This window comes from Triticum aestivum, chromosome 1B, assembly GCF_018294505.1.
Source record: "Triticum aestivum cultivar Chinese Spring chromosome 1B, IWGSC CS RefSeq v2.1, whole genome shotgun sequence".
Lineage (NCBI taxonomy): Eukaryota > Viridiplantae > Streptophyta > Magnoliopsida > Poales > Poaceae > Triticum > Triticum aestivum.
In genome coordinates this window covers 160,662,683-160,733,491 of record NC_057795.1, presented here as the reverse complement: position 1 = coordinate 160,733,491, position 70,809 = coordinate 160,662,683, and the positions used below count along the sequence as shown (strand labels likewise).

General features: G+C 43.8%; 4 protein-coding genes, 1 long non-coding RNA gene and 1 other non-coding gene across 27 annotated transcripts; 3 read left to right on the top strand and 3 right to left on the bottom strand.

Annotated features, from left to right (window-relative positions):
• Positions 1 to 11,485: 11,485 nt before the first annotated feature.
• Positions 11,486 to 11,559, bottom strand: TRNAT-AGU (transfer RNA threonine (anticodon AGU)). Its single transcript has one exon. It is a non-coding gene; the product is annotated as a tRNA-Thr (tRNA).
• Positions 11,560 to 11,582: 23 nt separating this feature from the next.
• On the top strand, positions 11,583 to 16,693 carry LOC123113518 (heparan-alpha-glucosaminide N-acetyltransferase). Its single transcript, XM_044534786.1, has 13 exons — positions 11,583 to 11,874; positions 11,969 to 12,106; positions 13,134 to 13,215; positions 13,317 to 13,393; positions 13,493 to 13,599; positions 14,042 to 14,174; positions 14,988 to 15,104; positions 15,234 to 15,325; positions 15,491 to 15,557; positions 15,681 to 15,759; positions 15,852 to 15,943; positions 16,113 to 16,256; positions 16,448 to 16,693. The coding sequence occupies exons 1-13, from the start codon at positions 11,674 to 11,676 to the stop codon at positions 16,586 to 16,588; spliced, it is 1,470 nt and encodes a 489-aa protein (XP_044390721.1). The 5' UTR covers positions 11,583 to 11,673; the 3' UTR covers positions 16,589 to 16,693.
• Positions 16,694 to 19,911: 3,218 nt separating this feature from the next.
• On the top strand, positions 19,912 to 23,979 carry LOC123113506 (uncharacterized). 2 transcript variants are annotated; one of them, XM_044534774.1, is made up of 4 exons: positions 19,912 to 20,180; positions 20,528 to 20,625; positions 22,332 to 22,942; positions 23,554 to 23,979. In XM_044534774.1, the coding sequence occupies exons 1-4, from the start codon at positions 20,031 to 20,033 to the stop codon at positions 23,562 to 23,564; spliced, it is 870 nt and encodes a 289-aa protein (XP_044390709.1). In that variant the 5' UTR covers positions 19,912 to 20,030; the 3' UTR covers positions 23,565 to 23,979. The 2 variants fall into 2 exon arrangements, with proteins under 2 accessions (XP_044390709.1, XP_044390701.1); XM_044534766.1 differs by lacking the exon at positions 23,554 to 23,979 and having other exon boundaries at positions 22,332 to 23,225.
• A 289-nt stretch (positions 23,980 to 24,268) lies between these two features.
• Positions 24,269 to 28,263, bottom strand: LOC123113502 (protein disulfide isomerase-like 2-1). Its single transcript, XM_044534751.1, has 11 exons — positions 28,011 to 28,263; positions 26,795 to 26,879; positions 26,554 to 26,651; positions 26,413 to 26,468; positions 25,873 to 25,990; positions 25,749 to 25,776; positions 25,542 to 25,633; positions 25,169 to 25,325; positions 24,958 to 25,082; positions 24,736 to 24,835; positions 24,269 to 24,647 (listed from the first exon to the last, which is right to left on the bottom strand). The coding sequence occupies exons 1-11, from the start codon at positions 28,184 to 28,186 to the stop codon at positions 24,579 to 24,581; spliced, it is 1,104 nt and encodes a 367-aa protein (XP_044390686.1). The 5' UTR covers positions 28,187 to 28,263; the 3' UTR covers positions 24,269 to 24,578.
• A 1,730-nt stretch (positions 28,264 to 29,993) lies between these two features.
• LOC123113438 (uncharacterized) lies at positions 29,994 to 36,335 on the bottom strand. 12 transcript variants are annotated; one of them, XR_006456036.1, is made up of 7 exons: positions 35,867 to 36,335; positions 35,631 to 35,741; positions 34,795 to 34,960; positions 31,283 to 31,405; positions 31,161 to 31,210; positions 30,958 to 31,082; positions 30,021 to 30,090 (listed from the first exon to the last, which is right to left on the bottom strand). XR_006456036.1 is itself a non-coding variant. In XM_044534669.1 (3 exons), exons 1-3 carry the CDS (start codon positions 36,021 to 36,023, stop codon positions 34,890 to 34,892), a joined length of 339 nt encoding a protein of 112 aa, XP_044390604.1. In that variant the 5' UTR covers positions 36,024 to 36,334; the 3' UTR covers positions 34,745 to 34,889. The 12 variants fall into 12 exon arrangements, 1 of the variants encoding a protein (XP_044390604.1); XR_006456037.1 differs by having other exon boundaries at positions 30,058 to 30,090; positions 30,958 to 31,028; XR_006456030.1 differs by having other exon boundaries at positions 30,025 to 30,090; positions 31,161 to 31,405.
• Positions 30,457 to 35,075, top strand: LOC123113476 (uncharacterized). Of its 10 annotated transcripts, none has more exons than XR_006456060.1 (6): positions 30,457 to 30,702; positions 30,939 to 33,086; positions 33,175 to 33,293; positions 33,398 to 33,426; positions 33,867 to 33,947; positions 34,047 to 35,075. It is a non-coding gene; the product is annotated as an uncharacterized lncRNA (long non-coding RNA). The 10 variants fall into 10 exon arrangements; XR_006456061.1 differs by having other exon boundaries at positions 34,025 to 35,075; XR_006456042.1 differs by having other exon boundaries at positions 33,867 to 35,075.
• Positions 36,336 to 70,809: the final 34,474 nt, after the last annotated feature.

Below are 70,809 nucleotides of genomic sequence, written 5' to 3'. Positions count from 1 at the left end.
CACATCGACTTTGGAACCATTTCCCACGCGCATCGTCACCTCGTCCTTTGCCAATCTTCGCTTAATTCGTAGTCCCTGTTTCGAGTTGCAAATATTAGCAACAGAACCAGTATCAAGTACCCAGGTGCTACTGTGAGCATTAGTAAGGTACACATCAATAACATGTATATCATATATACCTTTGTTCACTTTGCCATCCTTCTTATCCGCCAAATACTTGGGGCAGTTCCGCTTCCAGTGTCCAGTCTGCTTGCAGTAGAAGCACTCAGTTTCAGGTTTAGGTCCAGACTTGGGTTTCTTCTCTTGAGCAGCAACTTGCTTGTTGTTCTTTTTGAAGTTCCCCTTCTTCTTCCCTTTGCCCTTTTTCTTGAAACTGGTGGTCTTGTTAACCATCAACACTTGATGCTCCTTTTTGATTTCTACCTCCGCGGCTTTAGCATCGCGAAGAGCTCGGGAATAGTCTTGTTCATCCCTTGCATATTATAGTTCATCACGAAGCTCTTGTAGCTTGGTGGCAGTGATTGAAGAATTCTGTCAATGACACTATCATCAGGAAGATTAACTCCAAGTTGAATCAAGTGATTATTATACCCAGACATTTTGAGTATATGTTCACTGACAGAACTATTCTCCTCCATCTTGCAGCTATAGAACTTATTGGAGACTTCATATCTCTCAATCCGGGCATTTGCTTGAAATATTAACTTCAACTCCTGGAACATCTCATATGCTCCATGACGTTCAAAACGTCGTTGAAGACCCGGTTCTAAGCCGTAAAGCATGGCACACTGAACTATCGAGTAGTCATCAGCTTTGCTCTGCCAGACGTTCTTAACGTCGTTAGTTGCATCAGCAGCAGGCCTGGCACCCAGTGGTGCTTCCAGGACGTAACTTTTCTGTGCAGCAATGAGGATAATCCTCAGGTTACGGACCCAGTCCGTGTAATTGCTACCATCATCTTTCAACTTTGCTTTCTCAAGGAACGCATTAAAATTCAACGGAACAACAGCACGAGCCATCTATCTACAAACAAACATAGACAAGCAAGATACTATCAGGTACTAAGTTCATGATAAATTTAAGTTCAATTAATCATATTACTTAAGAACTCCCACTTAGACAGACATCCCTCTAGTCATCTAAGTGATCACGCGATCCAAATCAACTAAACCATGTCCGATCATCACATGAGATGGAGTAGTTTCAATGGTGAACATCACTATGTTGATCATATCTACTATATGATTCACGTTCGACCTTTTGGTCTCCGTGTTCCGAGGCCATATCTGTATATGCTAGGCTCGTCAAGTATGACCTGAGTATTCCGCGTGTGCAACTGTTTTGCACCCGTTGTATTTGAACGTAGAGCCTATCACACCCGATCATCACGTGGTGTCTCAGCACGAAGAACTTCTGCAACGGTGCATACTCAGGGAGAACACTTCTTGATTATTAGTGAGAGATCATCTTAAAATGCTACCGTCAATCAAAGCAAGATAAGATGCATAAAGGATAAACATCACATGCAATCAATATAAGTGATATGATATGGCCATCATCATCTTGTGCTTGTGATCTCCATCTTCGAAGCATCGTCATGATCACCATCGTCACCGGCGCGACACCTTGATCTCCATCGTAGCATCGTTGTCGTTACGCCATCTATTGCTTCTACGACTATCGCTACCGCTTAGAGATAAAGTAAAGCAATTACAGGGCGTTTGCATTTCATACAATAAAGCGACAACCATATGGCTCCAGCCAGTTGCCGATAACTTCGGTTACAAAACATGATAATCTCATAGAATAAATATAGCATCACGTCTTGACCATATCACATCACAACATGCCCTGCAAAAACAAGTTAGACGTCCTCTACTTTGTTGTTGCAAATTTTACGTGGCTGCTACGGGCTTAGCAAGAACCGTTCTTACCTACGCATCAAAACCACAACGATAGTTCGTCAAGTTAGTGTTGTTTTAACCTTCTCAAGGACCGGGCGTAGCCACACTCGGTTCAACTAAAGTTGGAGAAACAGACACCCGCTAGTCACCTGTGTGCGAAGCACGGCGGTAAAACCAGTCTCGCGTAAGCGTACGCGTAATGTCGGTCCGGGCCGCTTCATCCAACAATACCGCCGAACCAAAGTACGACATGCTGGTAAGCAGTATGACTTGTATCGCCCACAACTCACTTGTGTTCTACTCGTGCAAATAACATCAACGCATAAAACCAGGCTCGGATGCCACTGTTGGGGAACGTAGTAATTTCAAAAATTTCCTACGCACACGCAAGATCATGGTGATGCATAGCAATGAGAGGGGAGAGTGTAATCTACATACCCTTGTAGACCGAAAGCGGAAGCATTAGAACAACGCGGTTGATGTAGTCGTACGTCTTCATGGCCCGACCGATCAAGCACTGAAACTATGGCACCTCCGAGTTCTAGCACACGTTCAGCTCGATGACGTCCCTCGAACTCCGATCCAGCCGAGTGTCAAGGGAGAGTTCCGTCAGCACAACGGCGTGGTGACGATCTTGATGCTCTAACGTCGCAGGGTTCGCCTAAGCACCGCTACAATATTATCGAGGAGGACTATGGTGGAGGGGGGCACCGCACACGGCTAATAGATCTCAAGGATCAATTGTTGTTCCTGGGGTGCCCCCCCCCGCCCCCATATATAAAGGAGCCAGGGGGGAGGAGGCGGCCGGCCAAGGAGGGCGCGCCAAGGGGGGAGTCCTACTCCCACCGGGAGTAGGACTCCCTTCTTTCCTAGTTGGAATAGGAGAAGGGGGAAAGAGGAGGAAGAGGGGAAGGAAAGGGGGGGTGCCGCCCCCCTTCCCTTGTCCTATTCGGACTAGGAAGGGGAGGGGCGCGCGGCCCCCTCCTGCCTCCTTCCCTCTTCTCCCTCGAGGCCCATGTAGGCCCAATAACCCCCCGGGGGGTTTCGGTAACCTCCCGGTACTCCGGTAAAATGCCGATTTCACCCGGAACGATTCCGATGTCCAAATATAGGCTTCCAATATATCGATATTTATGTCTCGACCATTTCGAGACTCCTCGTTATGTCCGTGATCACATCCGGGACTCCGAACAAACTTCGGTACATCAAAACTTATAAACTCATAATAAAACTGTCATCGTAACATTAAGCGTGCGGACCCTACGGGTTCGAGAACTATGTAGACATGACCTAGAACTATTCTCGGTCAATAACCAATAGCGGAACCTGGATGCCCATATTGGTTCCTACATATTCTATGAAGATCTTTATCGGTCAGACCGCATAACAACATACGTTATTCCCTTTGTCATCGGTATGTTACTTGCCCGAGATTTGATCGTCGGTATCCAATACCTAGTTCAATCTCGTTACCGGCAAGTCTCTTTACTCGTGCCGTAATGCATCATCCCGTAACCAACTCATTTGGTCACATTGCTTGCAAGGCTTATAATGATGTGCATTACCGAGAGGGCCCAGAGATACCTCTCCGACAATCGGAGTGACAAAACCTAATCTCGAAATACGCCAACTCAACATGTACCTTCGGAGACACCTGTAGTACTCCTTTATAATCACCCAGTTACGTTGTGACGTTTGGTAGTACCCAAAGTGTTCCTCCGGTAAACGAGAGTTGCATAATTCTCATAGTTACAGGAACATGTATAAGTCATGAAGAAAGCAATAGCAATATACTAAACGATCAAGTGCTAGGCTAACGGAATGGGTCATGTCAATCACATCATTCTCCTAATGATGTGATCCCATTAATCAAATGACAACACATGTCTATGGTTAGGAAACATAACCATCTTTGATTAATGAGCTAGTCAAGTAGAGGCATACTAGTGACTATATGTTTGTCTATGTATTCACACATGTATCATGTTTCCGGTTAATACAATTCTAGCATGAATAATAAACATTTATCATGATATGAGGAAATAAATAATAACTTTATTATTGCCTCTAGGGCATATTTCCTTCATGAATATGATTAGATCATGTTTATTGGAATACGTTTATTCATTTAAGTTGGAGAATAATTGTTGTTCTGTTTACATGAATAAAACCTTCTATGGTCATACACCCAATGTGAATGGTTTATTGAATCTTGATCGTAGTGATACACACATTCATAATATTGATGCCAAAAGATGCAAAGTTGACAATGATAGTGCAACATACTTGTGGCACTGCCATTTAGGTCATATTGGTGTAAAGCGCATGAAGAAACTCCATGCAGATGGACTTTTGGAGTCACTTGATTATGAATCATTTGGCACTTGCGAACCATGCCTCATGGGCAAGATGACTAAAACTCCGTTCTCCAGAACAATGGAGCGAGCTAATGACTTATTGGAAATAATACATACCGATGTATGCGGTCCGATGAGTGTTGAAGCATGCGGCGGGTATCGTTATGTTCGGACCTTCATAGATGATTTGAGTAGGTATGGGTATATCTACTTGATGAAACACAAGTCTGAAACATTTGAAAAATTCAAAGAATTTCAGAGTGAAGTGGAGAATCATCGTAACAAGAAAATAAAGTTTCTACGATCTGATCATGGAGACGAATATTTGAGTTACAAGTTTGGCCTTCATTTAAAACAATGTAGAATTGTTTCACAACTCACGCCACCTGGAACACCACAGCATAATGATGTGTTCGAATGTCGTAACCGTACTTTATTAGATATGGCGCGATCTATGATGTCTCTTACCAATTTACCACTATCGTTTTGGGGTTATGCATTAGAGACAGCCACATTCACGTTAAATAGGGCACCGTCTAAATCTGTTGAGACGACACCATATGAACTGTGATTTGGCAAGAAACCTAAGTTGTCGTTTCTTAAAGTTTCGGGTTGCGACACTTATGTCAAGAGGCTTCAGCCTGATAAGCTCGAACCGAAATCGGAGAAGTGTGTCTTCATAGAATACCAGAAGGAAACAATTGGGTACACCTTCTACCACAGATCCGAAGGCAAGACCTTTGTTGCCAAGAATGGAACCTTTCTAGAGAAGGAGTTTCTCTCGAAAGAAGTGAGTGGGAGGAAAGTAGAACTTGATGAGGTAATTGTACCTTCTCTCAATTTGGAAAGTAGCACATCAGAGAAATCCATTCCCATGATGCCTACACCAACTAGAGAGAAAGCTAATGATGATTATCATGAAACTTCAGATGAAGTTAGTACTGAACCTCGTAGGTCAACCAGAGCACGATTCGCACCAGAGTGGCCCGATAATCCTATTTTGGAAGTCATGTTACTAGACCAAGGCGAACCTACGAACTATGAAGAAGTTATGATGAGCCCAGATTCCGATAAATGTCTTGAGGCCATGAAGAAGTATGGACTTTGGTGGACTTGCTCGATGATTGGCAAGTCATTGAGAATAAATGGATCTTCAAGAAGAAGACATACGCTGATGGTAATGTTACCAGCTACAAAGCTCGACTTGTTGCGAAAGGTTTTTGACAAGTTCAAGGAGTTGACTGCGATGAGACCTTCTCACCCGTAGTGATGCTTAAGTCAGTCCGAATCATGTTAGCAATTGCCGCATTTTATAATTATGAAATCTGGCAAATAGATGTCAAAAATGGATTTCTTAAAGAAGAGTTGTATATGATGCAACCTAAAGGTTTTGTCGATCCTAAAGGTGCTACCAAAGTGTGCAAACTCTAGCGATCCATCTATGGATCGACTGGTGCAAGCATCTCGGAGTTGGAATATATGCTTTGATGAGGTGATCAAAGCATATGGTTTTATACAGACTTATGGTGAAACTTGTATTTACAAGAAAGTGAGTGGCAGCTCTGTAGCATTTCTGATATTATGTGTGGATGACATATTGTTGATCAGGAATGATATAGAATTTCTGGATAGCATAAAAGGATACTTGAATAAGAATTTTTCAAATAAAGACCTCGGTGAAGATGCTTATATAATGGGCATCAAGATCTATAGAGATAGATCAAGACGCTTGGTAGGACTTTCACAAAGCACATACCTTGATAAAGTTTTGAAGAAGCTCAAGATGGATAAGTCAAATAACGGGTTCTTGCCTGTGTTACAAGGTGTGAAGTTGAGTAAGACTCAAAACCCGACCACGACAGAATATAGAGAGAGAATGAAAGTCATTCCCTATGCCTCAGTCATAGGTTCTATAAAGTATGCCATGTTGTGTACCAGACCTGTTGTGTGCCTTGCCATGAGTTTGGCAAGGGGGTACAATAGTGATCCAGGAGTAGATTACTGGACAGCGGTCAAAATTATCCTTAGGTACCTAAAGAGGACTAAGGAAATGTTTCTCGGTTATCGAGGTGATAAAGATTTCATCAAAAGAGTTACGTCGATGCAAGCTTTGACAACAATCCGGATGACTCTGAGTCTCGATCTGGATACATATTGAAAGTGGGAGCAATTAGTTAGAGTAGCTCCATGCAGAGCATTGTAGACATAGAAATTTGCAAAATACATACGAATCTGAATATGACAGACCCGTTGACTAAAGCTCTCTCACAAGCAAAACATGATCACACCTTATTAATCTTTGGGTGTTAATCACATGGCGATGTGAACTAGATTATTGACTCTAGTAAACTCTTTGGGTGTTGGTCACATGGCGATGTGAACTATGGGTGTTAAATCACATGGTGATATGAACTAGATTATTGACTCTAGTGCATGTGGGAGACTGATGGAAATATGCCCTAGAGGCAATAATAAAATGGTTATTATTATATTTCCTAAATCATGATAAAGGTTTATTATTCATGCTAGATTTTTATTGATTGGAAACTTAAATACATGTGTGAATACATAAACAAATATTGTGTCCCTAGTAAGCCTCTACTAGACTTGCTCGTTGATCAAAGATGGTTAAGGTTTCCTAACCATAGACATGTGTTGTCATTTGATAACGGGGTCACATCATTAGGAGAATGATGTGATGGACAAGACCCATTCGTTAGCTTAACATAATGATCGTTCAGTTTATTTCTATTGCTTTCTTGATGTCAAATACTTATTCCTTCGACTATGAGATTATGCAACTCCAGGATACCAGAGGAATGCCTTGTGTGCTATCAAAGATCACAACGTAGCTGGGTGATTATAAAGATGCTCTACAGGTATCTCTGAAGGTGTTTGTTGAGTTGGCATAGATCGAGATTAGGATTTGCCACGCCGGGTATCGGAGAGGTATCTCTGGCCCCTCTCGGTAATACACATCATAAGCTTGCAAGCAAACGACTAAGGAGTTAGTCACGAGGTGATGTATTACGGAACGAGTAAAGAGACTTGTCGGTAACAAGATTGAACTTGGTATGAAGATACCGACGATCGAATCTCGAGCAAGTAACATACCGATGGACAAAGGGAATTACGTATGTTGTCATAACGGTTCGACCGATAAAGATCTTCGTAGAATATGTAGGAGCCAATATGGGCATCCAGGTTCCGTTATTCTTTATTGACCGGAGAGGTGTCTCGGTCATGTCTACATAGTTCTCGAACTCGTAGGGTCCGCACGCTTAACGCTCGTTGACGATATAGTATTACATGAGTTATGTGATTTAGTGACCGAATGTTGTTCAGAGTCCCAGATGGGATCACGGACATGACAAGGAGTCTCGAAATGGTAGATAGGTAAAGATTGATATATAAGACGATGGTATTTGGACATCGGAAGTGTTCCGGAGGGTACCGGGTACATATCGGATCACCGGAAGGGGTTCCGGGCACCCCCGGCAAAAGATATGGGCCTTATGGGCCAAGAGGGGAAATGCACCAGCCACAAGGGGCTGGTGCGCCCCCATATGGGCCGGCCAAGGTGGAGAAGGAAAGGGGAAGTAGGAAAGGAAAGAAAGGAATAGGATTCCCCCTTCCTCCCCCTCCCCCCTCTTTCCTTCCCCCTCCGATATATATGGCAGGGGGGCACAGCTTGGGAGGAGCCCAAGTAGGATTCATTCGTACTTGGGGTGCCTCCTGGCCTCTCCCCTCCCCCTCCCACCTATATATATGTGGGGGCGCCCTAGCACACCCCAGACAATTGTTTAGCAGTATGCGGCGCCCTCCTTCACCATTTACACCCCCGGTCATATTTTCGTAGTGCTTAGGCGAAGCCCTGCGAGGATCACTTCACCATCACCGTCACCACGCCGTTGTGCTGTCGGAACTCATCTACTACATCGACGTCTTGCCGGATCAAGAAGGCAAGGGACGTCTCCGAGCTGAAAGTGTGCAGAACACGGAGGTGACGTGCGTTCCGTACTTGATCGGTCGAAGCGCGAAGGAGTTCGACTACATCAACCGCGTTATTAAACGCTTCCGCTTACGGACTACGAGGGTACGTAGACTCACTCTCTCCCTCTTTGCTACGCATCTCCATGGATAGATCATTGCATGTGCGTAGATTTTTTTTGTTTTCCATGCTACGTTTCCCAACAATTCGATCTAAGTGATCGATGTGTAGAGACCGAACACACCACCAACACCCCCTTAGTTGTACGACTTTGCATAGCTACTATCGAGTGCCGAGGGTGATGCTTCATATCCCTCTTCTGATGATATCTCTGTAGTGTAGCACATCGGGTGTGGTTTATAGAGGGTGATTCCTCGCTCACCACTCCCGATAATGACTCCGCCGTGCAGCACCTCAAGCGTGAACCCATCGAGGGTGATTCCTCCAAGTCCACCTTGACGGTAAGGACACACTATTACCTTTAACTGTTACTACGAGACTGAAGGGACAAGTGGTATCACCCCGGTGGAGGTGGACTTGGGTTCCTGACAGTCTCTTGATAAGTCGGGTCGACCCCAAGGGTACCCCTGAGAGTTATTGATGCGGCATGACCGGGCAGGCAAAGACCACCCAGGAGAGATGCGGGCCTGGTCCCTTGTCGTAAGACCGCAAGACGGGGCGACATGAGCATCGATCGTCTCCACGGGCTACTAATACACTAACAGGTTTGGATATTTGATCTGAGCAGGCCTCTGGCCTTTTCGCACTAACCACCACACGGGATAAGTTATGGGCACTCGGCGTCGTACATTCTCCCAAAAAAAATGTCAGACGTCCAGTTCAGCATTGAGGAGTGGTCGGGCAAGCGGATTCCGAAAGAGTTCTGTTTGGTCCCGGTCACCCTCACAACAACTCGGAGTGCTTAGGGGTGAGCGGCCGAACAACCCCTTCGTTCTTAGGATGTAGACCGCCGGGGACCTCTCTATGGAGCCTAGGTAGGATTACGACGTGTTGATTATCCGAGGCTGGACATTACGAGGAAAAGTGTGTCTGGTTAGAGGCAATCGAGCGTGTTGGGTAATGTGGTGCACCCCTGTAGGGAAGTAAATCTATTCGAATAGCCGTGTCCACGGTAACAGGACGCTTGGATATATGAGAGTATCCTGATCTTATACAACTTGAACCAGATACTTGATGAAATACATTGCTCAATGATGAAATACATTGTTCAATAAATATGGAACGCCCACAGATCTTTTCTCGCGGTTGTATTGTTGTGTTAATTACAAGTTGATATCCTATGCACTCATACTTCTTCCCTTGCCGCAAGATGATCTTCTCTCCTCTCGTCCATTGCTGCAAGATGGTGGCCCTTGTGTTACATAGAACTTCTCCCTCTAGTTCTAGCATTTCTATAGTATAGACACTGACATAACCCCCTTCTTGGATACCAATGCATACTTAGCATAGTTCTGATGTAAGTATTGCGAGTACTTCGGATGAGTACTCATCATTGCTTTGCACCCATTTTCTTCTACCCGGTTGCTGCGATCAGGTGATGGAGCCCAGGAGCCAGAGGATTCCAAGCTTTGCTACTACGTGGAGTTCGACACTGGAGAGTAGTTCGGAGGTCCCAGGCAGGAGGCCTGCGCTTTTTCGATCTAGAGTCGTTTTTTGTTTTTTCCTTCTTAAGGCACCTTTGTAATTGTCTGTACTAAGACCTAACTCTTGATGTAATATCAGGTCTTACTACCCTGGCTTGTAATATTCTATTTCTTTGTTTAAATTTGAGTCGTAGAGTTGTGTTGTAATATTATACCGTGAGTCTGATCTTGATCGTGCATGCTGCATGGATGTTTAGTACATGATTAATTTCGGGGGCGTCACACGATATTACTAAATTAGCCACAATTAATATGGATCGAAGGGACTACTTAAGGAAACAGAGAAAAAAAGAGATCAACTACTACATGGTTTCATGCTAAGTTAAACTGAAATTAAATTTGCTCTCGTCGAGAGTTGACAATTCACACAAGGGTTATATGGAGCAGAAACCAGAAACCGACAATAATTTGATTTTTTAACAACAATTTGTGCTTGAACTTTGTGCGGAAAATAATTTAACGATATTACTAATTTGGCCACAATTAATATGGATAGAAGGGAGTGCTTAAGAAAAAGGAGGGGGGAAAAGAGATCAATTGCTATAGGGTTTCATGGTATAAATAAACTGAAATTAAAATTGCTCTTGTTGGGAGTTGTGATATTTCGTAAGTCTGATCTTGATCGTGCATACTGCGTGGATGTTTAGTGCACGATTAATTTCGGGAGCGTCACACGATATTACTAAATCAGCCACAATTAATATGGATCGAAAGGACTACTTAAGAAAACTGAGAAAAGAAAAGAGATCAACTACTACAGGGTTTCATGCTAAGGTAACTGAAATTAAATTTGCTCTCCTCGAGAGTTGACACACCAGGATCATATGGAGCAGAAACCAGAAACCGACAATAGTTTGATTTTTTAACAACAATTTATGCTTGAACTTTGTGTGGAAAATAATTTAAACAATTAATATGGATGGAAGGGAGTACTTAAGAAAAAGAAGGGGGAAAAGAGTGTGGAAAATAATTGAAACAATTAATATGGATGGAAGGGAGTACTTGAGAAAAAGAAGGGGGAAAAGAGATCAATTACTATGGGGTTTCATGGTATAAATAAACGAAAAATAAAGTTGCTCTCGTTGAGAGTTGTGATATTTCGTAAGTCTGATCTTGATCGTGCATACTGCGTGGATGTTTAGTGCACGATTAATTTCGGGAGCGTCACACGATATTACTAAATCAGCCACAATTAATATGGATCGAAAGGACTACTTAAGAAAACTGAGAAAAGGAAAGAGATCAACTACTGCAGGGTTTCATGCTAAGGTAACTGAAATTAAATTTGCTCTCCTCGAGAGTTGACACACCAGGATCATATGGAGCAGAAACCAGAAACCGACAATAGTTTGATTTTTTAACAACAATTTATGCTTGAACTTTGTGTGGAAAATAATTTAAACAATTAATATGGATGGAAGGGAGTACTTAAGAAAAAGAAGGGGGAAAAGAGTGTGGAAAATAATTGAAACAATTAATATGGATGGAAGGGAGTACTTGAGAAAAAGAAGGGGGAAAAGAGATCAATTACTATGGGGTTTCATGGTATAAATAAACGAAAAATAAAGTTGCTCTCGTTGAGAGTTGAACTCAAGACCTCCCGCTTACTAAACGGGTGCTCTAACCAACTGAGCTACGAGAGCTGATGTGATGTCAAATGTCCACAGAAAGCATAAAAACAACTACATCGATTAGTCCGGTCTTCCACACCCTCCGCAATACTGCTCTGCATACGACAGCAGCAGGAGATCCCCAAAATGGACGCCACCGTGGTCGCCGTCGCCAGCGACGGAGATGACGGCGACCGCCGCCGCCCCCTCCTTGAGACCGGAAACGAGATCCTCCCATACCCCGAATCCCTTTCGCGGCCGCAGCCGCCGGGGGCGGATGCGAAGCCCGAGCAGCAGAAGCCGCAGCGGGTGGCCTCGCTCGATGTGTTCCGCGGTCTCACCGTCGCCGTCAGTAGAACCCTAACCTCTTCGGCTCTTCCCACAGGCTTGTATGTTTCTCTTCTGATTCGCGTGCCAATCGTGTCTGCTTGCGCTTGAGCAGATGATGATACTCGTGGACGACGCCGGCGGGGCGTGGCCGGGGATAAACCACGCGCCGTGGTTCGGGGTGACTGTGGCGGACTTCGTCATGCCGGCCTTCCTCTTCATCATCGGCGTCTCCGCCGCCCTCGTCTTCAAGGTATACCGAATTACTGATGCTTACTACTTACGAGTACTATCCGCTCACCACTATGAAACGATGTAGTACAAGTGTATAACCATCCCAAGAACCAAATGGTCGTGCTATATGAACATAACCAAATGGTTGGGGCTGTAGGGACCGGGAAATGGTTCAGTGCTTGCTAGATTTTCATTTGCCCTAACCTTGGGCGTCTTCAACTGTTACTAACCTACAGAATGTTATGCACCTGTTGTACCTTATCATAAGCAACCGCTGATATTTTTATAGAGTGGAAGTACTTAAGTGCCTCCTGAGCACACTACAACTTCTCCAAAATGAAGTTTGAGGATCTGTTTTGCCATTTTCATGGATGCCAGACCCTTGTAAAACATTCACAGAGCAAAAACGTTCAGTTTGGTTACCATTTTCCTCAAAAGTTTGCTTAAGCCTTTTATAAGTGTGTGAACTATTTTGATCATCAGATAACCATGATTTCAAAGTAGGAAACTGGGAACCAACGGTTCGTTGTAGAAGTTGCTCTACTGAGATCATGTATTATACGCCTGAAAAAGAAAAAAGGAAAGAAGATGAAAGAGATCATGGGTTGTATTCTCGTTGCCAAATTGTTGTAAACCTCAGTAGGGCAATCTGTTGAGTTTGTCTAGCATTCTAAAATTAACCTTTTCATTCCTAGCTTCTATACCAAGTATATTATTATCATCAGGTACTCTTTATTCCTTAACGGGGAACTAGGAATTAATGATTATCGCTGTAGAGGTTGGACTAGTGAGGTCCTGGGTTATGTGAGGAACTCTATTTCCGTTTATGAAGTTATGTACTTAAAACCTTCAACTATGCCACGGCACTTAGATAGTGGACTTCAGTTGCTGTGAACAAAATCTTATTCCCTGTGCTAGTTCTGCTCTACCTAGAATACCACTGATTTGCATATCTCCACCTAGATGTTTGATTTTCAGTGTGCAATTTAACCATTGATCAACTCATTATTGAATAACATCTGACAAATATGGATGGTGCACTACAGAAAACACCAAACAAGATAGCAACATCCAAGAAGGCTGCATGTAGGGCTATCAAGCTTTTCATCTTGGGCGTAATTTTGCAAGGTGATACTTATCCTAGTTCTTTACTAGATATACTGTGATCACCTGTCTTATTTCATTTCTCTTGTGTTAGCGTTTAGCTTAAACAAACTTTTTTCTTTTAGGAGGATACATTCATGGACGGCACAAATTAACTTATGGCGTTGATTTGGATCATATTCGATGGCTAGGTGTGTTACAGGTAATTCGTAAACTACATATGTTTATTTTCGAGTTTGTATTCGTCTTCTTTCTATTTACTGAATTTTAACTTTTCTAATTGCCATTTTGCTTCTGGTAGAGAATAGCTATTGGATACTTTCTAGCAGCAATTTCTGAGATTTGGCTTGTGAACAATACTTCGGTGGATTCGACAGTATCATTTGTGAAGAAGTACTTCGTGGAGTGGTTAGTCAATAATGGTAACATTTTATTAAGAAAATATTTGGTTTTGCACTATCTACATTCTTCATGAATTAGTATTAAGCCTTTTGGAAGCATGAATCCAATCCTTTATATTATGCTCTTGCTATTTCCTGTGATTCAGTAAACTGAGCTCTGCCTCAAAATAATATTTTCAGTGATACTGTATAAAATAGCATGTTTCATTGCCTGTTTCAGAATGTTGTTGTTTTTAGTTTATGAGGCCTTTTATATCAAATTTTGGTTCCTCTGTCACGCTGTATATTTGTGATTAGATAACTTCCTGCTGTTAGTCAGAAAATGTACAAATCTTGTAACTTGGGTGTACTTTGGATGAGATAAGCTGTATGGATTTACTAAGAATTATTCTGAACACAGAACATGATATACACTAGTACCAGTACTCACTTCTGTTTATCTTCTGAAGGATCATGGCCATAATGATTTCAGCTCTGTACATTGGCTTGGTATTTGGTCTATATGTTCCAAACTGGGAATTTAAAGTTCAGACTAGCAGTTCGGCCTTTTCAAATCCAACCAATGATGTTGGGTTCAAAACGGTAAGATGAGAATTTCTCAGTTAGACCTAATTACCTTGTTCTATTTGAAGATATTAGGATGTATGCTCTGAAGTTGTTTTGGATCATTGGATGATGTAGTATTATGTACTTTTAACACTATGATTTTTACGGCACGTGATAATTGTTTATATGTGGTGATATGTTTGAATTGACGTGGCTACTCAAGCTGCTGCAGTTCAATTTTGGCACTTGATATATTTCCCAGTAAATACACTTCGACACTGTTGCCTGTTGACTAAGTGAGAAATGACTCTCTTTGTAAATAAATTCGGAAAGCTAATTGATAAGATTGATATAAATTTAAGATTCAGATCTCGGTGTCCATCATCTTTTGTCGAATTGGTTTGTTCTTGGAAATTCCTTGGAATTGGTTTAGTAGGCAACAGAACCTAAGCTAGTACACCTAGTATAAAAAAAACTAGTACCACACCCTGTTGGAAACTGAGTGGGGAGTTGCTAACTCAAACTCAATCTCAAACACAATTTTAATTAAAATGGGGTCTCTCGGCTGGTTACCTTGGGGATCCAGGAGTTCAAACTTGATTATTCAATCATATTAATAAAATGTCAACCGACTTTCCAAGTGCCGGTTCTACCAGCATTTCTGCCAACTACCTGATAGACACAAGTCGCGTACTATTACCACTACATGCCACACCATGATTAACCCCTCTCCCCTCCCTGGTTGGGCCTTTCACTCTTTTATTTTTAGCCTCAAACAACTGAACATCGTCATATCTATGTTGTTGCACTTACGTACCTGTTTGTTGCACTTGTTTTGTTAACTTGCAGGTCCAGTGTGGACTTAGAGGTAGTCTTGGACCACCTTGCAATGCAGTTGGCTTTGTAGATCGGGTTTTGCTTGGGGAAAGTCACCTGTACAAGAACCCAGTGTACAAAAGAACTAAGGTTTTGATTTAAGGCTTAGAATACTATTTTTTTACTTCAGCATCAAAGAGTTTAAGACAATTTCTCCATAGGATAGAAGTTCTGTAATATATCCTAAGGATCAAATTTCTCTTTTTCATTCAACCATAGGAATGCAGTATTAATTCCCCTGATTATGGACCGCTTCCTCCGAATGCGCCAGACTGGTGCCTGGCTCCCTTTGACCCGGAGGGTTTATTAAGGTAGTTATATATAGCTTCTGTTATTAATTAATTGCTGATTGCATACCTAATAATACCAGGCTTCTTTATCATACCAACTAATGTTAAACAAGCACTACGAAAACTGACATCTCTCCTAGAAAAATCAGATTGTGACCCCGTCTTTCTTTCCACCTGGTTTCGCAGTACATTGATGGCTGCAGTGAGTTGCTTTGTTGGTTTGCATTTTGGTCATGTCTTGATTCATTGCAAGGTACATCACCTGAAATGCAGTACATTTTCAAGTTTTCAACCATGGAACCTTCATTATTGAGCAAAACAGAATTATGAAACAAAGAGACATTTCCAGACTTCTCTAACCTTGCTTCTGCTGCAGACTCATTCACAGCGAATGATGTCATGGCTGCTAGCTTCAACGGTGCTAACAGTCTCAGGATTTTTATTACAATTATTAGGTGAGTCTGCATTCTACAGGAGAGTGACATGCCGGGAACCATGATTCAAATTAGACCTTCCATTTCTGTGCTGACGGCTTGTTGGTCTTTAGGTATGCCTTTCAGCAAGCCTTTGTATACTGTGAGCTACATGCTGCTGGCTGGTGGAGTATCCGGGTTCCTTCTGTTGCTGCTATACGGCATAGTAAGTTGTGTAATCTTTGGTCCAGGCTGTTGCCTGTAACATTGGTATTCTCAATCATATTAATCTTGATATCACCTTATTTTTCCCATAATACTTTGGAACCAAATCTAACAAACTAGATCATCATGAAGTCTATTCATTCAAATCTAACAACCTATATGTTTCTCAGGTCGATGTTATCCACATCAAGAAGCCATTAATTCTGTTCCAGTGGATGGGCATGAATGCGCTTATAGTATATGTCCTGGCAGCTTGTGAGCTCTTCCCTACGCTTATTCAAGGGTTCTACTGGCGGTCACCCGAGAACAACCTGGTATGTATTTGATGCATATGCATCTCCTGCCATATTTGTTGTAGATTATGTAGAGCTCATGCCAATTTATCGCGCACACCAAGTACCATGCTGGTCACGCATTTATTGGTTCGGAAAATTATCCGCCGCTGTTACCCCTGAAGCACCCCCGGTTTCATGAGAGATAACCCAGAAAAAAAACTGCTTTTCAGGTGGATGCCACGGAGTCTCTGCTCCAGGCCATCTTCCATTCGAAACGTTGGGGCACCTTGGCCTTCGTCCTCGTGGAGATCATCTTCTGGTGCTTGGCTGCCTGCTTCCTCCACATGAAAGGCGTTTACCTGAAACTGTAGTAACATTTTTTGATATAAACTGTAGTAACATTTGTTATGACCCTGTGACATAGCCACTTTCCCTGTAAATATTGGATTGCTAAATCGATGTGTTTGGACATGGTCTGTCACGATGTACCACGATTCTTTGGTACGGAGTACTCCTTCTGTAAAGAAATATAAGTGCATTTAGATCACTACTTTAGTGATCTAAACGCTCTTATATTTCTTTACGGAGGGAGTACAATATATGCTGGTCCTATCCACCACAGTATACTTCTTTTTGTTTCTTGCAAAGTGCACAGTAACATTTTTATTTGCGGGGAAATGGTAGTTGATTAGGAAGAGTACTATCATGTGATGCAATGCTCGCCACCTCGACAGGGCTGCTTAAGAGCCCGGACTGGGCAAATTTGACCCCTATATGTCCGTGGACGGAGCGTGCATGAGCCGGTGACCCCCTATATGCCCACCCTGGCATCCACATCCTCCATCCTCCACTTTCGAAACCTCAAATCCATGCAAACACATGTACATCAATCATTGAACAATACGAATACACATAACAATTAATATAACACACAAATAAAATGAGGAAAAAAACATAATTTAAAGTTTAAAGATAAAAATTATTGGGAGTGAAAAATACATAATTCAAACATACAGTAGAATTTATTGGGAGTGCATATTCAATGATTTTCAGTGCACTATATGATATACCAAATGGTGTAACAAGATGATATCGTATCACTATGGTGCTCACATTTTTGTGAAACCCGACAATACTCGGATATCTAGTCTCAATAGGTACGAAGGTAATCGCAAAGACGGTGAGGCTATCAAAGTGATGGTAAGGAAGGAAAAGTGTGTGACAGAATGAATACCTTTGTCACACTTAACCCTTTACGAAGTCGGAGGTAGCCGGCCTTGCTTCCAGTTGTTGGTGTCAAAGGGATGAATGGTCGTCGTCAATGTTGAGCGTTGTTGGTTGATGTAGTCGATGGAGAGGTACAAGATAGTCACTCTGAGGAAGTGTTGGTGATGAACTGGTGGCATGAGTGTGATGATCTGTGGAGGGGTCTCGGTGTTGATGAAGAACCTCCAAATTTGTCTTGGCCAAATGATGTGGAAACCTATATAAGGGCCTCGGGCACATCGATAGCTTCAGAACGTGCCCAAGAACGCTCAAATCAAAGTCTGGGGTCATAAATTAGAGCAAAAACGGTGAATTGGGGCAATGCTGAAATTACGATGCAACTTGCAACCTCTTGTTTAGCCCGGAAGTTCCGGGGGTAGGAGAGGAAGTTCCGGGGGTGCCCGGAAGGTCCAGGGTTCATAGAAGAACTGCGAGGTCGAACTCCAAATTTCAGATCTGAGTTTTGGGGTGGAGAAACTCGACTTTCAGGGCAAAAATGAAGCAGCAAAAGAAAAAAAAATTGAGGATAGTGACACAAAGAAAAGGCAGATTCACGTGCCAAACACTAGATCCACGGATCTAAATCAACAAAAACTCACAAGGAACAATAATCACAAGAAATTTGGTATGGCTATTTTTGTGGAAAAATTTCGAATTAGGGCTTAAAACTTTGAACTGAGGGTAGAAAGTGGAGAGGTGTGGGTTTCAATTCGTGGCAACCTTGCTCTTGATACCAAATGGTGTAGGGCCAAACCCTTGTTTGCCCGATCTTCATGAATTAGAGGTGGATTTGAGGAGTAACATAAAGAACACAAGGGGGAAAGAACTCCATTGAAAAATATACATTCACAAGACACTCAAATCACAAGCAACGAGATAGATCACAAGCATCCAACAACAACAAAGAAAAAAATACATAAGCAGTTCGTCCGAATCTCTAGGAGAGATGGATCTTGATAATCCTATGGTGGGATCCTTCTCCACAAGTGGAGTCCTTTGTACTCCTAAGGAGTCATCCCCTCAAGAGGAGGTCTTCATCTCCATGAGTGGAGCCATCTCCATGGAAGGAGTAATCCCATAAGGGGTGATACATCATACATGAGCTAAGCTCTATAGTTTTGGTTCTAATCTTAGATAACTCTAGAATGGAGGAGAGGGAAGGCTATATATATAGTCCTAGCCACAAAGGGGTAAGTGAGGAGGGGAACATGGGTTGCGCCCAACTCGCTGCGGCAGACAGGGGCCGGAAGTTCCGGGCTTCCCAAAGAGTTTGCACTGCTGCACATGAGGGATGCCGAAAGTTTCGGGGGCTAGAAGCTCCAAGATGGAGGCCGAAGGTTCCGGCGGCTCCAGCAAGGTTCACCTTGCTTCTTCCTCCTCTTCCATGCTTCCTTCGCGGATGGAGTAGGCGTGATCTTGTGCTTAGATTCCTTATCACGCTTCAAGCTCCGCTCAAACCTACGCATGTATAGAAGAGGAGGATCAAGTAGTATAACATGCAAAATGGATTGATTTCTGATCCTGAGCTCAAATGTACCCTGATGAACAGTAAAATAAAAACATAGTAAAAAATCAAAAAAATCTAAACTTTTGTTGTGGTAAACTTTGACAAATGTCTTGTATACTTGCAAAACTTCAGCATGAAATAATATTCGTGAAACGCGTGGCAAATCAACACTCCAAAATGTTTTCAAAACTGGCATTTTTGAAACATCAGTTTTTTTGCCATGCCTTCCACAAATGTCATTTCGTGCTGAAATTTTGCAAGCGTACTAAACATTTGTCGAAGTTTACCAAAAATATTTAGAATTTTTTGAATTCTTTTACTATTTTTTTTATTTTACTGTTAATAAGGGAGCATTTGAGCTCGGGAGCAGATACTCTATGTCCCAAATTTTAGGACTACTTTGAACTGAGAACAAAAATATAGAGATAGGGTAGCTGCTGAACCGTCATTTTTTGGCTCAAATGTCCTTAAAAACGTTTTTTGGGCAGCTGCCCTATTTTACATCACCTCCCAGAGATGCTCTAAAAACCCTTTTTTTGCAGCAGTTTCATTGGAATTTTGTATAAATTTCATGAGAAAGCATTTCTTTCTAAACATTTGTGTATAACTTCATGAGAAAACAATTCTTCCTAAAATCATGCGAGTTGGGATTTTGTGCTTAGACTCGGAGAGCAGAAAGAGAGAGAGAGATTTCTCCCTTAGTAATTCATCTCTGAACTCAGTAAAAAGTAAAAAACCTCACTTTTTCGCAGCAATTTCACTGGAGTTTTGTATAAATTTCATGAGAAAACATTTCTTCCTAAAATTTCACGAAAACCTGAACATTTTTTTCTAAAAATTTGTGTATAAATTTCATGAGAAAACAATTCTTTCTAAAATCACGCGAGTTGGGATTTTGTGCTTAGACTCGGAGAGCGGAAACGAGACAGCGCTTTCTCCCCTCACTTTTCCCCTTCGACTCTTCTCCAGCTCCCACCCTCACCTCCAACTCCAAGAAGCAGCCAATCCAGCAACCCGTGCCGCGGCGCCGCGCCGCGCGGATGGCGGGTGGCAGCGGCGAGGGCGCCGCAATGTCGCCGCCTTCCTCCTCCGGTGTTGGCGGCGGCAGCGGTGGCGGAAAGCGCGGGAGGGATCCGGAGGAGGACGTGTACGTGGACAACCTCCACTCCCACAAGCGGTACCTCAGCGAGGTCGGCGCCCCTTCAGTCTCCATGGCTGTGCCTCCCCTTGGTTCTTGGTTTGGGCCTGAATCAGTTTGGGGAAACGGTTTTCTGTTTCAGATTCTGGGCGGTTTCTAGCTTCCATGAACAGAGTTCTTCTCTCGTTGCGTCGATTAGCGAATCCTTTGATCCGTGATTTTTCCACTAGGAGAGAGACGGGCTTCCTTGGTTTCTGGCGCTGAATTTTGTTCTTGCTGATCTCTAATTCTGCTTCTTACAATTTGTGCTACCAACTCGTTTCAAATAGCTTCGAATTCTTGTAAAACTGTACTGAATATTGTTGCTTTATCAGCTGACCGTTGGCTGTGATAATGCAGATAATGGCGTCCAGCCTGAACGGGCTGTCTGTTGGAGATTCGCTTGCCGACAACATCATGGAGTCCCCTGCGAGGTCGGAGAGTTCCTCTTGTGTCAGGTTTGTGTGCTCTGATTCCGTGTACATTTCATCATGTTTACATCTTTGCTCCTTGTCGAAAAGCGGGTCTCAGGAATCCAAGATATAGATATCATGTATACTCTTTCGATCTCGTAGTATCCAGTAGGATTACTATCAATCTATTATTTTCCAAATTCAGCAGCTAATGTAGGGCCTCTTTGATTCATGGGAAAAGTGGAGGAAAATATGTAATAGAAACTTCCTTTCGTGACATTGTTAATACATTTGATTCAGAGGATTTTCACATACGAAAAATGGAGGAATTTTTCCTTTGGTGTGATTTTCGAAGGAAAAACAAAGGAATTTTACCATCCACTCAAACTTTTTTTTGCATTTCTATGCACAAAGAACAAGGCAAAGGCCATAAGTTGCATATAAAACCAATATGATATTACCTTTGCATGTAGTTTTGATTTGAAGCTTCTTAGGATTCCTGTGTTTTTAATATTCCCTCGAATCAAACACCCAATTCCACAAAATTCCCGTGTTTTCACAATCCTCTGTTTTGCACGTGCAATCCTATCACATTCTTGTGTTTTTCATATTCCTATTTTTTTTTTGGAATCCTGTGAATCAAAGAAGCTCTATTATGTGAGAGGAGGAATGAAATATTTTTGTGGTTCCCTATCTATTTCAGTTATAATATGCTCATCTTTTGCCTAAAAGTGATCTATTATCTTATCCATACAGTTCTCTATAAATTTGTAAACACCCTAATTTTCTCTTTAATCTTTTGAGAAACACGGTCAATATCCTTGGGTTTCAGATTACGACAAACAGGGCTGGTGTGGCCTCTGTTTCAAATATTTCAGCAATTACTTGACCATAAATAAAAAATTAAGATTTGGGGATAGTAACTCCGGTGTGGTTTCTATTACATTTAAAATAGTGAGGGTATCATTTTCATCCATTCAACCCTTTCTCTAGCTTATCTAAAAGTTATGTTTACGATATTGCTGCATTTTCTAGAACAGCCACCACACTATAATATTTTATAAGATGACTAGCATAGTTTGTCAGAACTCCTTACAAAGTTCATGCTGATTTTCATAGTATGATTAAGCATCTAGGAATTAATATTACGTGTAACGGTACGGTTGGTTCTAATGTATTTGTAGTACAATTGTATTCCGAAGGTTATGTAATACACAGCATGAACAGTGAATAATCTGGACAAAGTCTTCCATCTATATGCTTATGACTAATCTGGAGCTTTTGGATACAATCTGATTCTTCTACTTTATTGCTCGATGATTGCATCCACATGTAAGCATTTAACTTACTGAGTCATTATAAGCATGTTCTAGAACATGTCAAGCTATCATGATATAATTAAGAATATTACTTAAGGAATGCTTCTGAATATTGTTGTCCACAGTGTCTTCTCGCCAGACGCTTATCCATTTAGGAGCCGTGGTCATAAGCAGTCTGCTTGAGGATAGAATACTTATATAAGTATATGCGTTCCGTCTGTCTTGATACACTTTGGAACCATCAAAGATCAATTATTGCTTGTTTGTTAGTTTTGGCAGGTCTTTTTTTCTTTTCTTGAATCCGTCTCTTTATATTTGATACAATTGATTGCGGGGCTTATTTCAGTAGGTATAATAGTGCTGCTCTTTCTCAGCAATTATATTTCTTATGGTGCACACGTTATAATGTGTTTTCCTATTTGTCACTTTCAGGGACGAAATAATCTCCCAATACTCACCAATGTCAGAAGACTCAGATGACTACCGGTACTTCGACACACAACTAAACCCCAACGGGAGTCAAGGCGATGCAATGGTCAGCCCATCAACTAGTCCAATGTCATCTCCTCATCGGTTCCAGAAACCGCAAGCTGGTTTCCTACCATCAAGCCCATATCCTCTCCCCAGCTGCTCCCTCTCATCCGTAGCTTGCTCTCACCCTCGACGTGGCTCTGAGAATGAAGGCCGGTTCCCGTCTTCACCCAATGACATGTGCCACGGCGCAGACCTGAGGCGAACCGCGCTACTGAGGTCGGTGCAGATGAGGGTGCATGGTCCCCATGCATACGACCCGTCATTCGGCAGCCGGCAGGAGCAAGAGCATGTCCATGAGCATGATGATGAACATGGTCATGAACATCTGGAAGATTTGGGAGGGCCGGAAAGACCATCTTGCAGGAAATCAATTGATAATGAAGCTAGTGGCTACCAGGGGGCTGAAAACAGCTATGGGCGGCAGGAGCGCGATATTGATTACATCGGCGGCTGCACAGCTGATGATGTCTTGAGTGGCCCCAAGTTCAAGCAAGAAGATGATAACCAAGGTAATTCTGACGCCAGTATGGATAAAACTAGATAGATACTATCAGAGTGCAATCACACAATGCAGTTGTTGTAGTATTAATTATGGCAATGGGAGATCAGGTTTTTTGCTGTTGTAATTTTCTATGCTGTTAGATTTGTTGCAATCTGGCTGTTTTCGGTAATCTTGAAATTGTGGCATTTGAGTACCTGTCTGCTGTTTGAACGAAAAAGTCCACAATGGGAGATCAGGTTTTTTGCTGTTGTAATCTTGAATTTTTTTATAGCAATGGGAATTTTCTGAAAGCATCCAGCTCGTCTCTCTCCCTTTGCCGTCTCTTGTACAACAATCTCTTCAAAGGGTAGTTCTTAGATTACATAAGTAGTTTCTGTACAGTTTATGTGATTTTCTGCAGGTTTTTCTAGTTCAGATGTGTAGTTTCTGTACAGTTTATGTGATTTTGGACTATGAAATGATTCTGATGTTCCCATACGCAAAGATTTGATGTATTTCCATGGAACCAGCTAAAGATGTGTCCATCAATCATCACTAGAGTTGCTGTAAAGTTGTTTTTCTGATACAATTACATTTATTTTGCGAAAATCAGATAACACCCGAATGAACAACTTCCAGGTACTAACTGAACTTCGGGCTGTTCAGCTATCCACCAGCTCCGTGGAATTATAGGATCTGCAGAGCACCTATTTTCCAGCTCCACTATTTTAGCCTGCAGCTCCGCCAACTCCGCGAGCTGAGTCTGGAGCGGAGGGACTCCGAACACTCCCTCCTTGTCAACATTTTGAGACATTCCGTTACACTTCCAGCGGCTACATTACGTTTTTCCCAAACAAGGTTGTACACTGTTTAAGAACGAAAATGCTATACTCACGGACTAATACGGGCTCTTTCCTTCTCCTTCTAATTAAACTTGCCCCCCTATTTTCAGTTGGGTGGGGCCCCTCGTCCTGATTTGCAGCCAATTAAAAAAAAACACCTAAGACTCTCCGTGAAACCCCGTAAAATTGTTGCCCGTGTGTGTAGCATTGCCGGTTTAAGAATTATATTTCGCTATTGCCATACCATCCTGGAACAGCCCCAGTGCATCATGAGTGCAACGACCTAGCTTAATTCATCGCTCCATTCCCCCAACTACTCGTGGCGATCCATTCGAGGAAACGCAATACAGCATGCGATACAACTGTCTGTGCCGATCCCTATGTGGATCGACGGGTCTGATAACGGTACCATATATATATATAGTATATGACTCATATTGAATTTTTGCGAAGTAGAACAGTTAGCAGTCTGTTGAAATTGGAACGTTCAAGTGACAACTCTCTCCTCAGACTGAAAAAACACAAATGGCAGATTTATTAATGTCATCACCAGTTGGTACTGTTTGTTCTTGAGTAAACCCTTTTACTGCTAATAAAGTGAAACCCTGTAACCATAAAAGCTAACGGCAGAGAAAACAGATATCAGATGTTGTTCAACATTGAACCAGAACAGATAATCTATCGCCGCTAAACTTTCACTGCCATCTCTCTGATCTCTATTTCTCTCTGTCTTCCTTCACTTCTCTCTTGTGGCAGGTGGTACTGTTGCACTACTGACTACACCCCAACAATGGCAGGGCTGGGGCACGTGGGTCATCACCATTAAGAGGAGAAGGCTGAAAGAATGTTCTTCTTGATGGCGAATTCATCGGCTTTGGAAGGACTGATCGACTGTCATGTTATGAAACAGGAAATTAGGTCATAAATATGGAGATCAAGTAAAAATAATGTGATAAGAATCAACTTTCTTGTTGCCCACCTTCTCCAACAAGCGATGAAGCCTCTCAGTTTCCTTCTTGGTATAGTCAGAGCCCTTCTGCAATATCTTCTTTGCAACATTCACATAGATCTTTCCGTGCCTGGTTTATAGAAGAAAAATGTTTGAGGGCATCAATGGCATTGCTACTACTAACATTAAAATAAAATCTGAGAACAATTTGATAACTTGCAAACACAGTGGAGGAGAGGTAGAAGTTAGTACTTGACAGCAGGACCACTGAGCTTCGCAGCCTCCTCTTCAATTTTAGAGAGGATTTCCTTCCGCTTGTCATCAGCAGCACTGTGAAATTCCTTGACAAGAGCATCCAAACTTGCCACAAGCCCAGCCTACAGAAATTGCAACGGATAGGCTTTATCAGATTATTACATTTTACCCAGCTTACTTCCATAGTGTGCTCTCATGTGTGACCAACCTCTGAAGTAAGCTGACCCTTCGAATCACGGCTAGTTCCACTTTTCTCATTAATGAACTTAACAAAGTCATCTAACTCCCGACCGCTCTCATACTCTTCACCAGCTTTGTTACCCTTCGGGAAGAACTTCAATGTGGGAAAACCAGAAACTCCATACCTGAAAGTAATATACACGATTAAAATTCTTCTTCCATTATGTGGTTAAATATCATGCATAACCAAAATTGGTAGGTAAGTCAGATTAATGTGTTAGATTTAACAGGTCTTCCATTTGGGTTCATTCAGGAAAACTTCACGAAATTACATTAAAAAAAAGGGAGACCAGTCTACAAAAGTCATTAGAAGTTTAGAACAGAGAATTCAGAGTGCATACTTCTCAGCCAAGCTTGTGTATTTGTCAGCATCAAGATTAGCAATCACAACACCCTCATCTTGCTTGAAAACAGAGGCCACCTTCTCATATATCTAAGAAATTACAAACTTGAGTTAGAAAGCTGAAAAATGAAGATGCATGACATTTCTTGTATGAGAAAAGTATATTATTAAGGAAATTGCCAGGTTACTGAGATCTACAACTAACCGGAGCAAGACTCTTGCAGTGACCACACCTGTCAAGCAAAAATGGCACTTGATGAAATTATGTCCATTAAAGTGGTGCAATGAAGTAGATTTTGGTGCATAGCAAACTGATCATAATAACCTACCATGGGGCATAGAACTCAACAAGGACATCTTTGGTTTCATCAAGGACAACTGAGTCAAAGGTTTCCTCGGTCAGAACCACAACACTTGAAGGAACTGCTGCTATCTTCACATTGGTTGCTGAAAGACAGATGTCAAAGATTAAAGGACCACCATGAAGTTATAAGGCTAGTAACACTCAACAGGACTAAAACGAAAATGAGAGACACCAACATATACATATAAATATAATGATGCTACACAAGTAACTCCAGCAGCCTTTCCAGTATTAACTGTTAAGTGTATAACTGAAGATGAATGGTACCAATAGCACATGCACAAGTGACAAGGGGGTCAAAGGAAGTGCCACCACATTGCTTAAGTGCTAATAATTGTCTAATTTCTACTTCAGTGTGATGCTTATCTTCCAACTTAGTTTTCCTGTGGTGAAACCTTAAATGTTCTACATAATCCATTAAATGGTCATAGAGAACCCGACTGACTTGAAACCCACCTAAGACAGCATGGCTGGAAAATGTACTACACCACAAGTTGGAGTTTACCTGCTTCAGAGTTAACATATTCTGTAAGGGCTTCAGCAGTGCGTTGACCCTCATACCTAAACAATGAGTTCAACATTAAGTTTTCAGATTTTATTTTATAACAAAAAGTGAATTGATCAAAAACAAAGTGTGCATTCTCACTTCTTGGGCTCCAAGGAACCTTTGGGAAACCACTGGATTGTGGGGTAGCCAGAAACTCCATACTTGCTGCACACACTCTTGTGCTCATCGCAGTCAACCTGGATAGAGAGAAACTTGGTAAATATGCCATAACAAATACTATGCAATTTAGAGGCTAATAACAGTATATGTTATACAGTTGTTGGCAAAAAAAATGTTATAGCATTAATGTACAAAACACTTTCAAAAGCACGAAATTTACCTTGGCAATCAAGACTGATTTAGCCTTTTTAAAACTTGCAGCAAGCTTCTCATATTCCGGAGCAAGCTTCTTGCAGTGGCCACACCTATAAAACAGAAAACAATCATCAAATAATGAACCAAAGAGTAGAAAAGTACAGTCATCTAAGGAAGAAATAGTTTTTACAAACAAGATAATAAATATGAGACTAACAGAAATAGTAGACACGATTTTAAATGCAATTGCCTCTGATCAACTAGGATTGGTTCGTATATTGATAATATTACTTACCACAACTATGAATAATTTACATGGATCACTTGGTATGATTTGCAATCCATCAGTTGATAGCTTGGTTTAAGCTTTTCCTCGTTACAATAGATTATTGTTTTCATACTTGCAATGAATTATTACTGTTGATTTTGATGCACCAAACAAGTCACCCATAAGCCTGAGCTGGTATTGAAAGATGGGTTTTGAGCTCAACAGCTCTTGGCTTTGATAATATATTCAGTTCGATGCACCAACTGATTCACCGACAAGCCTATGGTATAAGGTAGAAAATATAGTTCAACACTTACTGGAACAACCCAAGTAGTAAAAAACTTAAGTTCATTCTGACACACAAAGCAAATAAGCATTCTACCATTGAATATGATCCAAAAAAAAACCCACCAGATATCTAACAACATCAAAGATGACCCTTAAAGCGGACGCTTTACTTGCTATGACAATGCGCATGTAAGCCAAAGATGCATTAAGATCACCACAAAATAAGATTTGATCGGAATCTACTACGGGTAGACCGTTTCTACTCTCGTACCCAGATTTTTTTCAAACAAATCTGAGATCCAAAAACTGGGATCAGAATTGCAGCAAAATTCTCAACAGGCTAATACCAATTCCAATTCTGGTGCACGCCAAAAGGAGATCAAAACAGTTCCGTCTGCCAGCGTGAACAAGGCAGATCGTTTGTTTTAGCTAAAGATCCCGATATTTTCCCACTCCAACGGGAGTTCGGTCCAGCAGCATCTAGACTGCTCTACTCCGAGCTACAATTTCGCTACGATCCGTCCCAGCGGCAACCCGTGCACGATCCCATCAGAGATCCGAGCTCTGCGACCAGGGGAGGAAGCAAAGCAGCCACGGATCCAGATCCAAGCGGCTCACGCGCAGGTCAAACTACACAAGTACGTCGTGACACGAGGAGATAGGGAGGGCAGGGAGAGCCACGGACCAGGGAGCGTAGAACTCGACGAGCGCGCCACGGTCCTGGCCGACCTCCTTCTCGAAGGTGGACTCCGTGAGGGCGAGCACCTCGTCGCCGTCGGCGGCGGCTGGGTAGAGCGCCGCGGCCGCGAGCAGGAGTAGGACGGGGAGGAGGGTTTTGCGGTAGATCTGAGGGGTCGCCATGATCTGTTTTGCTGCGAGCTCGGGTGACCGGGGTGAGCAGGTTAATATACGGTTGGCACCTGTTCTTCTTGCACTAGTAGTTGGTGGGCCCACGGCGGGCCCGATTCGATAGAAGGATATAATTTCATATCATGTTTATTGTGGAAAGTATTTAATTTTCAGATTTCCCTCAAACTTTTTTTAAGTTTTCAGATGTCCCTAGAAAAAATAATTTTCAGATAAATTTATTATCTTCTAGAGGGAAAATATATACATCTAATAGTCGGTATAAATGTTATAATTGATATGAGATGTATAAGCTTTCGCAACGAACGCTTTGGCTTCCTAGTGTTCCACGTCACACAAATGTCGCGTTTGCTCGTTGCCGTCCACACCTGAATGCTCTCGTACGAGCGACTCTCCACAGTGACCTTATCTTTCTCCCCTATTTCATCATCTCCACTCACTTCTACGATGTCCCTCGTCGACACTTCTCTTTACTCCCCGTCACTGTGCTCGCGCACCTCCGTCCCCGCCGCATTCATGTATCTCCACCTCTGTCGCGCAGCTTTGCATTTGCTCCCGGCTCCATCCCTTTCCTTGTCGGTGATCATGGGGATCCAGCGTGCACTTTCTTCGCCGCTCACGTGGCCCCGTCCTTTCCTTCGTCCTGTGAGTAGGAGCAGCAGAGGTTTTGTGTGCGGCCGCATGATGAGGACCTATGGAGGTCTCGTGACGGTCGTGCTATAAGAAGCATTGGAGGTCCTGCAGGTGGACGTGTGGGAAAGAGCAAGGCGCCATCCGACTTTCGTGCGGCTGGGCCTGTGCCGGTGGACCCGGCAGTCTACAGTCGCCCTGTGATCGGCATCGTCACGCACCTGGACGACGATGTGGCGGGGGGTTCAACAATGGCACCTCTTCCTCCTACATCGGTCCATCGCTTGTCAAGTTCGTCGAGGCCAGCGGCATCCGCGTCATCCTACTCACCTACAACGAGCCTCTTCGAGATCTGTGCACTACTGTAGGATGCTGCTAATGCGACACTACGATCAGAGGCCCTTCGACAAAACTATGTGCGATGCAATAATCGCAAACGGTGGTGTAAAAATCGTCAAAAAAGGTGCAAAATGTTTGCGATGAAGGATGCATCAAACAAAATTCAGATTTAAGTTGCGTGTGCGATGCAGGGCATACGGTTTAGTTTAATTAAGCGTTTGCGATGAGGAGGAACAAAAGAAACGGGCAGCCAGATTAAGGTGTGTGTGATGTACAACATACGGTTCACTCGGATGAACAGTTTGTGATTAGGCAACACAAAAGAAACGGTCAGCCAGATTAAGGTGTGTGCGATGTACAACATACGGTTCACTCCGATGAACTGTTTGTGATTAGGCAACACAAAAGAAACGGTCAGCCAGATCAAGGTGTGTGCGATATACGACATGCGGTTCACTGGGATGAACTGTTTGTGTTGAGACAAGAGAACAGAAACGGTTCAATATAATAAATACCATGAAGATTGCAAGGTTCAAATTCAAAGATTACAATGCCCAAATTCACACATTGCATACTTCGTCATTTCTGCAAAGGGATCAGTCGCTGACAAGTCATGTATGGGTTTGACACAATGACTTCCAAATTACTCTGTCATATGCTCTTCCAATACGAAGTTTAGCTTTTTTGGAGCCTCTTCCATTCTGCAGTACCTGCCGGCTCTGATCAACATACCATTCATCTTTCCTAATTAAATGCGTGTTCAACCTCAGTACCCTCAACACCCTTTCTCTGGCAAGAAAGAACCTGGCGAGTGTAATCTCCGGTAAGGTCCCTCGGTAGGAGTTGAAAGTAATATTTGAGAGATGCAGATCCAGGCATTCGATGTGATTGTCGTTATAAACATTATCCACCTACATGCCTATTATTATCTACAAAAGAAGAGAACGTGTTAGTGCCTGCATGCAGTTTTGAACACTACTACAATCTCTACTCCTAATGGAGCAGTTGGTAGTCTCGCTTCCAGGTTTTTTTTAGTCCCACCTCCTATGATTTTTTTGGTACATCCTCCCACCTTTGACTTAGCCACCACAAACCGAAAAAACCTCGTGCTGAGACCCCAACCCGCACCCATGCACGTACGACCGAAAAAAGACCTACGAAGGTTAACCAACGATAAAAGACCTACGAAAATTAACCAGCGACAAAAAAACCTAAACCTATCGCCCGCACGTACGAGGTGAAGGAGCGACGACCCCTGGATCTATCCGCGACGCGAACGCCGCCGCCTGGCAGATCCCAGGCGCTAGCCGCGGATCCCTTTGCCGGCTCCGAGGGGTCGTGGAGGCGGCGCCGCCATCGTTGTGGACCTCTGGGTCGCCATCTGGACACCTCTGCTGAGGTACGCCTTCGCCTTCGCACGCCGCCGACCTCCCAGAGGAGACGCCGCCACGATCTGCGCTAAACCCTAGGCATCAACCACCATGCTCCCGTCCTCCGGTTCCTCCTGCGTTCGCCACCATGCGATCGCCTTCCTCCCTCAGGTTCATCTCCCCTCTTTTCTCTATTTAGTTCAAGACGGAGAGAATCAGATCAGGATAGAGAGATGGAGATGAGGATTGAGGCCATGGGATCCCTTTGTGATTGCAACTTATACATGAGCTCAGTTTAGACCCCTTTGCTAGAAAAAAGAATGCTGCATACAACAATGATCTTATCTAGATTAATGGTTCTCTGATTATTCTTTTGATTCTGAGTCATCAATGTGTTTTTATTGTAGGTTCTTGTACGGAACATACCACCAGACCCTGATGAATCAGATAGCAAGCCTGTGGAACATTTCTTCCTTGTCAATCATCCTGATCATCATCTGAAACATCAGGTAATCACTAAATTTTGGAACATCTCTCATTTGAAGAATCATCTGCAAATTCAAATGTAAGGAAGTGTGCAGTGCAAGCAATTATCAGGGTAAATCTATTTCTCAATTATGTATTTTTACCACTTCATCAGGAGTGTAAACTGATAGTATTTCCAACTACAAAGTGTTGGCTGCCCAGGAAGAAGGAAAGGTCAGTCCAGACATGACATTTAACTATAATAATGGAGGTATGTAGTGCCTACTGCTCCCTTGTCCCTTGCTACCGGCTGGGGATGCTCGGCTCGCCAGCGATGGGGATGCTCGGCGGACAGTCCCTGCTCTCATTTTCCTCCAGCCTCTGGTAACCCTCCTCCTCACCTGCCTCGCTGAAGCGGGATTCACAGGTTAGTTTAGTTTGGAGGGATTTCCTGTGGTTGTGCGTGAATCCAGTGTTCACTGGTCTTGTATGTTTCATTCCTAATATGCTAGCTCCTGCCTAAACACGCATTAGAGAATCTCATGTATGTAACAGAAGATACACAAATGTGGTTTTCCAGGGAGCATCAGGTACATCTTATGTGGGGATGAACCATCAGCTAAAGGGAGTGATAGGAAAATATTTTGTTGAATGCAATGGGAAGGCGAAAAACGACACGCCTTGGCGAAGCAACTCTAAGATTCGGTAAGGCTAATCAAGTCTGCAATCAAATCCAAGAGCAGGGGCAGAGAAAAACATTAAAATACTTTTTAGGGCAGAGAAACGTTAAAATACTTTTTAGCTATTGATTGAAGTAACTGGTAATTAGTAGCAGGAGCAACAATTGTAGTAAGAACCTACCTAGGCATATTTTCTCTCTTTCCTATCACATGGCACATTGAATAACTTTATAGTACAAATACATTCACATATGTTATTTTAAATTATCATGTGATGGAGGTTCTCGTTATTTCGAATCTTTGGTCGGAACCTTCATTTTGTGTTATTAAATGCACATGGTATTCAGTTATCTCCATTATGGTGAGAAGACTTTGATCTTGATATATCAGATTTAAGCCTCCTACACCATAGGAGGTCCTCCTTTTGGTGATATTCACTCATATGTCATTCTAAATTATCATGTCATGGAGGCGATGGGTATTTCAAATCTTTGGTTGGAACCTTCATTTTGCGTTAAATTCACATGGTATTCAGTTATCTCCATTATTACCAGTAGCAATGCACAAGCACTTTCTATTAAATGCACATGCTATTTTCTTTTGTATCATGTCATTTTGTGGTCATTAACAATCAGATGGATGAAATTGATCTTGTTTTGTGCATCATGGATTTTCCTCAACTGAATGAGTAGAAACATAAGTGTGTAATGTAGTAGCCCCTCTATTCCATTGTTATAAATATTATAGTTTTTCAATCTTCTGACCTGATCGTAACAGCTGTTTAAAAGGAAGTGATCACATCACTATTTAGATTTTACTTTTTTGTATGCTTAAACATAAGATTAGTTTGTCCCCTTTCTTTTTACCCTTCATGCTAACATAATAAATACATATTTGAACTGAATCGGTTGTATTACATATGCCACGAAGGATGTCGCTGCTTGAAGCTCAATTTCCATCAGCCCCTCTTTTAATTCACTTGCATTGTTTCAGCTTTGCATTGTACTTCTTTGACGAATTACCTCATCCAATCGGCTTTAATTCGGAGCGTCAGTCTTACTAATTATCATTGCCTTAACTTTTCATATGAACCTCTTACAGGAAACAAGGACTCCTATTTGTCTGTAGTACTGCCCATGAGACTCAACCTTGTTTTACCTTAATTATCATGGTGTGCCTGTTTTTAGAATAGCTCACCATTTTGTTAGTGGCAATAAAATGCATCTTTAGGCACACCTATAGCGCACATGTGATGATGTACAGATGAAAGAAAGATCTTAGAAGTTGAGAAGCCGAGAGCTGGAGGAATAAGGAGAAGCTAAAAAGACAGAAGAAGTCAGAGCATGTGGAGCTGTTGGGCAAGCAGAGTTCTATCTGGGTATTTAGGTAGATGAGGATAAAAGGGAAAAGGTAAATGTTGACGATATAGCTACTCAATGCTGAGAATGTTGCCTGCATACTTTGTTGCCTATATATCATTGGCTTTGTATTGATCCAGGCAAGAACAATCAGATGGAACAAGTTTGCTACGGGTGGGTGTGCATCAAGTTGCTTCGTTGCCGGCGGCGAGTAATCTCACACATGTTTATGGTGCATATGTACCGGAAAATTCAAATGGTACTACCCGATGTGCCTTTCATACGAAACAGTTTATGCTTATGGGTGTTCATCTTTGTTTCTGTATACAGCTTACGGCTTTTTTGTTGATCCCTTCCCTGTAGGTTCTGATCATACGTACGAGGGGAATCAGGTAGGGCTTGATGCGCCTTTCATACGAAATGTTGATGAGAATTACCCAAGTAGTCCAAGTATGAGGCTGTGCGGATATAGTAATCATAATTTTCAGTGGCATCGGCATGTTCTAATAAATAAGATGGGAAGTTCAGAATAATGTAACATCGGCATGTTCTAATAAATAAAATAAGAGAAGGTTGGGTATACTGAAGCAGACCCCTTATAATTATGAACGGTTTATAAAGTTGAAGGATGAAACTTGAACGAACACAATTCTAAGGTTTGTAAAGTGAAGCCAAAGACAAGTTCGAGGGGTAATGTGGACTTCTCTCAAACTATATTATTAGAGGACAATGAGGGTCTTGAAGACAATGAAAGCGATCAGTTTCTGCTGGTTTTGTTTTGTTGTAGGCGAAGTTCTTAATTATAATTATCAATGTGTTTGTTTTTCTTAAGGACGCAGTGACATGCAAGGCGAGGGAAATTGAAGCCAAAACATGCAGGACGGCCAGGAGTGTGCCATTTTTTCTATGACAGGTTAGTGATTTTATCCTTTTTGTATTTTTTACATTGCTAGGTACAGTAGTTTATATGAAATGATTTGTTAATGGTAGGGGGTGGTTCTTCAATCTTCAGGGAATCAAGTGGTAGCATCAGATACTGACATGCATGGAAGGTAGCAGTATATGTATTTGTAGCAAATCATCATCGCCCATAAATAAATCATCTCTTGCCCGCTTCCTCTGTCCGGTTGTCAACTCAAATTGCTTTGGTTCACAAGTTCGTTTCATCGTACATCTAGGTACACTAGAACTGAGAGACTACTTTCCTTGAATGGCTCATGCGAGTAAACTGACAATAGTATTCATCCAAGATGCAGTAGTATATGTATCTTCATAGAGATGTAGATGCATAGATAGTTCAATAGTGCACATGTTCATTGACAGGGATGTAGATGTAGTATACAACCGAGGTTACATTGACAAGTTGGTCCATGATGCTCCCAGGAAAAAGAAAATATGATATATTGTTTCACACTATCATCCATAGTGAAACTTGTATTTAATATTTCTTTGTTTTGCAATGCTGAATATTTTGGGAACACACAGTAAGATGTAATCTACGGATTCACCAAATCAGCTTGAACATTGTTATCATGCTTCGTATGATTTGGTAATGATTTCAGAACATGGAATGGGGCAAATAAAGTTGAAACCATGTACTGTTCCTCACAAAAAAAATAGTTAATGTCGAGAGGTTTCATACTGACATTATTTCTTACCAACTAATGGTGCATTACTCCTGCCATGATAACAGCAGCTAACTACTCCATGATCACAGCAGTAAACATTGATAAGAGTACAAGCATTGGAGGAGTACTCACCACGTTCGAGGAAGTCGTCATCATGGTGGTGGTGGTCGAGGAAGTCGTAGGTGCTGGTGGCATCATCACGGAGCAGTTACCATCTTCTCCTCGACTTAAAATGTAGTACTCCATGTACTCCCACTTGTTAACTTTTTGAAATGCAGATCCACTCCAAGAATGTGCTCTGAAATGGAAGTAACATGGAGTATACTCTAAAAATCAGTATGGTTTGAGCCCACTAGATCAATCAAAGTTCTCCAGCATGATAAAAATAATACTACAGCATGAGTATTGCAGCAGAATCAGTTTGGTTTGAGCCAAGCAAGAGTACTAAAATCCTAACAAAAAGAATACTACAACATGACAAACATGATTTCAGAGATGTTGATTTCAGTACTTACAACCCATTGATAAACATGATTTTCAGAAATGTTGATTTCAGTTAAACTACAATATTTACTCCAAGCAAATACTCTAAGAAACAATACTCATGTAGTACAAATACTCTAGGGGGAATGTACTCCTAAGTACTGAAAGTGTACTCCTATGAGTACTGATGATTTCAGAGATGTTGATTTCAGTACTTACAACCCATTGATAAACATGATTTTCAGAAATGTTGATTTCAGTTAAACTACAATATTTACTCCAAGCAAATACTGTAAGAAACAATACAAGTACTCCTACAGTACTGAAAGTACTCCTGTAGTACAAATACTCTAGGGGGAATGTACTCCTAAGTACTGAAAGTGTACTCCTGTGAGTACTGAGTTTACTAAATTCAGAGGCATCAAAATGCTCACACCCAAGTTCAGTCATCTACACATGGAGTAGTGCAACCGAGTGGTCTTTACCATGCCCGAATCGATGAGTGGTAGTGGTAGTAGCAGCCGCATTGTACAGGAGCAGCAGCAGCCTTTCCAATCTACTCCCGCGGCAGAGAGCAGTTCTTGACCACAGTACATCTACATCCATATTCCATCCACATCAACAATCACAATCACAATCAGCTCCAAAATCTCTCCTTGCCTTTCCCCGAATCCTAGGCTCCAGAGATTGGAAAGGTGTGGGGAAAATTAAGGATGATAACCTTGCAGGTCAAGCATGGGGAGCTCGACTTCGCGCTTGACCTGGGCGCAGGTGATGGGGCACTCGTAGCGGCGGAGGAGTACCAGCAGCGTCGGAGATGGCAGCGTCCAACACGGCGCTCCTCCTTGCAGGTCGATGGCGGCGAGGAGCGCTAGCATCCGTCGCCGCCTTCCTCGAGCAGGACAAGGCCGCCGTGCCCGCGCTTCTCACGCTCCTACTCGACCTCGCTAAAATATCCAACTTTGGCTCGACTGTGACGCAGAGGATGCGGGCAAGAGGGAGAGGCGACGCAGACGAGAAGGCCCGGCGGCGACGCCTGAGGAGAAGGGCGGCGACGCGGTTGATTCGCCGACGCGAGTGAGGGGGAGGTGCGTCGCCGCCGCGGGCTAGGGATTTGGTGGACTGGGTGAGCGAGGGGAACGAGCGTGAAGAGGCGACTGAGTGAGTGGGTGAGTGAGTGAGCGAGGGGAAAAACTGGAAACCACAGAAATTTTGTAACGTTCCAAGAAATGTACTACAAAACCTTCGACATTCAAAGTACCAACATTTATTTTTTTTATCACTATATTTAAAATAATACTCCCTTTGTAAACTAATATAAGAACGTTTAGATCACTAAAATAGTGTTCTAAACGCTCTTATATTAGTTTACGGAGGGAGTACTAATTTAGGAAATGCAGAAATATGTCTGGCTATTATGTTTTTTATGCTCTGGTGGAATGATAAAGAATTAGTTCGTCCGGTTAACACCATGAGTATTTTCCGTTGCATATTTTAAGTCCTTCGACATGAAGCTCCGTTACACGTTGCTTGTGCAAGATGCGTATATAAGCTAACGAAGAAGTTTTTTTTTATTATACTTGCTCAAATATCATGTGAATCAAGCTAAAAACAACATTCATGATATTTTACGAGAATTTTTTTAACTTTGAAAACAACAGGAGTCTCCTACTATTATATATTACTCAAAATAAAGTACTGGTTAATTACATGGCCAAGAAGCAAATAAAAAGAAAGGAACTATGATTTACAGAGATAGGTTTGGGATAAAGCTATCAAGAAAGGAGACCAATTTAGGATTAACTTTGAATTTGAGATTTTCCAAGTCAGCTTTGAGTGCTCTTTTCCAATCATACAGGGATGCAGCAATCTTGTCAAAGTAGCATCTGTTCCTTTGTTTCCAAATGTTCCAGGCGGCCGGGACTTTGATTGCATTGAACAATAGGTGTGGCCATGAATACTTCACTGCATCAAACATCTCCTGAAGCTCCAAGTTGGTATCCCATTGAATATGAAGGTGCACTCAAAGAATGGGTGTTTGTTCGTTTCTAGTGGGTGTTGCACAAAAGACATGAGTGACTTCAATATCAAAATGTCTCCGGTGGAGCATGTCCCTTATGTTGACTCTGTCCATTAACACCAGCCAGGTGAACACTTTAAGTTTCATGATACACTTTGTCTTCCAGATCATTGTGATGTATGCGGGTGGCTGCAGTTCTCTGAAGAAGAAGTTGATGAATTTCTTGGGCCGAAACTGAACATCTCCCCAACAAGTAATCCATTCATCAGCCATCATTGGTTCCAAGTATAGATCATTCATATGATTCTGCAGATATGTTAATTCATGTAGCGCCTCGATTGATAGAGTGAGGTAAAAGTTTTTAGAAGCCCGTGGTCTATCTTGGAATTGCACTATAGAAATATCCTCCTCCCTTGTGAAAGAGAACATGTGTGGCAGCTTGTTGGAAAGGGGTTCGTCATCGATCAGAATATCTTTTCATAGAAGATTGTGTCGCCAGCTCTAGGGATGCAAGTTGTAACCCCTTTGTATATGTCCATCAACGAGAACACATCGTTCTGTATATCTTTCCATAAAAGAATTGTGTGAAAATTTCTTAAACGCAACAACTAGATATTAATTTATAATAGAATTTTAGTTGGATCATCGCTTTATATGTATACATCATTAATTTATCATTCTTTATCAATTTACATTGCAAGTGAATTGGACTACGATAAACACCCAATTGTGCCCATGCTATCTTGTTTCTACATGTGAAATTTGACATGCATTATGTTTACATAATTCCAGCAAAATATTTTCGTGGCACGTGACAAGGCACCGACATTCCCATGCTATATTATCTCTACATGTGAAATTAAACAGTCATTATGTTTATACAACTCAACAAAAATATTTCAAAAGCCCGTGGCAACGCACGGGCACTCTACTAGTCCTATTTGGTTTGCAGGATTTGTAAAATGCACCAACGTGCCATCTTTGATCTGACATGATTAACACGGGCATTTTATTACAATCTAGAAACATGTAGCCTTCTTCACAAGAGGTTTGATTGGATAAAAAAAAACCTAAGAAAACTAGTACAAATGAATCCAAAGGAGAAATGCTTATGGATTTTAACCATATGAATCAAGCAACCAATATGGGGTGGGGGGTGTATGTCCTGAAATCCTCCAAAATTCCTTCAGAAATCGTACTAGTACATTGTCATTGTAAACTTGGGAAAACGTGCAAAAATTTGAACTCCCTTGTGGTTAACATTTAACAGGAAAGGAACATCACCTCGATATACAACTTCTTCAAGCACGGAAAGCATCTCAGACAACTAACAACTTGGTCCAGGTTGGGGCCGACAGATTCTAGTGCCAAGACCTTCACTGTGCCCAGAATCTGGGTGAAGCTTTGTTGGATGACAGATGAACATACATCTTCAAAACTAGAAATAATGTTGATATCAAGAAGGAGAGGTATAAGGCGACTGTTGTACCAGAAAATAGTAGTATTTGACAGACAAGTAGCCCACCACTGTCAATTTTGGTGGAGAAATGACATTGATTCTTGTTGGACCTTGTTGATCAACTACAAGTAATCTCTCAAGTGAAGGTGTGTCCTCAATGACCATATTGTGGTCTACCTTTTGTGATCTCTCGTTGCAGCACCAACAACACACATAAATAGTCTGGAGAGTCCTGGAGGTGATGTGCAAGGTACTCGACCAATTCATCGCCTGAAGACGAAGGAACTCGAGTGTAGTACAACCGCAGAGCAGGCGCTCCATGTCATCCTTTGGGATGCAGACGGCGACGAGCTCGAGGTGCTTCATTCGTGGTAGAAAAAGAGCAGGCGCGTCATTAAGGGGGGATGGTAGTTCATGAACTTGGCGAGGTGCAGCGTGGGCGCGAAGCGGGGCGCGGACATTGGCATCAAGCGCATATGCCCATCATTAAAACTGAGCTTCTCGAGCTGATCTATGGCAAGGGATCGGAACAACCCATCAAGCTTGGCTCGGTCCTTGCTATTGAAACGGAACTTTCCTGTGATAAGGCCTTTGATTGGGCCATGGTGACTGCCGAGGATCTGGGAGAACGCATCCAAGCTTTGGCGATAGCCATGGCAGAGCTCGTGGGCGTCGAGGAGGTCGACAGGGGTGAGAAGCCATAGGGGGCGCCACTGTCGGGAAAGGGCCGCTGTCCTCGCCCGATATTTGATTGGGAGGAGGGATATGATGACTATCAACATATCATCCGGGAGGTTGTTGATGAAGTCTAGGCCTGCTGAAGTCGCTTGCGGTTCTTTCTCGACCCGCCTCCGCTTGTTGGCAGCCTCGTCGTCGGCAGCGACGGAAACCTCTGTCTCCATATTCACACCGTGGTCCGGTGCTTCAGCAGCCCCGACGTCACCACTCCCTCCGATGGGGCGCTTCGACGGCATCGTCATACACCGACGGCTTTGAGGACTCAGAGCGGCGTCGAGGATGCGGGCGGAGAGAGAAGATCGTGTGTGTGGCGAGTATGGGGGGTGCGGCCGCTCGACCGCGCCATTAATACAGACCAGTGGGAGCGACGCGGGCGGTGGTCCAAGGCTGTCTCGCTTCCCGGTGAGAACGACTGTGTAATCTCTATGAATGAAATCTATGCTTAATTACTAAATTTTAGTTGCAAAAAATAGATAGTGCTATTGATTTTTAGCTGCATATTTTGAAAAATCGCAGTGTCTCTTGGCTTAGCGCCGAAGTCTGGCTTTAATTTGCATACTATAATCTGAACTGTTTGCGTTGAAGAAATGCACAGATCATGCATTGAACAGCTTGCACGCTTCCCGGTGAGCCTGCGCACCGGGCTGCGCTCGCACGCCTCCCGTTCAGTCAAGCAGCTGTCCACACGGCACCTCCTATAGCCATTAAAACCAAGACACGTGGGGTCACGTGAATGGTTAACAGAACACACATGGTTTGAATTGGTACAAACGTTTGAGATATTAAAGTGGCAGCTATTTTTTCAAAATGCCTTTGTTGGCTGTTATTAGAGTGCGCCTTCTCTCAAAATGGACACGAAAAATACCACAACATGTCGGGTGCCATTCCATGATAGCGTGCCAAGTTTCATGAATTTTAGACGAGTTTTGGATTTACTAGAATTTAACAGCCATGTATCTCAACGTTTTGCCGGCAATCAACAGTCCCCTCGTGTTTGAAATTCATTCCCATTTCTTGCATGGGACCTAAGCATGCAGCCAAGGACACATATTTGATTTTTCAACCAATTTATATGCACTGGAGCATGTGCATGTATTTCGAATTTGAATTATGCACATAAAATGCCTAAAAAACCTAGTTAATGTATAAAAATGTCCAAACGAACCCCGAAAAATTCCAAAACTTAACACAACACTCCTGTTGTTCTATGTTGGCACTAGAATTTTTTTGAAAGCAATAAGAGGCAACGGATATCGCTTCATCCTCAAAGGTGGCACGTTCCGTACCGAAACCATCAGTCTTGTTGTGAGAAGCTTATACCCAAACCTGCCCCAAATGGGACAAAAAATTTACCACGGCATGTTGATGCCGTTCCATGATAGCATGCCAAGTTTCATGAATTTCAGATGAGTTTTGGATTTACTAGAATTTAAAAACCAGGTATCTCAATGTTTGCGGCCGAGCGACGGTGGCAGGGTGTTTGAAATTCATTCCCATTTTTGCATGGGACCTAAGCATGGAACAAAGGACAAAAATTTGATTTTTCAACCTGTTTATATGCACTAGAGCATGTGCATGTAGTTCAAATTTGAATTATGCACCTGAAATGCCTACAAAACCAAGTTAATGTATAAAAATGTCCCAACGAACCCCCAAAATTCAAAAATTAAACACAACACTCCTGTTGTTCTATGTTGACACTAGAAAATTTTTGAAAGCAATAAGAGGCAACGAATATTGTTTCGTCCCCAAAGGTGGCACGTTCCCTACCGAAACCATCACGCTTGTTCTGAGAAGCTCTGGTTTGTGAGAAGCCTATACCCAAACCTACCCCAAATGGGACAAAAATTTTACCACGGCATGTTGATGCCGCTCTATGATAGCATGCCAAGTTTCATGAATTTCAAATGAGTTTTGGATTTACTATAATTTAAAAACCAGGTATCTCAATGTTTGCGGCCGAGTGACGGTGGCAGGGTGTTTGACATTCATTCCCATTTCTTGCATGGGACCTAAGCATGCACCCAAGGACAAAGATTTAATTTTTCAACCAATTTACATGCACTAGAGCATGTGCATGTAGTTCAAATTTGAATTATGCACATAAATGCATTGAAAACTCAGTTAATGCATAAAAATGTCCAAACGAACCCCGAAAAATCACAAAAATTGACACAACACTTCTATTGTTCTATGTTAACACGAGAAACTTTTTGAAAGCAATAAGAGTCAACGGATATCGTGTCATCCCCAAAGGTGGGACATTCCCTACCGAAACCATCATGCTTGTTGTGAGAAGCATATACCCAAACCTGCCCCAAATGGGAAAAAAATTACCACAACATGTTGATGCCGCTCCATGATAGCATGCCTAGTTTCATGAATTTCAGACGAGTTTTGGATTTACTAGAATTTAAAAGCTAGGTATCTCATTGTTTTGTCGGCAATCAACGGTGCCTTGGTGATTGAAATTCATTACCATTTATTGCATGGGACCTAAGCATGAACCCAAGGAAACAGATTTGATTTTTCAACCAATTTATATGCACTGGAGCATGTGCATTGTCACGCCCAATATGCGACCCTATCCTAAAGGAACTCGAAGGTCCCACCAAGGATAGAAGCGCGTATTGGAGACGCTTTTGCAAGGTGGATATCATTACATCGTACCATTACATAATAGTTGGGTATACATACAAGAGGCATAGAATGTCACATGAATACAACAACATCATAGATAAGAGCAACATCCAACTATGGATAAAACACAAACAGAAACTCAAACGACATCCACCTTGCTAGCCTAGGCTGCCGACCAGGAACCTATCCCCTGAACGACGAAGTAGAAGAAAAACTCAAAACAAGCAAGCATTGCTCTCACGTCATGATCATTGCATTACCTGTACCTGCAACTGTTGTTCTAGTAATCTGTTAGCCACGAGGACTCAGCAATCCCATTACCATGGGTATCAAGACTAGCAAAGCTTAATAGGTATGGAATGGATAAGTGGTGGGGTTGCAGCAGCGTCTAAGCATGATTTGGTGGCTAACTTACGAATACAAGAATAAGATGAGAAGCTACGCAAACGGTCGCAAACTAGTAATGATCAAGAAGTGATCCTGAAACTACTTACGTCCAAACATAACCCAAACCGTGTTCACTTCCCGGACTCCGCCGAGAAGAGACCATCACGGCCACACACGCGGTTGATGCATTTTAGTTAAGTCAAGTGTCAAGTTCTCTACAACCAGATATTAACAAATTCCCATCTGCCACATAGCCGCAGGCACGGCCCTCGAAAGTTTATACCCTGCAGGAGTGTCCCAACTTAGCCCATTATAAGTGTCGGTGTCAAAACCAGCGGATCTCGGGTAGGGGGTCTCGAACTGTGCGTCTAAGGTCGATGGTAACAGGAGACGGGGGACATGATGTTTACCCAGGTTCGGGCCCTCTCCATGGAGGTAATACCCTACTTCATGCTTGATTGATCTTGATGAATATGAGTATTACAAGAGTCGATCTACCACGAGATCTTAATGGCTAAAACCCTAGAAGTCTAGCCTATGGGATTATGATCGTCCCTTATGGACTGAACCCTCCGGTTTATATAGGCACTGTAGGGTGCTAGGGTTGTACAAAGTCGGTTACAGAGAAAGGAACCTACATATCCGAATCGCAAAGCTTGTCTTCCACGCAAAGGAGAGTCCCATCCGGACACGGGAAGAAGTCCTCTATCTTGTATCTTCATAGCCCAACAGTCCGACCCATGTTAATAGTCCGGCCGTCCGAGGACCCCTTAATCCCGGACTCCCTCAGTAGCCCCTGAACCAGGCTTCAATGATGAGGTGTCCGGCATGCAGATTGTCTTCGACATTGCAATGCGGGTTCCTTCTCCGAATACTCCAGAATAGTCTTCGAACACAAGAATCGTGTCCGGCTCTGCAAAACAAGTTCTACACACAACCGTAGAGAGTATAATACTCCACGAATCCAATCTGCTTTTCATAGCATGACATGACGTCACCGCCTGGTCATTATTCAAACTGTTTTAAAGTCTGCCGCTTCATATTTCGAGGTGCAATTTTATTTGCACGGCTTGTCAAAGCAGAGATTGTTGGGGAACCTAGTAATTTCAACAGTTTTCCTACGCACACGCAAAGATCATGGTGATGCATAGCAACGAGAGGGGAGAGTGTATCTTCATACCCTTGAAGACCGCTAAGCGGAACATTTATCAACGCGGTTGATGTAGTCGTACACCTTCACGATCTGCCCCGATCAAGTACCAAACGTACGACACCTCCTCGTTCAGCACACGTTCAGCTTGATGACGTCCTCGCCTTCTTGATCCAGCAAGACGGGCGAAGTAGTAGATGAGTTCCAGCAGCACGACGGCGTGGTGACGGTGTTGGTGAAGAACAATCTCCGCAGGGCTTCGCCTAAGCACTACGGAAACTATGACGGAGGATAAACTAGAGGGGACGGGGTTGCCGGCACACGGCTTGGTGTTTCTTGATGTGTCTTTGGTGCTAGCCCCGCCCCTCTATTTATATGTTGAGCCCTGGGGTCGAAACTTGGAGCAAAAGCCTCCTCAAAGTCGGGTTTGCCCGAAAGGCAAGAGTCCCACTCAGACTCCAGGATCAAACGCCACAATCCTTGGCGTCTGGCCCAGGGCCATACGCCAGGGTATCCGGCGTTTGGCCCTCTGGCCTCCGCAAAACTCCTTTTGCACCGACTTATAGCCCCGTGGGCCTGACCCCTTGGCCTAACCATATCATCCAATATATGAATCTTTACCTCCGGACCATTCCGAAGCTCCTCGTCATGTTCGTGATCTCATCCAGGACTCCGAACAACATTCGGTCACCAACATACATAACTCATATAATACTATATCGTCAATGAACGTTAAGCGTGCAGACCCTATAGGTTCGAGAACTATGTAGACATGACCGAGACACCTCTCTGGTCAATAACCAATAGCGGAACCTGGATGCCCATATTGGCTCCTACATATTCTACGAAGATCTTTATCGGTCGAACCGCATAACAACATACGTTGTTCCCTCTGTCATCGGTATGATACTTTCCCGAGATTCGATCGTCGGTATCTCAATACCTAGTTCAATCTCGATACCAGCAAGTCTCTTTACTCGTTATGTAATGCATCATCCCGCAACTAACTCATTAGTCACATTGCTTGCAGGGCTTATAGTGATGTACATTACCGAGAGGGCCAGAGATACCTCTCCGACAACCGGAGTGACAAATCCTAATCTCGAAATACGCCAACTCAACATGTACCTTCGGAGACACCTGTAGAGCTCCTTTATAATCACCCAGTTACGCTGTGACGTTTGGTAGCACACAAAGTGTTCCTCCGGTAAACGGGAGTTGCATAATCTCATAGTCATAGGAACATGTATAAGTCATGAAGAAAGCAATAGCAACATACTAAACGATCAAGTGCTAAGCTAACGGAATGGGTCAAGTCAATCACATCATTCTCCTAATGATGTGATCCCGTTAATCAAAAGACAACTCATGTCTATGGCTAGGAAACTCAACCATCTTTGATCAACGAGCTAGTCAAGTAGAGGCATACTAGTGACATTATGTTTGTCTATGTATTCACACATGTATTATGTTTCCAGTTAATACAATTCTAGCATGAATAATAAACATTTATCATGAAATAAGGAAATAAATAATAACTTTATTATTGCCTCTAGGGCATATTTCCTTCAGTCTCCCACTTGCACTAGAGTCAATAATCTTGTTCACATCACCATGTGATTTAACACCAACATTCACATCTGTATGTGATTAATACCCATAGTTCACATCGTCATGTGATCAACACCCAAAGGGTTTACTAGATTCAATAATCTAGTTCACATTGCTATGTGATTAACACCCAAAGAGTACTAAGGTATGATCATGTTTTGCTCGTGAGAGAAGTTTAGTCAACGGGTCTGTTACATTCAGAGCCGTATGTATTTTGCAAATATTCTATGTCTACAATGCTCTGCACGGAGCTACTCTAGCTAATTGCTCCCACTTTCAATATGTATCCAGATTGAGACTTAGAGTCATATGGATCGGTGTAAAAGCTTGCACCGATGTAACTCTTTACGATGGGCTCTTTTATCACCTCCATAATTGAGAAATATTTCCTTAGTCCTCACTAAGGATATTCTTGACTGCTGTCCAGTGATCTACTCTTAGATCAAAATTGTACTCCCTTGCCAAACTCAGAACAAAGTATACAATAGTTTTGGTACACAACATAGCATACTATATAGAACCTATGACTGTGCATAGGGAATGATTTTTCATTCTCTTTCTATTTTCTGCCATGGTCGGGTTTTGAGTCTTACTCAACTTCACACCTTGCAACACAGGCAAGAACTCCTTCTTTGACTGTTCCATTTTGAACTACTTCAAAAACTTATCAAGGTATGTACTCATTGAAAAATCTTATCAAGCGTCTTGATCTATCTCTATAAATCTTGATGCTCAATGTGTAAGCAGCTTCACCGAGGTCTTTTATTGAAAAACTTTTATTCAAGTATCCTTTTATGCTATCCAGAAATTCTATATCATTTCCAATCAATAATATGTCGTCCACATATAATATCAGAAATGCTACAAATCTCCCACTCACTTTCTTGTAATTACAGGCTTCTCCAGAAGTCTGTAAAAAACCATATGCTTTGATCAAACTATCAAAGCGTTTATTCTAACTCCGAGAGGCTTGCACCAGTCCATAAATGGATCGCTGGAGCTTGCACACTTTTTTAGCACCTTTCGGATCTACAAAACCTTCTGGTTGCATCATATACAACTCTTCTTCCAGAAATCCATTCAGGAATGTAGTTTTGACATCCATTTGCCAAATATCATAATCATAAAATGCGGCAATTGCTAACATGATTCGGACAGACTTAAGCATCGCTACGGGTGAGAAGGTCTCATCGTAGTCAACCCCTTGAACTTGTCGAAAACCTTTCGCAACAAGTCCAGCTTTGTATATAGTAACACTACTATCAGTGTCCGTCTTCCTCTTGAAGTCCATTTATTCTCTATGGCTTACCGATCATCGGGCAAGTCCACCAAAGTCCACACTTCGTTCTCATACATGGATCCCATCTCAGATTTCATGGCCTCAAACCATTTCGTGGAATCTGGGCTCATCATCTCTTCCTCATAGTTCGTAGGTTTATCATGGTCTAGTAACATGACTTCCAGAATAGGATTACCGTACCACTCTCGTGCGGACCGTACTCTGGAAGACCTACGAGGTTCTGTAGTAACTTGATTTGAAGTTTCATGATCATCATCATTTGCTTCCTTGCTAATTGGTGTAGGCATCACTAGAACTGATTTCAGTGATGAACTATTTTCCAATTCGGGAGAAGGTACTATTACCTCATCAAGTTCTACTTTTCTCCCACTCACTTCTTTCGAGAGAAACTCCTTTTCTAGAAAGGATCCATTAGCAACAAATATTTTGCCTTTGGATCTGTGATTAGAAGGTGTACCCAAAATTCTCCTTTGGGTATCCTATGAAGACGCATTTCTCCGATTTGGGTTCGAGCTTATCAGGTTGAAACTTTTTCACATAAGCATCGCAACTCCAAACTTTAAGAAACGACACCTTAGGTTTATTGCTAAACCATAGTTCATACGGTGTCGTCTCAACGGATTTATATGGTGCCCTATTTAACGTGAATGCAGCTATCTCTAATGCATAACCTCAAAACGATATTGGTAAATCGGTAAGAGACATCATTGATCGCACCATATCAAATAAAGTGTAGTTATGATGTTCGGACACACCGTTACGCTGTGGTGTTCTAGGTGGCATGAGTTTGTGAAACTATTCCACATTATTTTAACTGAAGGCCAAACTCATAACTCAAATATTCATCTCGACGGTTAGATTGCAGAAACTTTATTTTCTTGTTATGGTGATTTTCCACTTCACTCTGAAATTCTTTGAACCTTTCAACTGTTTCAGACTTATGTTTCATCAAGTAGATATACCCATATCTGCTCAAATCATTTGTGAAGGTCAGAAAATAACGATACCCGCCACGAGCCTTAATACTCATTGGTCTGCATACATCAGTATGTATTATTTCCAACAAGTCAGTAGCTCGTTCCATTGTTCCGGAGAACGGAGTTTTAGTCATCTTGCCCAAAAGGCACGGTCGCAAGCATCAAGTGATTCATAACCAAGTGATTCCGAAAATCCATCTTTATGGAGTTTCTTCATGCGCTTTACACCGATATGACCCAAACGGCAGTGCCACAAATAAGTTGCACTATCATTATTAACTTTGCATCTTTTGGCATCAATATTATGAATATGTGTATCACTACGATCGAGATCCAACAAACTATTTTCATTGGGTGTATGCCCATTCACTACTAGGGAAAAAGCCTATACACAGAATCTTACCAGCAACGCTCCTCAAAATACGATGCTACTGCTATTTAGCAGCAGCGCGTGATAGCAAAACGCGCTGCTGAAAGCAACATAGCAGTAGTGCGTCCACCACAAACCGCGCTACTACTCTAATTGCCATGACCTCGCCCCCCGCTAGTTATAGCAGTAGCGCCCTATAATGAACCGCGCTACTGCTATGGAAGTTAGCAGCAGCGCGCTTAGTAGAAAACCGCTACTGCTAAGATCAGCCCACAAGTTTAGTCCCACCTCGCTCCGTGAACAGGGTGTTTACCACCTTAAATATGTTATTTCTGAAACTATCACAACCAGTTGGTCTTCACTGAACTCTATGTGTAAAATTTGTGGCTGCAATATGAGTCCTCTCCGGTTCCTACCGAAGAGGACTCATATTGACAATTTAGATTGTACACAAAAAGATCATTGATGGCCAATGTATTTTTGCATTGACATATTTTTGTATAGTTACACTTAGCAGTAGCGGTTTATATGCAAAGCGCTACTGCTATTCAGATTATCTATAGCGCGTTTTGGCAAACGCGCTACAACTATCCCTACCTTATCCCCACGCGCATGACCTCTCTCTCACTCACACTCTCACTCTCGCCCGCGTGTCCATAACCGTCGTCGTGCGTCGCCGCCGCCGCCGCCTTCGTCCGTCCGCCGCCGAGGTACTCCCCTCCTTCCGTCCCTCCTCCGTCCTCCTTGCACATCCTCCCTCCGCCTGCGGCCGCCCCTCCCTCCTCCGCCGCCGCCCTCCTCCCTCCGCCTACGGCCGCCCCTCCCCCCTCCTTCGCCGACAACCCTCCTCCCACCGCCCTCGACCTCGCCGCCCCTAGCTACCTCTCCGTCGCCCCCACCCCCTGCCACTAGTTAGTACTAGATTTAGTAGTAGTAGATGTTAATTTAGGGTTCATAGCTAGTACTAGATGTTGCTTAGTTAGTACTAGATTTTTAGTAGTAGTAGATGTTAATTACTAGTAGTGATGGTACTAGTTAACTAGGGCAGTATGATTAATAGTAGTTGTAGTTGAACTACTTTAGGTGTAGCTGAACTAGTTTAGTAAGTAAATTAATAAACTAGTTGAATTAATAGAACTAATGTATTTTTAGTAAGATAATTAATATAACTAGTTGAACTACTTTATTTTTAGAAAGAACTAGTTTTTTTTCTATTTATAGTAAGTTTATATTTAGTAAGAACTAGTTGAATTAATAAAACTAGTTGAACATGTCATATTTGTTGTTATTTTTTAGTTTAAGCAATTATTCGGGATGTATTAGCGATAACTTATACGGTTTCAGGTGACCACCGTCATCCCCGTCACCGACCCCCTCCGACATCCCCGCCGTCGTCCCAGTCACTGACCCCCTCCGACATCGAGGTGAGACCAGCCAAATATCCTTGTATATCTTGTGTTGTTGCTCAAATAGGATATGTGGTTGCCCAAGTGGCCGTTCATGTTCAGTTTACATCTCCGAGTGGCCTATGTTTTGCCGGTGTGTTGATTAATTTCCGTTCCGGCAAATTTCAGGCGCTCGATATGTCCTTTTTTAGCAAAGGTCATGCCGGATTTTTTCGTGAATTCTAGCATGACTTGTGCTAGAATATGTACAAGTTTAATCTTTGAATTATGAATGTAGGAAATGTCGTCCTCGGACGACGACAGTCTCCCGAGGGAGTGCAGCTGGTGCCACGACGATCGAGGTATGTGCGACAGGTTCATTGAGCTGGACAAAGATCGGCGCTTCAACATTATGCTCGAGGAGACCTTCGATTGTGAAACGGTACGCAACAACGACAAGTGTTTTTTTCGTAATTAAGCATGACTTCAACTATTTCAACGTCTATTTTTCATATTTTACAATTCGACTAGCTTATCCCATGCCATGCAAGACGCTATGTCTTGGAGAGGATGGGTTTTGAAGACCATGAAAATTTTGAAACAAAGAAAATACACCTAAGGACCCATCATGATATGGATTTTGAAGTAAATCTGTGCAATGCTCAGAGCGTAACCCATTTTGGTTGCCAAAATTGGGAAGCACTTTGCAAAATGTATGGTTTTTATGAGGGTATGATTGTCACCATGGATCTTGGTGATCCTGACATCGAGCAAGACAATATGGACATTTGGGTCCTTGTTGATACGCTTCCGATTGTACCGCTATGTGAGTTTCTCAAACATAGTTATTAACTAATTTATATTGTTTATTTCAAAATAGTTGATAGCTTATTTCCATTGACAGCTTATTTTGATTCTTCAAAGACTGTGCGGAAGATGGTAGATAAAACCCACTACACCGATGGCATCGAATTAATGTATAAGGAGAAAAATCATCTGATCGCATTTTGTACTCTTCTCGAGAATTACAATAACTATTATCGAACTCCTCCAAATTATGGTGAATACGTGCCACTAGTGCATGTGTTGAACCACGGTAACTTCTCTGGAGATACCCTGGTAAGATTCTTTACTATTACGACATCCGTGCATCTTTTGCATACTTCTAAAACTAGTACATCATTGCTAACTATGAAGTTATTATTATGTTTTTCAACAGAAACTCCCGATGGATTGTGTGCCTCATCTGATGTCTCTGAATGGTCGCCTCTCAGTTCTGAACATACTGCCAGGTAAATCTAGGGACCTCACCTATGCATATTGGATTTCTAAAACCGGTGAACACATGATCATTAAAGAATGAAAGAAATGTATGGACATTCGCAAGGAGGTTCTTGGAAGTAACATTCAGCGAAAGGCAAGAATTGGAGACAGGCTAATCTCCATTCTCCATAATGGAGAGCCAGGGGCTATCTTGTTTTTTGCTATTTTACCTTAGAAAATGTAGTAGGTCTTAATCGAATGTAGTAGGTCCTATGAGGTACAATATGTTTATTATGTGGTAATGTGTTAGAGTTGATAATGAGGAGTACTTGTGATTACGACTAGTGAGCAATTTGCTATGTGATGTCATTGATGAAAACGATGATCTTGACGAGGTGTTATATGACAATGATGTATTATGATGATAAGTTGTTAATGATATGATGATGATATTATTATATCATTGGGTGAAAGAACCGCGGATTAGTTTCAAGTGGATGGACATCCACTTGAAACTAGTCCACGGTTCTTTCACCCCGTGATGTAATAACTCATTATGATGTAAAAACAATCTCTAAATTCCTGTTGTATGAAAACTTGTGTAAAGGTGTAGGAATACAACATGACATAAAAAAGAAATAAAATACTAAATAATAGTAGTAGCGCGGGAGAGGAGAAGCGCTGCTACTAATTATCAGTAGCGCTGTCCTGGAGAAGCGCTACTACTAAGTCAATTTAGCAGTAGCGTGGGTCTAGGCGCGCTATTGCTAAGCTTTAGTTGTAGCGCCTTATCAGTAGCACTCCTGCCCGCGCTACTGATAGGCCTAAAACCCGCGCTGCTGCTAGGCTTTTCCCTAGTAGTGATTGAAGGTTTTATTCATGTAAACAGAACAACAATTATTCTCTGACTTTAAATGAATAACCGTATTGCAATAAACATGATCAAATCATATTCATGCTCAACGCAAGCGCCAAATAACATTTATTTAGGTTTAACACTAATCCCGAAAGTATAGGCAGTGTGTGATGATGATCATATCAATCTTGGAACTACTTCCAACACTCATCGTCACTTTCCCCTCAACTAGTCTTTGTTTATTCTGTAACTCTTTTTTTCGAGTTACTAATCTTAGCAACACTCATCGTCACTTTCCCCTCAACTAGTCTCTGTTTATTCTGTAACTCTTGTTTCGAGTTACTAATCTTAGCAACCGAACAAGTATCAAATACTCAGGGGCTACTATAAACACTAGTAAGGCACACATCAATAATCTGTATATCAAATATACCCTTGTTCACTTTGCCATCCTTCTTATCCACCAAATATTCAGGGCATTTCCGCTTCGAGTGACCATTTCCTTTGCAGTGTAAGCACTCAGTTTCAGGATTAGGTCCAGATTTGGGTTTCTTCTCTTGAGCAACAACTTGTTTGCCGTTCTTCTTGAAGTTCCCCTTCTTCTTCCCTTTACCCTTTTTCTTAAAACTGGTGGTCTTATTGACCATCAACACTTGATGCTCCTTTTTGATTTCTACCTTCGCAGCTTTTAGCATTGCGAAGAGCTCGGGAATAGTCTTGTCCATCCCTTGCATATTATAGTTCATCACGAAGCTCTTGTAGCTTGGTGGAAGTGATTGAAGAATTCTATCAATGACACTATCATTAGGAAGATTAACTCCCAGTTGAATCAAGTGATTATTATACCCAGACATTTTGAGTATATGTTCACTCACAGAACTATTCTCTTCCATCTTGCAGCTATAGAACTTATTGGAGACTTCATATCTCTCAATCCGAGCATTTGCTTGAAATATTAACTTCAACTCCTGGAACATCTCATATGCTCCATGATGTTCAAAACGTCATTGAAGTCCTGGTTCTAAGCCGTAAAGCATGGCACACTGAACTATCGAGTAGTCATCAGCTTTGCTCTGCCAGACGTTCTTAACATCGTCAGTTGCATCTGCAGCAGGACTGGCATCCAGCGGTGCTTCCAGGACGTAATTCTTCTATGCAGCAATGAGGATAATCCTCAAGTTATGGACCCAGTCTGTGTAATTTCTACCACCATCTTTCAACTTAGCTTTCTCAAGGAACGCATTAAAATTCAACGAAACAACAACACGCGCCATCTATCTACAACAAACATAGACAAGCAAAATACTATTAGGTACTAAGTTCATGATAAATTTAAGTTCAATTAATCATATTACTTAAGAACTCCCACTTAGATAGACATCCCTCTAATAATCTAAGTGATCACGTGATCCAAATCAACTAAACCATGTTCGATCATCACGTGAGATGGAGTAGTTTTCAATGGTGAACATCACTATGTTGATCATATCTACTATATGATTCACGCTCGACCTTTCAGTCTCAGTGTTCCGAGGCCATATCTGTATATGCTAGGCTCGTCAAGTTTAACCTGAGTATTCCGCGTGTGCAACTATTTTGCACCTGTTGTATTTGAACGTAGAGCCTATCACACCCGATCATCACATGGTGTCTCAGCACGAAGAACTTTCACAATGGTGCATACTCAGGGAGAACACTTATACCTTCAAATTTAGTGAGAGATCATCTTATAATGCTACCGTCAATCAAAGCAAAATAAGATGCATAAAGGATAAACATCACATGCAATCAATATAAGTGATATGATATGGCCATCATCATCTTGTGCTTGTGATCTCCATCTCCGAAGCACCGTCATGATCACCATCGTCACCGGCGCGACACCTTGATCTCCATCGTAGCATCGTTGTTGTCTCGCCAACTATTGCTTCTACGACTATCGCTACCATTTAGTGATAAAGTAAAGCAATTACAGGGCGCATTGCATACAATAAAGCGACAACCATATGGCTCCTGCCAGTTGCCGATAACCCGGTTACAAAACATGATCATCTCATACAATAAAATATAGCATCACGTCTTGACCATATCACATCACAACATGCCCTGTAAAAACAAGTTAGACATCCTGTCGTGGAATTAACACGGCAGATGTCCTAGTGTGAGGACTTAATCGTGAGGCCAACACATCTATTTGGTAGCTTGAGAGGGGTTGGTCGGGACGAGAGACAGGGATGGATCAACACACAAGACAAGGATTTAGACAGCCTCGGGCCCCGGAAAACATCATCCGGTAACAAACCTACATGTTGTTTGAGGCTAGATCTCATTATCATCACGAGGGAGTCGCCGGTAAACCGGCTCTTTGTGTCGTAGCCCTAGAGATTGTTTCTTGCTTGTCCCTCTTTGGGGAGCCCTGCCCCTCCTTATATAAGTTGAAGGGGCGGGTTATATGTAGAGTCCTATTAGGATTAGGACTAGTCTACCTTCTAATACAAACCGGATATAAGTCCGGGCCTTAACTCCTTGTAGGATAATATTCCTTGTGCTTTCCTCATAAACCGGTCTGCCCTTAGTATAAACCGGCCTTCTGGGCCTTGGGCCTTGTCATCTGTCTGTCTCGCCCGCTGGGTCACTAGTGAATCATAATGTTCAGGTAGGTTGCTTGTAAACCGTCTGGTCAGGGCGGGTCGCTAGTGAATCGCCAAGTGTAAACCGGGTCTCAAGTAAACCGCCAAGTCCGGCCGGGTCATATTTCCAGCCGGTTCATACCGCGGGGTATATCCCCGACATATCCTCTACTTTTTTGTTGCAAGTTTTACGTTGCTACGGGCTGAGCAAGAACTGTTCTTACCTACGCTTCAAAACCACAATGATAGTTCGTCAAGTTAGTGCTGTTTTAAGCTTCTCAAGGACCGGGAGTAGCCACACTCGGTTCAACAAAAGTTGGAGAAACTGACACCCTCCAACCACCTTTGTGCAAAGCATGCCGGTAGAGCCAGTCTCGCGTAAGAAGAAATATACTGCCACTTAAGAAGAAATCCATGTTGTTCATCCCAGTCACTTAGTAAAAACTGAATACTCCATATTATGTAGCCCCCAAGTGCCGGGTTGTCATGCTTGCAGCAACCTGGGACTTGTAATTGTCTTATACTCATAAAAACTTCAACCAGTGTAGCCCCCAAGGGCCGGGTCATTATGCAATAATGAGCAGGGACTTTGTAGGTATAATCATGTAGATTTGAGCAATGATGTGTAGCCCCCAAGGGCCGACTCAGTAAGATAATATTGAGCTGAGACTTGATATATACTTCAATGAAAATGACATCATATGATGTAACCCCCATCATGGGTCTTGAATCCGCGTCCGCAAGGTTAAGAGCCTTGTGCTTTACCAACTAAGCAGTGGACCCTTCAATATAATGAATAAAAGCTTTGTACCTTGAATTGTTGACAGGAGCAATTGGTAGCCCCCAAGGGCCGGCTCATTACGATGTGATGAGTCGGGTCTTCAATAAGGTGAGCAAACAATGACTTTGCATTAGCCCCCAAGTGTCATGGTGCATGCTTGTAGCGACATGAGACTTGTGTATTTGATGTAATCTCAACTTAAATAATGTAGCCCCCAAGTGCCGGGTCATAAGCCTGCAGCGACTCGGGACTATTCCTTCAATTGTAGAATAAATCATATCCATTGATAATATGATAGCCATTGCGCTAAAGCGACTTTGAAAACCTTAAACATAATACTGGTTATTGATGACCATAATAAAAATCCAGCCATGTTGGCTATTAAAGATTTGAATAATATACCCAATGATTTATAAGCGCATGATTCCAATGGCGCAATCCAAATACATACTGGCTACTTATAGTCCAAAGCCAGGCCGGGTTAATAAACACCGGTGATTTGTATTTATGCTTTATTCAACCTGTTTCTGCATACAACAAGTTTAAAGTGTCCTGGCGGTTTACCGCCCGACGGGTCATAATGCCCAACATATAACCCGGGTTTATAACCAAGGCTGCACTTAAGAATAATCAAATATGAAATATATCATACCTGTGACATCGAATCACATCATTGGTTTACCAACTTTTTGTAGTAAAGGTGATAACCCCAATCTTGAGTACTGATAACTCCTTCCATATTGTGCCGGTTTATGATAAAACCGTACCGGGTTGTGATAAACACCGGATTATCCATATATAATACTAGCGACTTATAGTCGAAACCAGACTGGGTTAATAATTGCCGGATTATAACTGATCATGTACTGACAACTTGTAGTTGAAAGCCGAGCCGGGTTTAATGAACGCCGGTTTATCAAAAACATTATAAATCTCATCAAAGGAGAAAAAACTTAGCAAATAAAAGCAGATGAAAACTTGTAGTCGAGGCTTTTCATGGGCTGCCAGGCCCCAAATTCGAGGCTTTTCATGGGCTGCCAGGCCACTGAGTTAAACCATTTGACAAAGCCTTTTAAGATGGGCCTCCAACTAACCAATCGTCGTTTTAACTTTGTCAAGTTCAGGGTCTGTATAAGAATAACTTGTCATGCCAGGATTACCTGGATAGGAGTGGCTTACTTGATGAAGGCAGGTTAACTCGGGGTTTTAGGTGAATACACCAAGCTTCCAAGCCGTGGGTCGATACCCAATTACAAGGGTCCTTTCAAACTCTTTGTTACTTTACACAAAGAGCCCCCAAGTAACTTTGTGAGCTGTGCTCAATGGGTGCCTATGTTTGAGTTGTGCATTTAGCAACAATAATCTCTTTGGCCCCTTGGGTGTGAAGCTCCCAAGCTGTATTGTGGCTTTATAAGCCGGTTTAATGGATAATCGGAACTCCGCTTTATGAACAGAAGCCCCCACATGATAAATAATATGATAAGCCAATAAGGCAGGATACCCATGTTTGAACCGCGCATCATGCCAGCAGGTCCTCTTCGGCAACCTTGAACTTTTTGCAAGAGATAAATTCTTCTTGAACCGGGATTTTGAATCGGATATTGAGAGCTTCAAAGCTTTGTGGGAGAACAGATTTCTCTTGAACCAGATTGTAAACCGGATATTTGAGAGCTTCAGTGAGACTGACTTCCCTTGAGCCGGATTGTAAACCAGAATCCTTTCTGATGACCCGGAACTTCTTCATTGAGCCGAGATTTTGTAACTGTCATATACTTTCTAAGCCGGAAATTTTCTGACGGCCTTTAAATTTTCATGAATATAACAGTAGCCTCCGGGACCGGGTTATCCTTCCCTCCATCGTCCTGGGGTTCTTAAATTTGCTAAAATTGGCAAGATTTGTCGAGTCATGTCATCGTAACCCCCGAGTCTCAAAGGTGACTCAAGGAGTTGGCTTGAGAGTCTCCATATTCGACCGTGATATAAACCGACATAACTTGTATATCATTGGTATTGATATCATGATGTGAATCCACAGAAGGTTGAGGTGACTGCGGCGGGTTATAAATGGTCCCGTATGAGCCGTGCCAGCAACTCGGCCAATGGTTCCTTCCAATTGGTGATCTGAAGTTAACCAAACTGTAGTGGTGACGACTTGTGCGCCTGCCTATTGAACCAACCAGTGCAAACGTCGGTTTATAGTATATGATAATTTGCCTCCATTTTGTTGAAAGAAAACCGGGCTACCCAAGCTGTGACTTGCTCATACTCAATAAACAGCTCATGCAGACAGGTGCGGCCCGGTATGCTGAGGTAGACCAGGCCGTGAGAGATGGACAAAAAAGACGACCGCAACATCAGAGGTGATATATATAGATGAGTCGGTCATGGCATTGTAAGCCAGTACGGACGGGAGAGTCAAACACAGGCGCGGCCCCGGCAAGCTAATATAAACCGGTCCGTAAGGGTGGTGTCTTGCACGCGTCCATTCACCGTGTAATGTGACACGGACGAACACCGGGCATGACGTTGCCAGTGCGTGCTCCATACCCATGGTATAAACCACGTTTTATAATGAATAATTATCCTGCGTATCAAAATATACGGTCCAAAGTAATTGTTCTTTTGACAAAAAACAATATGTGTCAAAAATAGACTTAGATAGATGTCATCTGATATGTTAGGCCAGAAATTATCCGGCGTGGAGTTGATGGTCACCATGGTGAAGCTAAAATCAACCACAGATGAGTCACCCCTAGGAGCAAACGGATGAGTCGGCCGTAGCATTGTAAGCCGATGCGGACGAGCAAATTGTTCTCTGCGTTGTAAACCGGTGTGGACGTGTGAACCGCTGCGAGGGCGGACGGGCGATTCGCCCGTGGCATTGTAAGGCGGTGTGGACAGGCGAGTCGGCCGGCGCGTTGATGTAAACCGGACCACAATACGCGTGTTCATGAAGCTGTGCGGCACAACCGAACATCCCCTCATGGTATAATACCACCCCCTTTTTTTAATAGCCATCCTGCATAAAAATATTACAGGCCGGAGTAACTGTTGTCAGATGAATTAACATGTACTTAACAAAATATGTAGGATAAACATCACCTGATATTTTTTGCCGGATGAACACAGTTGCGAGCACCGAGTAATGCATCCACTTTAAGTGCCTGATGATGCATAGTGCTTCTTTTGTTTTTGACAAAATAATTGATTACTTATCTTGTCTTCAAGTGCCTGATGTCTCCACGTGACCTTCTTCTTCCCTTTCTTTTTAAACAAGTCCAAAACAATGCACACACGACCCCCGAGCAGAGTTTCTCTTTTAACGGCGGGCAGGCCACGGTGCTCAGCGGCGGCGGCTCTCCCACTTCAACGGCGCCTCTCCCGGGCAGAGGAACAACGCGCCGGCAGATCAACAACAACAGGACGGCTCGACGCGCGACAGGAGCGGCTCAACGCGGCCACGATGGTTCTAACACAGAGTCAACAACAACTTCAAGTGAGGCCGTGGCGGGCGAAGCCACACATGCATTTTTGAGACGGAGGTGTACAGGCGGCTTGGCGCGGAAGGCGCGACGCGACGGTGCATGGGAGCCTGGTGCGGAGACTCACGGCAGAGCGACAGCATGAGGCCGAACGAAGGCAGCCACGGAGGCGCAACGGTCGCGGTGGCGGATGAGTCCGGGGCGGCTCGACAGCGGCGGATGAGTCCGACCGCAGAGACAGTGGCGGAGCGCCGGCGAGGGGAGGTCGACCTGAGGCAGGCAGCTCGGAGGTGACTCGACGCAGAGGCAAAATTGGTGAGGAGCAGACGGCCCATGGTGGAGACGATCGAACCGGGGCGGTTGACCCCGAGTCCACGCCCATCACCTCCGGATCGTGGCTTTTCCTTCCTGAGTCGTAGAGTGGTTCACGTTCATAGACAGCCGGATACGGACGAACAATGTCTAGCCTCCAGGCAATCCTGGATGCAGTATAAGGCCAACTCCACCGCGCGACCCTATCCTGTCCGGCTCCGTCCATTTGGGGTAAAAGGGACAAAAGAGGCGGCCCAACGCACGGCCTCAAACGGACAAATGTCCGGATTCCGTCCGTTTTTGACCCATCACCGGCCCAAACTTGCGCTCGGTTTGTGGTGAAACAGACGCACGCGGACGACCGAGACGCACACCCTTGTCCCCCCGTGGCCCGCCTGTCGGGGACACTAGTAGTCCCTCTGCTCCCAACGCTTCACCCTCTCTCCCCACCCCGCCCTGCCGCCGGCGCCGCCCCTATTCTCTGGCCGCCTCCTCACCACGCAGCCCCCCGCCGTCCATACCAAACCATGTCTCGACATGGCTGCCACCACGCCCACGCTTTCACCATAGTTTTGGTCGTCTATCGGGGGAGGTTTGGCCGTCAACGTCCTTGCCGGTGGCGGAGGGGACACGACTGCCGGCGACGGACCACAGCAGCCAAGGCAGATTCCAGAGCGGCCAGTAGCCGGCCGGCAACCACCCCTGCTGCGTCGAGGTGATCATCGCGGCCTCTTCGCCACTGCGACCGCAAGGTGTTCGACCTTTTACCAACAAAGGTATGGACAGTGGAGACGAGTTTTTCTTTCATCACTTCCTTTGTTCATCGGACGATTCATCGTTAGATGATGAAGATCTTGTGGTGGCTGCACTGGTCGTTCACGACCATATTCAACGGCAGCTTCCTCGGTACAGGGGGTCACTCCCTGGCCATGCTCCCAACCTGAACCGCAACAGGGAGAGAGGCCACGCCCTGCTCTATGCTGATTACTTTGCCAACACCCCGCTCTTCAAGCCGGATAAATTTCGTCGCCGTTTTTGTATGGCAAGGCATGTGTTCAACCGTATCTGAGAGGGAGTGGTTGCTCATGACCCATACTTCGAGTGCAAGACGGATGCCCTTGGCAAGCTTGGATTCTCCTCTTACCAGAAATGCACCGCGGCCATCCGCATGCTTGCATATGGTATTCCAGGCGATCTGGTGGACGAGTATGTGCGTATGAGTGAGACAACATGTCTGATGTCAATGTACAAGTTTTGCCAGACTGTGATCGAGGTGTTTGGCCCAGAGTACTTGGGGCAGCCAACTGCCGCTGATACAGAGAGATTGTTGGCAACCAACACAGCTAGAGGCTTTCCAGGCATGCTTGGTAGCATAGATTGTATGCATTGGGAGTGGAAGAACTGTCCATTTGCTTGGCAGGGCCAGTACAAGGGGCATGTTAACGGGTGCACTGTCATATTAGAAGCGGTGGCATCACAAGATCTTTGGATATGGCATTCTTTCTTCGGTATGGTAGGTTCTCACAATGATATCAACGTGCTGCAGCGTTCTCCAGTCTTCGCGAGGCTTGCAGAAGGCCACTCCCCACCTGTCAACTTTGAGATCAACGGCCACCAGTACAACAAGGGATACTATCTAGCAGATGGTATATATCCTCAGTGGTCAACTTTTGTGAAGACAATCTCAAAACCCCAAGGTGAGAAGAGAAAGAGATTTGCCCAAATGCAACAGAGTGTTAGAAAGGATGTGGAACGTGCTTTTGGTGTGCTTCCATCCCGGTGGGGTATCGTTCGAAACCCTGCACTGTCATGGGATGAAGGGAAGCTTTGGGAGGTGATGACTGCTTGTGTGACCATGCACAACATGATCGTCGAGGACGAGCGTGATGAGAGTATCTTCGACCAAGGATTTGATTATCAAGGTGAAAATATTGAGCCCCTGCACCAAGACCCGGCCACATTTGAACAGTTTGTCCAATTCCACCGTGAGATGCGTGATTGGCACACTCATTTGAATCTTTGGTTGAGCACGTCTGGGATCACATTGGCAACCAATAGATGTATTGGTCCAATTTATGTTCAGTCAAGACAATTTCGATTTGGTTGTAAAACTATTTTATTAAAGACAATTTCAATTGGGTTGTAAAACTATTTTAATTTTCAGACAAATATTTGGGTTGGAAACTAGTTTGATGCAAATTTGGGCATTTTTGGCCCTCACGGACAGGATGGGGCAAATGGATGCGTCCGCGCGCTGGGCGCACGGCCACCGCATCCCAGGACACGACCCCAAACCCCTACCCAAACAGACAGAATCCAGACAAAACGGACATCCGTTTGGGGCCGCGTGGTGGAGTTGGCCTAAAAAACCTTCTAGATTTTTGTCTTATATGCTTTGGTTTCCATCACGTGAAGGACCCATGATGGATTTGAGGTGTTGCTTGGCCCAGATGCGGGATGTCAGTTTTCCTTGGAATTGTCTCCTCTGCCACCTGACTTGACGTGTGGTGTGACAAAGTAGCAGTGGCCGCAGATGTTTTTTTTCTTTTTACCCTTGATCTGCTCCATGTCGTATTGGGACTTGATCCTCTTTGTCTGATTTTTGGATGAACAGTATTGTTCCCCCGGCGCAGGTCGCGACGCAAGGCTATGACCGGGTATTATTGATTTCCTTTTGATGCGTGTGCTGATGACTCCCATGGATCTCACTGATGAACTCGGATTCGGTGTAAATTCTTCCGTGCCGACTCTTCTTCATCCAATCGTGGTTTTCTCGATCCTTGAGAAAATTCCCTCCAAGAACTCAACACCACTATGCGCGAGCCCCACGGTGGGCGCCAACTGTCATGGAATTAACACGGCAGATGTCCTAGTGTGAGGACTTAATCGTGAGGCCAACGAATCTATTTGGTAGCTTGAGAGGGGTTGGTCGGGACGAGAGACGCGGGACGGATCAACACACAAGACAAGGATTTAGACAGCTTCGGGCCCCGGAAAACATCATCCGGTAACAACCCTACATGCTGTTTGAGGCTAGATCTCGTTATCATCATGAGGGAGTCGCCGGTAAACCGGCTCTTTGTGTCTAGCCCTAGAGATTGTTTCTTGCTTGTCCCTCTTTGGGGAGCCCTGCCCCTCCTTATATAAGTTGAAGGGGCGGGTTACATGTAGAGTCCTATTAGGATTAGGATTAGTCTACCTTCTAATACAAACCGGATACAAGTCCGGGCCTTAACTCCTTGTAGGATAATATTCCTTGTGCTTTCCTCATAAACCAGCCTGCCCTTAGTATAAACCAGCCTTCTGGGCCTTGGGCCTTGTCATCCGTCTGTCCCGCCCGCTGGGTCACCAGTGAATCATAATGTTCAGGTAGGTTGCTTGTAAACCGTCTGGTCAGGGAGGGTCGCTAGTGAATCGCCAAGTGTAAACCGGGTCTCAAGTAAACCGCCAAGTCCGGCCGGGTCATATTTCCAGCCAGTTCATACCGCGGGGTATATCCCTGACACATCCTCTACTTTGTTGTTGCAAGTTTTACGTTGCTACGGGCTGAGCAAGAACCGTTCTTACCTACGCATCAAAACCACAATGATAGTTGGTCAAGTTAGTGCTGTTTTAAGCTTCTCAAGGACCGGGCGTAGCCACACTCGGTTCAACTAAAGTTGGAGAAACTAACACCCTCCAGCCACCTGTGTGCAAAGCACGCCGGTAGAACCAGTCTCGCGTAAGCGTACGCGTAATGTTGGTCCAGGCCGCTTCATCCAATAATACCGCCGAACCAAAGTATGACATGCTGGTAAGCAGTATGACTTGTATCGCCCACAATTCACTTGTGTTCTACTCGTGCATATAACATCTACACATAAAACCAGACTCGGATGCCACTGTTGGGGAACATAGTAATTTCAACAGTTTTCCTACGCATACGCAAGATCATGGTGATGCATAGCAACTAGAGGGGAGAGTGTATCTTCATACCCTTGAAGATCGCTAAGCGGAAGCGTTTATCAACGCGGTTGATGTAGTCGTAGACCTTCACGATCCACCCCGATCAAGTACGGAATGTACGGCACCTCTGCGTTCAGCACACATTCAGCTCGATGATGTCCTCGCCTTCTCGATCCAGCAAGACGGGCGAAGTAGTAGATGAGTTCCAGCAGCACGACGGCGCGGTGATGGTGTTGGTGAAGAACAATCTCCGCAGGGCTTTGCCTAAGCACTATGAAAACTATGACGGAGGATAAACTAGAGGGGACGGGGTTGCCGGCACACGGCTTGGTGTTTCTTGATGTGTCTTTGGTGCTAGTCCCGCCCCTCTATTTATATGTTGAGCCCTGGGGTCGACACTTGGAGCAAAAGCCTCCTCAAAGTCGGGTTTTCCCGAAAGGCAAGAGTCCCACTCGGACTCCAGGACCAAACGCCACAATCCTTGGCATCTGGCCCAGGGCCAGATGCTAGGGTCTCCAGTGTTTGGCCCCGTGGCCTCCGCAAAACTCCTTTTGCACCGACTTATAGCCCCGTGGGCCTGACCCCTTGGCCTAACCATATCATCCAATATATGAATCTTTACCTCCGGACCATTTCGGAGCTCCTCGTCATGTCCATGATCTCATCCGGGACTCCGAAGGACATTCGGTTACCAACATACATAACTCATACAATATTATATCGTCAACGAACATTAAGCGTGCGGACCCTATAGGTTCGAGAACTATGTAGACATGACCAAGACACCTCTCTGCTCAATAACCAATAGCGGAACCTAGATGCCCATATTGGCTCCTACATATTTTACGAAGATCTTTATCGGTCGAACTGCATAACAACATACGTTGTTCCCTTTGTCATCGGTATGTTACTTGCCCGAGATTCGATCGTTGGTATCTCAATACCTAGCTCAATCTCGTTACCGGCAAGTCTCTTTACTCGTTATGTAATGCATCATCCCGCAACTAACTCATTAGTCACATTGCTTGCAAGGCTTATAGTGATGTACATTACCGAGAGGGCCAGAGATACCTCTCCGACAACCGGAGTGACAAATCCTAATCTCGAAATACGCCAACTCAACATGTACCTTCGGAGACACCTGTAGAGCTCCTTTATAATCACCCAGTTACGTTGTGATGTTTGGTAGCACACAAAGTGTTCCTCCGGTAAACGGGAGTTGCATAATCTCATAGTCATAGGAACATGTATAAGTCATGAAGAAAGCAATAACAACATACTAAATGATCAAGTGCTAAGCTAACGGAATGGGTCAAGTCAATCACATCATTCTCCTAATGATGTGATCTCGTTAATCAAATGACAACTCATGTCTATGGCTAGGAAACTCAACCATCTTTGATCAACGAGCTAGTCAAGTAGAGGCATACTAGTGACATTATGTTTGTCTATGTATTCACACATGTATTATGTTTCCAGTTAATACAATTCTAGCATGAATAGTAAACATTTATCATGAAATAAGGAAATAAATAATAACTTTATTATTGCCTCTAGGGCATATTTCCTTCAGAGATCGTGTCCCCTTATTGCGGGATTCTCATCAATACGGGCATGGGTAACCCAACCATGCCACCTGCACGTCCCTTGGGGAATAGGTGAGTTTCAAGGCGAGTGGGGAGGCGCATGACATTTACTGCCTTTATATGGGGATGAGGATTCCCCTTTTTTCACCCATGCCTTCTCCTTCCTCTGCCCATCCATTCTCGAGCTCCAGTGCCCAAGCTCTCACCTTTTTCGGCCAAAAAAGGACTCCAGCCATGTCCGGATCCGGAGCAGGAGGCAAGTGGATGGCCTCCTCTATCAAGAAGAAGGACATCACGAAGCTCTGGGAGGCCGTGTACCTAGCCAAGGAAATCACCATTGGCTTCCGGCCAAGGGACAGATCGTCCCCACCCCGGAGCCCCAGGAGAGGGTGGTATTCATCTCACTCTTTGTCCGCGGGCTGGGATTCCCCCTCCACCCGTTTGTGTGCGGACTCTTGTTCTACTATAGGCTGGACTTCCACGATCTGCCCCCCAACTCCATCCTCAACATCTCGGCATTTATTGTCGTATGCGAGTCCTTCCTCCGCATCCCACCTCACTTCGGACTATGGTTGAAGACCTTCAATGTGAAGCCAAAGGTGGTGAGCGGTCAGCAAGCAGAGTGCGGAGGCGCCATGGTGGGCAAGATGCCCAATGTCACCTGGCCTGAAGGCTCGTTCGTGGAGACTGTCAAAGGGTGGCAGTCGGGGTGGTTCTACATCACAGAGCCGCGCGCCACCAACTCGGCAGCGACTCCCGCATTTCGATCTGGAGTCCCGATGCGGCTTACCTCCTAGCAAGAGAAAGGCCTGACCTGGTCTTCCTCGGACGAGTTGATGGGGATCCAGACGCGCGTCCAGAACATGATAAACAAGAGAATCAAGCTCGTCAAGGTGATCCAGGTGATGCTTGTTCGCCGGATCCTTCCGTGCCAACACCGGACTTGCCATCTATGGGAGTTCGATCCGGCCAAGCACTAGACCCTACTGGAGCTCTTCGGCACGACGCACGGAGATATCTGGAAGGTGCTCTTCAAGGCCAACTAGGCGCCGCCGCCCACGACCAAGGATCGCGGGCACGACTTGACGCACCCTGTGTCACGACCGGTTTTCCAATAAAAATATTTATTGAGAAACCAATCTTTTGAGTCCAGTATGAGAGAAATCCTCCTTACTGGTAGACAAATTCTTGATACAATAAGCCAGTAGCATAAAATATATTACAGGGTCGAACTACGGTTGCTCAACCAAATTATTACAAGCACGCCAATAAATATACATATTGGCGGACATGACACAGTGGTGTGGAGGCATACTACTGACTCGAGGATAGGGCGGTGGTGGAAAAACACAGCGGGGAGAGAGATACAAGTCTCTAAAACTGTCATCTCATCAAGCGTCGAGGTGAGGCTCGATGAATTTATTTGGTAGCGGAAGCGGATATAATACAGTGACCAAATCCAGGGTCGTACGAGACTGACTGGGACTCCTCTAGGCATCAGACTCGCTATCAAATTCTTCATCCATGAGATCGCCTTCGTCAGCATCTGGCCAAATCAACAAGCCAGTGAGTACTTTGAAAGTACTCGCAAGATAGTTCGGACGTAAGATATAACAAATGCATGCATGAATGCGTCATGATTAATTCACCAATGTATATTCAAAAATTAGCATAACGAGGTAAGTAAAAGGGAAACGGCGGTAGTCCGCCTGAAATCCCATACAACATAAATGAAGACCGATCGGGTGTCTGAAGCGACGCCTCGAAAGGTGAACAAATAAATATAAGGAAATAATGCCACAGTCGGGCGTCTTAGCGACACCACATAAAGGGCTTTAAAAGAAATGCCACAGTCGGACGTCGGGGCGACATCACAGAAAGGGCTTTAAAAGAAATACCACAGTCGGGCGTCTTAGCGACACCACATAAAGGGTTTTAAAAGAAATGCCACAGTCGGACGTCGGGGCGACATCACAAAAAGGGCTTTAAAAGAAATACCACAGTCGGGCATCTTAGCGACACCACATAAAGGGCTTTAAAAGAAATGCCACAGTCGGACGTCGGGGTGACATCACAGAAAGGGCTTTAAAAGAAATACCACAGTCGGGCGTCTTAGCGACACCACATAAAGGGCTTTAAAAGAAATGCCACAGTCGGACGTCGGGGCGACATCACAGAAAGGGCTTTAAAAGAAATACCACAGTCGGGCGTCTTAGCGACACCACATAAAGGGCTTGAAAAGAAAGTAAAATACAACAATGCCACAGTCGGACGTCTGAGCGACATCGCAGAAAGGGCTTTTATTCACAAGTAAATAATACTCATAATAAACATTCAATTTATGAGAATAAATGGGTTAGTCCTTTCACAGGAATAATCATTTAACCGGACTTAGCACTCATGCGATTCACCGGAGTCTCTGTCATCAAAACTGACATTTGATCAGGATAAGATAATATCGATCTTGGACATGGAATAGATGATTTGGAGGAATATATGACTCTGCAGAGTTTGTACAAAATTTTTCCCACAGCCAACGGATTTCCGTAGTCCCGAAGGACTAGTTCCGTTTACGGTTTTTCGGGAGAAAACACAGCTAACCAGTACACACCCATCCTACCTCTCGATGCTAGGAATCACCCTAGACATCGTCTAAGAAAAACTTTTGAGACGGGGAGATCACAATCTCGAATAGCATGGGATCAAATTTATATACACGCGCTCTAAGGGGTGCCCCCCTCTCGGTCCCAACCGGAAACACCCATGCCCCCTGACCGGATGACTGGCTTTAATCCAGGGCCATGGAACCATCATCACGGCCTCTCCTTTTTGGTGTGTACCAGGAAAGCGGTTTACAACTTACTAAGCCATATTCCTTACGGAAAACCTGTGGTAGTACAAGGAAGGAAGAATGGAAGGAACTGGAATGATATGAGTTGACATTCAAGTCACATAGTCTGGCATAAGCCTGGCATGCTACAACACTGCCATCTTACCCATCCTCATGCCAATACATGGCCATGCATACTCACATCCATCCACTCATGGAACTCACTTGCCTCATCGTCTCAGGTAACAGGACATTCATCGGTATGTTCATCAACATGCCATAAACTACTTAATGCAAACATGCCAAAACAATCATCATATCAAAAGTTCAAACATGCTTGCCTGGTTCGGAGTAGTCGGAGCCTAGCTCGGTGAAGTTCGCGGCTCCGTCACCTCCTTCGGTATCTACGGTATAAAGAAAATATATGCGCTATCGTAAATACCAAGAGGTGCACAAAAAATATTCCAAATATTTTTCAAATAAATCTGATAAAAAACTAGACAAAATTTTAAAGAGGACAGAAAAAGAATCAATCAAAAATACTTTTCTGTTTAAAAGTTATAAAGGTTTTTGTCCAGGGACTCATCTGTAATGAAACAGAAAGTTCCCAGGGGCTAGCTTATAAAAACAGAAAACGTTCCAGTCTTGAATACGCCAGCCCAGAGGGGAAAGCGTATTTTGCCCGAAGGCGCTTCCAGAAAACGATTCACTTAGAAATGACAGAGAGGCTGACGGTGGGGTCCCACTCGTCAGGTTTAAACTTTCAAATGGGAGGGACGAGGCTCGTCGGCGCCCGAGGGCTGCGGTGGTCGCCGGCGGCGATCCACGGCGAGGTAAGGGGATCAGAGGTTACCAACGTGTTCACCGTGTCCTTCCGCAATGGTGGGTGGTGGTGTTGGTCGCCCGGGAGCACCACGTCGATGGCGGTCTCAACTCCGGCGGACGGTGGTTCGGGCGTGGATGGAGCTCGTCGCAGAGAGCTGCGAAGGACAAATTGATGCTGGCGTTAGCTTACTGGGTGCTAGAGGGAGTAACTGACGGGGTTTGGGCGCCGGAGACGGCCTCACCGGAGCGAATCATGGTGGAGGCCGAGGCGGATCGGGGCGGCCGGAGTTGGGGGAGGAGACCTCCTCGAGGTCCTCTAGGTGGCTTGGCAGAGCTTTGGTGAGGTGTAGAGGTGGTGCGTGCTCGAGGGTGAGCTCGGGGGCCCTTTTTATAGGCGGCCCGAGGCGGTGGCCGTGAACGGGGGTCTCCGGTGAAGGTTACGGCGGCGCAGGGCTTGGTCGGGGGTAATTAGGACGTTGGGCGTCATCGTGGAGGTCCACGGTTCCGTTTAGGTGCTAATCGAGCTGGGATTTGGTGCTATGGGCGGATTCGACAGAACGGGGCAGCACGGGCCCGTCGGCGGCAGTGAGCATGTCCCGTGCTTGCCGGGCCACGGTGACGGTGCCACGGGCGTGCGCTGGCATGCATGAGGCCACGCGGAGGGCAGAGGGGCGTTGGGCGGCGCCGAACGGCGTTGAGCCGCCGTTCCGTCCCCTGTCGGCTGTTACGGGGGTTCGGCCGCCGCAAGACACGCCGGCGCGGGCGGCCAGGGGCGCCACCGACGCTGGGAAGACGCCAAGCGCGCGTGCGGGGGTGCTGGCCAGGGAGAAGAAGCCGCGTGCAACGCGCCAAGCGCACTGTCAACGCGTGAGTGAAGCTGACGGACGAAAAACGACACTGAAGTCTGAATTTTCTGAATTTGCAAAGGAACAGTGCAGCTCAGGTGTTCGACAGAATGTTTTGGCCTCTGGGGATTTTTCCTTGAGCTGATTTTTGGTGGAGTGGCTTCTCATTGCTCCAGTAGGCTGCCTGATTTTGGTGAAATTTTTGGAGAAGTGTAGATATGAATTTCACCAAATTTGGCAAATCTGGTCCAAACTTGCAGAGACTGAATTTTGAAAAATTTGAAAAGAGAAGGAGTGGATCAAGATGGTTCTGGGTTGTGGGTACAAAGGACTTTCCAGGAGAGTTGGTTTGAGGTCAAAACTCAAATGCAAAAGGGTACTTGCTTTGAAAAACTCTCAGGCTCCAAATAATTTTCAGAAATGATTTGAGTGAAAAGAAAATTAGGATAGAATCCAAAACTTGCTTGGATTAGTTGGGACAGAGAACTTAGGTTGATTACAAGGAGGAGGGGATGTTTTGGAGGGGTTTTACCACATGGGCAAAATACAAAGTCATGGGTGGTTTTCAAGATATGAAAATCCCAAGTTTTCATAGAGTTTCTTTTTAAAAGAAAAAGATTAAACTCCCAAAATAAATTTGAGAGGGAACCAACAGAGAAGAAGTTTCAAAAGATCAAACACCATAGCTTGAATAAAAATAAAAACCTTGCCAAAGAAAAGGAAGTTTTTAAGAGGAAGGTTTTCTGGAAAAAATTTAAATGGCCTCTTTTCAAAAACCACAAAGTTTTTGCTGAAAACCAAATAAAAATTTTGGAGTGTCACAACACCTACCCCCTTAGGAAAAATCTCGTCCCCGAGATTTCAACTGTTCCTCAAATAAGTGTGGATGCTCTGTCCGAAGAAAATCCTCTCTTTCCCAAGTTGCTTCGCTTTCGGTGTGGTTGCTCCACTGAACTCTGAAAAACTTGATGGTCTTCTGTCGGGTCCTCCTTTCAGACTCCTCTAATATTTTTACTGGGCGTTCCCGATAAGTGAGGTCTGGCTGTACGTCAATGTTCTCATGGGATACTTGCTTCTCTGGTTTGCTTACGCACTTCCTTAATTGAGAGACGTGGAACACGTCGTGAATGTCGGACAAGTCTTCGGGTAAGTCTAGCTGGTAGGCTACAGTGCCTCTTCGTGCCACTATGCAGAATGGTCCAATGAATCTTGGTGCTAACTTTCCTTTAATCTTAAACCGTTGCAGTCCCCTCATAGGTGATACTCGTAGGTACACAAATTCACCGGGTTCAAAATTTACCCCACGATGTTTCTGATCGTAATAACTCTTCTGTCGGCTTTGAGCGGTCTTGAGTCGGTCCCTGATTAGCTTGACTTTTTCCTCGGCTTCTTTGAGCACGTCTGGGCCGAAGATACGGCTGTCTCCGGTCTCTGACCAATTTAGCGGGGTACGACATCTCCGTCCGTATAGGGCTTCAAAAGGAGCCATTTGCAGGCTGGCCTGGTAACTGTTGTTGTATGCGAACTCGGCATATGGTAGGCTTTCTTCCCAACTGGTTCCATAGGTGAGGACACATGCTCTCAGCATGTCTTCTAAAATTTGGTTTACGCGTTCAGTCTGTCCATCAGTCTGTGGGTGGTATGCGGTACTGAAGGCTAGTTGGGTTCCCAGAGCCTGTTGTAAATGCTCCCAAAATCTTGAGACGAACTGAGTGCCTCTGTCGGATATTATAGTCTTCGGGACACCGTGCAGACAAACTATGCGGGAAAGATAAATCCTGGCAAGCCTCTGAGTGGTGTGGGTCGTCTTTATTGGAATAAAGTGTGCCACTTTGGTTAACCTGTCAGTGATGACCCATATGGCATCATTCCCGTGTCGTGACCGAGGTAGTCCGACAATGAAATCCATCCCTATTTCATCCCATTTCCACTCAGGTATTTTGTTCGGTTGCAGTAGTCCGGCTGGTCTCTGATGCTCAGCTTTTATGCGTTGACATGAGTCGCAACATGCAATGAAGGTGGCTATGTCCCTCTTCATACCGTGCCACCAAAATCTTTCCTGAATATCTTTATACATTTTGGTTCCTCCAGGGTGGATCGAGTACGGGGCGGTGTGGGCTTCAGCTAAAATTTGCTGTTTAAGGTCTTCTATGTTTGGCACGCAGAGCCTTTCTCCGTACCATAATATTCCTTCATTGTCTATGACGAATTCCGAGGCCTTGCCCATACTCAACTTTCTTTTGATGCCTTCGATGCTGGTGTGACCGGGCTG

Coding starts and splice junctions, on each gene's coding strand:
- LOC123113518 (XM_044534786.1), top strand. CDS start 11,674: ATGGACGCCACCGTGGTCGCCGTCGCCAGCGACGGAGATGACGGCGAC. Junction 11,875..11,968: donor TCCGCGGTCTCACCGTCGCC/GTCAGTAGAACC, acceptor GCGCTTGAGCAG/ATGATGATACTCGTGGACGA. Junction 15,760..15,851: donor ATTTTTATTACAATTATTAG/GTGAGTCTGCAT, acceptor GTTGGTCTTTAG/GTATGCCTTTCAGCAAGCCT.
- LOC123113506 (XM_044534766.1), top strand. CDS start 20,031: ATGGCGGGTGGCAGCGGCGAGGGCGCCGCAATGTCGCCGCCTTCCTCC. Junction 20,181..20,527: donor ACAAGCGGTACCTCAGCGAG/GTCGGCGCCCCT, acceptor GTGATAATGCAG/ATAATGGCGTCCAGCCTGAA. Junction 20,626..22,331: donor GAGAGTTCCTCTTGTGTCAG/GTTTGTGTGCTC, acceptor TGTCACTTTCAG/GGACGAAATAATCTCCCAAT.
- LOC123113502 (XM_044534751.1), bottom strand. CDS start 28,186: ATGGCGACCCCTCAGATCTACCGCAAAACCCTCCTCCCCGTCCTACTC. Junction 25,991..26,412: donor ATATGTTAACTCTGAAGCAG/GTAAACTCCAAC, acceptor TCTGTCTTTCAG/CAACCAATGTGAAGATAGCA. Junction 24,836..24,957: donor CTCAGTGGTCCTGCTGTCAA/GTACTAACTTCT, acceptor TCTATAAACCAG/GCACGGAAAGATCTATGTGA.
- LOC123113438 (XM_044534669.1), bottom strand. CDS start 36,023: ATGCTAGCGCTCCTCGCCGCCATCGACCTGCAAGGAGGAGCGCCGTGT. Junction 35,742..35,866: donor CCCCATGCTTGACCTGCAAG/GTTATCATCCTT, acceptor ATATGGATGTAG/ATGTACTGTGGTCAAGAACT. Junction 34,961..35,630: donor CACTCATCGATTCGGGCATG/GTAAAGACCACT, acceptor CTTCCATTTCAG/AGCACATTCTTGGAGTGGAT.